Source organism: Hemitrygon akajei, chromosome 17 (assembly GCF_048418815.1).
Source record: "Hemitrygon akajei chromosome 17, sHemAka1.3, whole genome shotgun sequence".
NCBI lineage: Eukaryota > Metazoa > Chordata > Chondrichthyes > Myliobatiformes > Dasyatidae > Hemitrygon > Hemitrygon akajei.
In genome coordinates this window covers 21,872,423-21,944,511 of record NC_133140.1, presented here as the reverse complement: position 1 = coordinate 21,944,511, position 72,089 = coordinate 21,872,423, and the positions used below count along the sequence as shown (strand labels likewise).

Here is a 72,089-nt window from a genome sequence, read left to right as displayed (position 1 = left end):
GCAGTGCAAGGCTATCAGGACAGGTTTGGTCCAGGTGGATCACCTGTCCCAGAACAGACTTGACCCTGTTGGCATTAGCCTTGGACTGGATCTTATAGTCCACATTCAGGAGTGAAGGGCAGTATGGCTAGATGATGTTGAATTCAAGATAATGAACATTTTCATATCTAACTGTGACAAAAATCTTCACCCGGTTAGATTGAAGAAGGCTATTCAGAAGGACATTGGTTAAGCAAAGTCAGCAATATGCCTTTGCAAAGGAAGGGTTTTGATTTGGTTTAAAACAAGAGAAAATACTGAAAATGAAGACGCTGCACAGGAGTATCATTGTTAATACATTGATAGAGGGACAAATGAAGGTTTGGTGTGTTATATCAGGTGCACCTCTGTGTGTATCTATGGAGGATATTGGGGACAACCTGAGAGGGGGAAAGGTAGTTTTGTCTAACAGATTACAGACTTGCAGAGAAGGGGAAAATGTGATAGTTTGTTCTGATTAAGTGTTTCTCTGATGAAGCACTACTGTCAAAAATCTCTTTAGCCTGCATTAGTTATTCGGTCAGAATGTATGACCCTCCAACGTTGCGGTGTTTTAAATGACAACGAGTGGAAGATGTTGCTGCTTCTTTCAGGGGGAAATTGTGATGTGCAAAATGTGGAGGTGGACATGAACATGGGAATTGTGGAGTTGGCGCTGAGGCAAGATGCTGCAACTGTGGGGGTTTGCATCCTGCTGCTTAGTTAGGATGCCCTGTTTTACAAAAGGCTCAGGAAATTCAGAAAGTGAAGGTAATGTATAATATTTCTCATCCTGAAGCTGCACGAAGATCTGATCTTTCACTCACAGGGATTCAGATGGCATCTAGTGAGGTATTGATTCTTAACAATTAGATTTTCTTGCATTTTTGATTTTGCTGATCAAAATGGGAGGGAAACTGACCTGACAGTGGTGTGGAGAATGCTAAAGAACATGAATGGTGTCAGAGGTTATAACCAGATTCCAGTGTTTGTAGAGAATGGAAATCTGGCTACAACAGACAAAGGAAAGGCTGAATGTCTGGGTAATGCATTTGCAAAGATACATATGTAGGCTGGACAATTTAGGGACTGAGTATATTAGGGGTGACAGCATATTTTAATGGACAATGGATAGATTTGTGAGAAACAAGAGATGTTTGAGAGTGCCATAGATGATTGCTGAATTGAAATTTGCTGCAAATAGTGCAGGCACTACAGCTCCAGACGGTGTATGGTCAGCTATCAGATGCTCCAGCAAGTGCCTGAGGCAGTCTTAAAGAAGTTGCTTGACTTTTATCGTAAGATCTGGAAGCAAGGGCCAATGTGAGATTCATAAAGAGTTATGATACACTTGTACTACTGGGAAATGATATTTGGAAAACTTTTACAGTGAAAGAATCAGCAGTTGTAGTGTTTATAGACATTGAAAAAGCTATGGAGGGGCTTTTGATTAAACTCGGTAAGTTTGGGAGTCTTGGGTATTGGATTTTTTTGTTTGACCAATCGTTTAGAATGAAGGTGAGTGAAGAAATGTCATCAGAGTTTGTGGTGAGTGAGGAGACTGCCAGGGTAGCGTTATAAGTCTGATAATGTTTAATCTGATGATTTATATTTCTGATGGTGTTGGTTTTGCTTCATATGCTGATGATGGGGTTCTGTGGAAAAGGGATCACAGTGCTGCCTATGTGGTAAGGTCTGTGCAAACAGCATTATCAGTGAAACCCACTGGTTTCCTTGGCTGTGTAAGTCCAGGGAAAATACTCATCAGTCCCACCAAACTCGTGAGATTGAGATAGCTCTCCAGCTCCAAACCCTGGATGTTGTGTAATTTGCTACCCTGATAAAAATAAGTGCCATGAATTATCAGGCAGTACACTGCATATAATTAAAGGAATTATATTTATGAATCTTAACTAAAGGATTAGTAATGAAAAACAAAAAGAAAAGGGCCATTTTAATTAAACAATCAAATGTGCACAAGTTGCAGCTCACATTGAACTTCTCTGTCACTCGCACGCTGGGCCCTCGGTCAGCGTGAAAGCACACACAACCTTCCAAACGTTGCTCACAATCCATCTCAAACAAACAGGTCTCCCACTGGGTCGTATCCTATGACAGGTTCTCACCAGCGTCTTCTCTCTTCATCTCCTGCTGAACCAAAAAAAATCCCGAGACCAACCTTAGTGTCCCTCCCCAGGAAAACCTCCCCCTAATTCGACCATCCTAATTGGATGGCACATGTTCCTTATCTTCAACAATAACCCAAACAGCTTGCCAGCAGAACAGACTGCTCACACAGAACTGCTGAATGAAATACATACAGCATAACAGTAAAAATATGAACCAGGGTGTTATGAAAGAATGGTCTCTGGACTGGGGTTTTTAATTTTCTCCTTCTATGTCAAAATATATGGGTTTTACTTGGAAAGATGCATTGTATAATATTGAACTTACTCTGTATGGGTGTTTGCTGTCTAGGGTTGCTGGGTTTAAATTTTGGGGCTATGGAGGAATGCAAGACTGACTTGGAGACCACACCTGGATATGTACTGCAGATTGAACTCAGTGAGATGCCTCTTAACCTTCGGAGAGAAAAATTGAGCAATTCCATAGTAGGGTGGGGGATGTCCCATTTGATGTATTCACTTTTAATGAGTTGTTAGGAATGCTAAAAGGGTGGCTTGTTAAATAATTTGCACAGATAATTAGGGATACAGGAATATGGTGTTGGGGATTTGCAAATTAGCCCAACTATAGCCTGGCAAGGAGCTCTACCACAGAAATTTCCAGATGTGGGAGGAGATTTGATGTTACTGGGGGATAGACAGGGTCTTGTGAGAGGTGACGGGGTGCCTGGTCATTTATGGCAGCAGTATTTTACTTTTTTGCTTGTCTTTATGAATGGTCTAATGACCTGGTAAACAATGGGTGAGCTCTGAGATATTAATCCCCTGGTTTAATGCTGAGGTGGGGAAAAGGCTGACAGATGGGTTGTCTGTCTGCGCAGCAGAATTTATGGCTGTTATAATCACTTTGCAAAGTATCGAACAAGTTAAGCCAAATAGAGTCGTGATCTACTCAGAATCTGCTTTGGTATTGCAGAGTTTGGAATTGAAGTGTTCAAGGAGACCTGATCTGTTGATGCAAGTGTTCTATATTTTTATGTTCTGTAAAGTTTGGGAATAGTAGAACAGGTTTTTTTTGGAGTACCTGCACAAGTGGGTATATCAGGTAATGAAAGGGAAGATGTGATAGCAAAAACAGGCACTTATTAAGTCAGAGGTAGATATTATAGTTAATATGGGAAAGTATGAAACAGAATATTGTATCAGGTTGGCTGGGATTGGGAATTAGCAGAAATTATGGGATGGGAGTGGGGCAGGGAGGTGGTGTTACAATTTGTTTCCATCAGTTCAGGGGAGACGCCTTTTAGGAAGATGTGTGGTTGACATAATTGAGGTTGGTAAGCATGGGAATGGGTTGTGTGACTTTTGTAAGGTACCAGAGACAGTGGAGTATGTGATCATGGTGTCCCACAGGTACCTGCTGGAACATAGAAAGCAGTTCAGGCATTATTAGGTTGGTCTGGGACACCTAGTTTATAGGGTTTTCTGGCACCTGAGACAGGGATGGTTAAGTGGTACAGGGCCCTGGTGAACTTTTTAATTAAATCAGGTTTGGGAGGAAGGATCTGATCCTTGTCATGGCTCCTGTCACACTTCATTACAGTAGGTAGCGGTAATGCACCTTCCCCAGTGCACAAAGGAAAGAATGTTGTTCCACATAGATTGTAGTATCAGTGCCTGCAATTAATTTATTTCTGCAACTAAAATATTGTCACTAATAAAAAAACAATCTATTTTAAGGTAGAATTCATAAAGTGGTCAAAATATGTCTGAAAACTGTTTTTGGACTTGAACCTGAGCTTCCAACCTGAAGAGGCTACCAAAGAACAGGGCAAACCTGCGGCAATTGCCCAGTTTACAACTGGATAGAATATTCCACCCAGTCAATGCCTCCACTCCAGCCTTGCCTATCAGTCTTAATTACATTAAGGTTGTATTTTACGGTTTTATTTCCTTCTCCCGTGTGCTTCTTCAGCTCACTTTAAATATAAATTGATTTCAACCACTCTTTGTGTAAGGAAATTTCTTTTGAATTCACTGTTCCAGAGAAACCAGTCGCCATGAGACTGGTGTTACCTTGACACCATGGATAATCAGCTGTGTTTGATGTGTTCCTTTTTAGGCCCTGTCATTGGATTATTTTTATGGTCATGTTGTTCCACTCTCTCACCTTGTTTCCTTCCCACTGACTGTGAAGGGATAATTCTTCCAATCAAAATTTACAAACTTATGTTACTCAAACAGACTGTCAACACATACCAGCACATACCCAGACTGTATTGGTCATTGACACTAACAACACATTTCACTTATCAAGATTCACAATTGCTTAATGTCATTTCCAGTACACAAGTGTAAAGAAGGAAATCATTTCGTAATTATTACTCCAGATCTGATGCAGCAGAAAAAACAATAAGATAAAGAACACAATAATAAAAAGCACAGTAAATGTGAATACATAAGAAAACTAATAGACATTGATTTTATGTCTGTAAAGTGATTCTCGGCCTACGCATGTCTGTGTTTAAGGCGACTGACAGGAAATTATAAATTAGTGGTGGTGGGGTTTGTGGAGGGCTGAGATAGTGGGTGGAGATGTTGATCAAGCTTAATGCTTGGACTGTTTTTGAGTAACTTTTTGAGTCTAGTTGTTGTCTTGGTGGCATTAGTGGCAGACCAATCGATTTGCAGAGAGAGACAGAGAGAGTGAGTGCTTTGCACAGGTCGGGCAGAGGAGTTTAAAAACAGAGCATTTTGCTGGACTTGGCACATTAGCGGTGGGCCAATCGATTGGCAATTCATCAGCAGGAACTAATAAAAGTGAAGCAGGGTCAAAGTGGGGAGGCCACTGTGTAAGTGGGCCAGTGTAGGAGTGGGATCTTGAGGCTTTTGCTCATGAGCCTTCAGCAGGGAGGTGTAAGCAAGGCTGTTGTAGTGGTTGACTAAAAAGTCCCTAAATTACAGCTAATTAAATAAAAGAGATGATGCAGGATCAGGTGATATGCTATAGCTGCATGATGTGGGGGCTGGTGGACCCCATTGATGTGGCTCCTGGTGACCACATCTGCAGCAAGTGTTGGCTACTCGATAAACTTGGGCTCAAAGCTGATGTCCTGGAATCTGAGCTTCAAACACTATGGCACATCAGCAATGATACAAAATTCTAGGAGAATTACCTAGATTCTCTGTTTCAGGAGGCAGTCAAATCCATTAGATTAACTGCCTCAAATTGATCTGTGGTCAGGGCAAGAGGGTGTGACTGTAGTGGGATCAAAGAGACAGTGCTGGAGGAGCCTGAGCCCTTGAGCTTGTCCAACAGGTGTAAGATTCTTACTGCCTTCATGGATGAGAGCGGGGGTGGCAGGAAGGATGAGCAACCTAACTGTGGCATGTAGTTCAGAGAGCCATTCAAGAAGGGTGAAAGAAGAGAAATGTAGTGGGAAACAGGGATAGTATGGTCAGGGGAATAGACAGAGTTCTCTATCATGAGAATAGAGTGTCCCGAAGGCTGTGTTGTCTGCCTGGTGCCCAGGTTCAGGACATACTATCTGACCTGCAGAGGAATGTGCAGTGGGAGTTGAAAGATCCAGTTGTCATGGTCTATGTGGGTACCAACAACGTAGGTAGCATGAGGAAAGAGGTTCTGCTGAGGGAATTTGAGCAGCTAGTTACTAAATTAAAAAACTGAACCAAAAAGGTGGAAATCTATTGATTACTACCTGAGCCACATGCAAATTGGCATAGAGTGAAGAAGATTAGAGAGTTAAATGCATGGCTCAAGGATTGATGTGGGAGAAGCTGGTTGCAATTCATGGGAAATTGGCACCAGTATTGAGGAAGGAAGGAGTTGTACCAATGGGACAGACTCCACCTGAACCGTGATGGGACCTGGATCCTAGTGAATTGCATAACAAGGGCTGTGGATAGGGCTTTAAACTAAATAGCAGGGGGTGGGTTTAACAGATTAGAAAAGTATGGATAAAGTAAAAGAGAAAAGTGGGGATAAAGAAAAAATCAAAAGGTAAAAAGAGAAAAGTAAGAGTGGAGTGAAGAAAAATCAAGTGCAGAAGAGTAAAAGCTTACAAGATTTTAAAAGCACAATGAGTGCAAGGGCACTTTGTCTGAATGCTTGTAGTAATCGAAATAAGGTCGGTGAACTTGTGGCAGAAATCATTACAAAGGGGTATGATTTAGTGGCCATTATAGAAATGTGGTTACACAGTGGAGAGGACTGTGAATTAAATATCCAAGGATATCAGGTAATATGGAAAGATAGGCAGGAAGGTAAGGGAGGAGGGGTAGCTTTCTTAAGTAAGGATGAGATCAGACCGATAGTGAGAGACAATATACTATCTAAGAAGCAGAATGTTGAATCTATCTGGGTAGAGGTTAGGAATAGTAAAGGGAAAAAAATCACTGGTGTGAGTTGTCTCTAAGCAACTGAATAATAACATTACAGAGGCACAGGAAATAAACCAAGAAGCATCTGAGGCATATCAGAATTGAACAGCAATTATCGTGGGGGACTTTAACTTGCACGTAGATTGGGTGAATCAAGTTGATCGAGGTAGTCTTGAGGAGGACTTCATACAATTCATCCACAATAGCTGTCTTCAACAGCATTTTACTGAACCCACAAGGTGTTATCATAGATCTGGTCCTGTGCAATGTGACAGGTAAAATTAGTGATCTTGTAGTTGGGGATCCTCTTGGAAAGAATGATCACAGTACAATTGAGTTTCTCATACAGATGGAGGATGCAATAGTTTGATTGAAAACCAGTGTATTATGCCTAACCATGACAACAATGGGATGAGGGAGGATTTGACTAGTGTAGACTGGGTACACAGGCTATATGGTGGAACAGGTTGGGGAACAGAGGAAGGTTTTCAAAGAGACTTTTCATGGTGCACAACAGAAGTATATTCCAGTTAAAACCAAGGACAGTAATGGTGGGGAGAACCAGCCTTGGATAACTAAGGGAATAAAAGAAGGCATTAAACTAAAAGCTCATGCGTAAGAAGTCGCCAAGAGTAATGGGAAACTGAAAGACTGGGAAGACTTTAAAGAGTAAAAAAGAACCACTAAATGAGCAATAAAGAAAGGGAAGATGGATTAGGAAAATAAACTAGCACAAAATATAAAAATGAATAGTAAAAGTCTTTATAGTTTTATAAAGCGGAAAGCGTGGCTAAAGTGGTCATAGGTTCCTTGGAGGATGAGAAGGGGGAATTGATATTGGGTAATGAGGAAGTGGCAGAGGCTTTGAATGACTATTTTGTGACGGCCTTCATGGTGGAGGACACATCTAACATGCCAAAGAGAGATGTTATGGTTGCGATGGGAGGTGAGGACCTCTAAACACTAGCTACCACTAAAAAGATAGTGTTGAACAAACTTGTGAATCTGAAGATAGATAAGTCCTGATGGAATGCATCCCAGGGTACTGAAAGAAATGGCAGAAGTTAAAGTAGAGGCTTTGCTGATAATTTACCAAAATTCTTTGGACTCTGAGCAGGTCCTTGCAGATTGGAAGACTGTGAATACAACACCACTTTTCAAAAAAGGATTTAGGTAAAAGACAGGTAACTATAGGCCAATTAATTTAACCTCTGTAGTTGGGGAAATACTTGAAGCTATCATTAAAGCAGAAGTACTGAGGCATCTGGAAAGAAATGTATCCATCAGGCAGATCATCATGGATTCAGCAAAGGCAGGTCCTGTTTGACAAACTTACTGGAGTTCTTTGAGGATATAATGAGCGTAGTGGATAGAGGGGAACAGATGGACATTATTTACTTGGATTTCCAGAAGGCATCTGATAAGTTGCCACATAAAAGTCTTATCCATAAGATAAGGATGTATAGAGTTGGGGGTGATGTAGTAGTATGGACAGAGGATTGGTTAACTAACAGAAAGCAGAGAGTTGTGATATGTGGGTGTTTCTCTGGTTGGCAATCAGAGGTAAGTGGTGTATCACAAGGATCAGTGCTGGGCCTGCAACTGTTCATGAAATACATTATCGATCTGGAAGAGGGGACCGACTACAGTGTATCTAAGTTTGCTGATGATACTAAATTGAGTGGAAAAGCAAATTGTGCAGAGGATACAGAGAGCCTTCGGAGTGATATAGATAGGTTAAGTGAGTGGGCAAGAGTCTGGAAGATGGAGTACAATGTTAGTAAATGCAAAGTCATCCACTTTGGAAGGAAAAATGAAAAAGCAGATCATTACTTCAATGGTAAAAAGGGACTTGGGAGTGATTGTGCATGAATCACAAAAAGTTGGCTTGCAGGTGCAGCAGGCAAATGGAATGTTGGCCTTCATTGTAGAGGGATTGGATTGAAGAGGAGGGATGTTATGCTGCAACTGTGTAGAGTACTGGTGAGGCCGCAACTGGAGTACTGCGTGCAGTTCTGCTCTCCTTACTAGAGGAAGGATATACTGGCTTTGAAGGTGATGCAGAGAAGGTTCAGCATGTTGATTCCAGAGATGAGGGCGTTATACTATGAGGAGAGATTCAAGTCACCTTGGACTGTACTCGCTGGAATTCAGAAGAGTGAGAAGAGATCTTATAGAAACATGTAAAATAATGAAAGGGATAGATAAGATAGAGGCAGGAAAGTTGTTTCCACTGATCGATGTTACCGCTATTTTTCCTGTACTCTTTTCAGCTTCCCATTCTCACTTCCATCTCTCAGTCTATTTATTTTTATACCTAGTTTCTATAAGATGAGAGAAGAACTAGGGACATAGCCTCAAGATTCAGGGGAGTAGATTTAGGATGGAGATGAGAAGGAACAGATGGTGATGAATATGTGGAATGCTTTACCCAATGAAACAGTGGAGGCTACCTCGGTAAATATACTTAAGACAAAGTTGGATAGATTTTTGCATAGTAGGGGAATTAAGGGTTATGGGGAAAAGGCAGATAGGTGGAGATGAGTCCATGGCCAGGTCAGCCATGAACTTATTGAGTAGTGGAGTAGGTTCAACGGGCCAGAGGGCCGACTCCTGTTCCTATTTCTTATGTTCTTATGTTGTGGATGCTATGTTGCTTCCTTCCTGAAGGAATTAGGACAAACCATCAACGAGCAGGGTAAGTGACTAATCGTCATGATGTTACTGGCCCTTTTCTGGCACCTTTCTGTATATACATCCTTGATGTCAGATAGGCTGATGGCAGTGTTCGATAGTTTAACTACCTACTGTTGAGAAAAAAACTCACAAATCATGCAGGCAACAACAACAGCATCACAAAGCAAATTAAGTCCTTGGATCCAAATCCCCAGAGCAGCCCAGAGTAGGCTCAAAGCTTTGGTATTCAGTTCATCATCTTAGTGGGGCAAATGCCTCCAAATTCTCAGACATGAAGCACAGGCATTCTCAAAGCCTTAGCACTGCAGAGAGAGGAGTCCAGTCTATATGGGCCAGAGTTTAAATTGTCAGAACAGTGAACTGTACTTTGCATTAAGAGCTGCGGTCTGCCACAGCGAATCACTTCGGGCCTTGAGTTCGATACTGATGAAGAGCCATTTTTGAGCTCCAAATCATCTCAGTGCTCAGAAAGATCCAACCTCGCCCAACTCTCGACACCCTGCCTTTCCATCTATCTGGGATGCCGTTTAAATTCTCCAAACAGTGGATCATGCCTTGCATTGGGACTCGAGTCTCGCTGTGGCAAATTATTCCGGGCCTAGAATGAGCCACCCAGTGATTCACTAAGAACCTATATTTCACTGTTGAAGAGGCCATTCTCGACCTCTCCAAATTGACTCAATGCTGAGAGCAATCCTGTCTCATACGCAGGTTAATTGGATGGGAATCAGAACTCCTCTGCCTCGCCTTCTCCTCTTCGAATCATTCTCTCAAACCTGCATGGCTCCATCTCCAAGTGCATCCATTTTGCAGCACACCAGCAGGGCACATTTATTGAGTTAACTTTGCTTTCTCTCACCTCTCCATTATTTGAAGTGATCGTTTAACACAGTTTAGTTTAAAAAAGTATTATTAGTAACATTTTAAATCTAATTTCCTTGCTTTCGAACTACTGAGTAAGCTGTTGCACACCTTCAGTAGAGACATCTTAAACCAGGAGAGATTGTGCAAGATATGCACTCCCTGGAGTTTGAAACTGCTTCGGTTTCCATTGCTGTGCTGCTGACGTAAAGACGGATGTTTCAATGTTTCCAAATAAAGCTAATCTTATCAAAAAAAAAGCTGCTTCAGTGACGAAATCCTGTTCGGATTGAATGTGTGCACAGATAACAGATGGAAACACAAGAATAACAACATTCCAGTAATTCTAAATGATCACAGAGCAATATTTATTGGAAAATTAGTTTGGAAACAATTGGAATGCAACACTCAATCCATTGTAAATGCCACTTTGCAGCAACATTTTGAGCCATTTAACTATGATGTAGCCAGTCTTCTGGTGACAAAGACATTTGGACAGGACTTGCTAACTCTCAGGCCGACTTCCACTGACACGTCCCAGTCTCCACTAAGCAAATAGGTTTTATTTGCTGCTTGTTCCAGATTCATCACCTGCAAAATATTTAACCCCAGTTTTAATCCATAGTCCTTTTTCACTCATCAAACCAGCTGGCCTCAACCAGTTGCCCCTAGGTTTTGCTCTCCTGGCCTAAAGTTTACCTTGTTGCTTGGTGTGTTTAGTTTTAGTTTTTGTTCCCTCTTGTTTTGTGGCCCTTGGGGTTTGTTATTTTGTGGTCTACTTTTTAAATTATCATTCGTTGCTGAATTTTCTCTGCTGCTCTGCTTTTGGGTCAAGCCTCCACTACATTTCCTGACAGGATGAATCAACTGTTAATTGACCCAGCAGAACATGCTTACCCCAAGTAGTCATCTTCTGACACAAGCACATGATCTAGAAGCAACAGGAAATTATTGGCCATCTGTCTACCTCTTTCATCCAACTCTCCACCATTTGCAACAAATATGGGTAATTCACTGCTAAGATGTGCTAAGTTTTTGACCATCCAGGAAGTTGAAGGGAGGCAGTGGATCTGATACTTTTCCTGCACCAAGGCTCATGCTCTGTGTGGGATTACACTGTGGGATTACCCTCGCGATGGAGTGAAGCTGAACCATGGTAAAGCTGCTGGCCCATTATCATCACAGATTTTGAGTGCTTGAAAGATGAGCTGTCTACCCAGGAGATGTCCAAAGACCTCGAAAGCTTCATCACTCTGGCTGTCCACATTGAAAAACATCTTATGGAACAATCCTCTAGATCAGTTCCCATCCTAGGGTCCAAGGCCACCTTGCTTAATGGTATTGGTCCATCGTATTTAAAATTTGGGAACCCCTGCCCCACATCATCACCAATACCTCCAGAATACAGGCAGTTAGGAGGAGCTTCCTTAACTCCCCACCCCCCAAGAGCACGAGCACCAGGGTAGAAACAACATTTGCGCCTACAGTGGAACAGCTGAACACCAATGCATCACCTGTCCACATTATTCGGAAAAACAGCACTTCCAGATAGAAACAAGAAACGTCCTATCTGGCATTATCTACTCAAACCCTCATTCTGGTACCATAGCACTCTCTCTGTCCTCCTCCACGCTCTGTCGGCCCTATAAGCACAGGCGGCACTAGTGGATTCTGGTGTCACAGGCAACTTCCTGGAACAGATTCTGAGTGTGCAGCATGGACACCCTACCAACCTATCTCTCATTCAATTAACATCAAAGCCATTGATGGATGTCCCTTGGGATCTTGGATAGTCTGATGGCATACAGCGTCTGTACACAGGGACATCAGAGAACACTATGATTCCATCCGATTTTTCCTGATTGACTAACCCAACATTCCCCTTATCCTGAGTTAGTCTTGGCTGTCCACTCATGATCCTCACTTTGCCTGGTCTTCAGGTGCTCTGCTGAGTTGGGGACCCACCTGCTGGATCATCTGCCTGAAACCTTAGTTAAATACCCCATAAATCCATGGAAATGGAGGAGGCCCTGAATCTCATCAAACTCCCTCAGGAGTATTAGCCATTATGTTCGGTAAAAGGGAAGCCAGCACTCTGCCACCTCAAACACCACATAACTGAGCAATCAAACTCCTCTCGGCACCATCCCTCCCTGAGGCTATCTTTTCGCACTCTCTCCTCCTGAGAACAAAGCCATAGAATGAGTACATCGCCAAAGTGCTGCAGCATGACTTCATGCACCCATTCCAATCCCCAGCCAGTGCAGGATTAGCTTTGACTTCGATGGACTCAGTAAGGTCACCATTAAAAACTGCTACCCGCACCAAAATGAATATTAACCATAGCAAATGTTAATTTCAATAGCAACCGGTCTTCAGATCTGAATGTGGATTGTAGATTGAAGTTGAAATACAGCTCAGAACAATGGTCTTCCTGCACTAAGTTGCTGGCAGGATTAAATTATTTGACCCGTCTGTGGACTCAGACAGCAGTGATTAACATTCATTTTGGGTGATGGGATGCTGGTGTGATGATCTTGGTGTTTGAAATTTATATGTAATTCAAAGGAAGCATTATGAATGCATTGTAACTATAGAAATTGACCTGCTGTTACCTTTGATCTTAGCACATAAAATTGTGCTGTAATGTTGGGTCAGGGAGCCTCCCTGTGTTCAGGAGCTTTACAATAGTATGGGGTGTGTGTAGTATGCATTGTTCTATCATCTCAACAAGTTTGCTTACACTCTCTGCCCATGCTGCACTGCCTAAACCTGATATGCAACGGGGAAATCCTGCTACAACAAACGTCCATTTCATTAAATAAATTTAATGGTCTTCTTGTGTCCCCAAAGTCCTGCACCACCACTGCATTGTAATACTCTCCCTCATTGCTGCAGTATAGGTGAAAAGGGTGAGTCACATCTGGTAATCCTAACACAGATGCAGAGACCAGGGCTTATTTCTCACAGGTCGGCGGTGTTTTTTTAAAAAGAGAGCTTCACGGGCATTTGTCCATTGTAGGAGTCCTATCAGTGGTGTCAACAGTGCTCTACGAAGAGGTTTTTCTTGCAGGCTGGCAGCAGATACTTTAAAAGAGAGCTTCATGGGCATTTGTCCATTGCACAGAGCCAATCAGCAGTGTCAACAGAGCTCTACCAACTAAATAAAATTACAGAAGGGATAAGCGGAGTGTCCATTGGTGGGAGTAGGTCAGTGGCGAGAGTAGAAGTGACAGGCTTTGGCTTAAAAGAGACTTTGGCTCGGAAGAGGTCTCAGCTCTGGCTAAAGCGTTTGTTAAGGTTTCCCTTTTGTTTTTTTCCCTCTCTTAACTGTACCATTTTAAATGGCTGTTGCGTGCTCTTCATGCCGGATGTTGGAGTCTCCCAAGAAACTACATCTACGTGAAGTGCATCTGGCTGGAACTCCATGTTAGGGATCTGCAGCAGCAACTGGATGCCCTTCAGCTTGTATGGGAGAGTGAGAACATAATCGATCAACATTACCGGGAAGTAGTCACCCCATAGTTGCAGGAGGCAAGTAGCTGGGTGACTGTCAGGAGAAATGGAAATAGACAGTTGGAGCAGAGCACTCCTGTGACCATTCCCTCAAAAACAAATATACCACTTTGGATACTTTTGAGGGGGATGACCTCCTGGGAGAATGCCACTGCAACTGGGTTACAAGCACTAAGTATGAGTTTGTGGTGCAGAAGGGAGCAATAGTGACAGGGGACTCAATAGTGAGGGGAACAGACAGGAGATTCTATGGATGTGACCGGGACGTCCGGCTGCTATGTTGCCATCCAGGTGCCAGGGTCAGCACGTCTCAGATCGTATCCACAACATTTTGGAGAGGGAGAAGGAACAGCCAGATTTCTTGCTACATATTGGTACCAATAACATAGGAAGGAAAAGCAATGAGGTCCTGAAAAGGGAATTTAGAGAGCTAGGTAGAACACTGAGAAGCAGGACCTCCAGGGTAGTAATTTCTGGATTGCTGCCTGTGCCATGCACAGACGAAAACAGGATGATTTGGCAGATTAAATGCATGACTGAGAAGCTAGTGCAGGGGGCAGGGCTTCAGGTTCTTGGTTCATTGAGATCTCTTCTGGGGGAGGTATGACCTGATCAAAAGATTGCACCTGAACCCAAGGAGGAACAATATACTCCTGGGCAGGTTTGTTAGAGCTGTTGGGGAGGGTTTAAACTAATTTGGCAGTGGGGTGGGACCTGGAGTGAAGGGACTCAGGACAGAACATATGGTAAAAAATTAAAGACAGTGCGCAGTCAGACTGTCTGATGGGCAGGTAGATGATGGGACTTATTTGCAGCTAAAAGAATGAGTATCAAATCATTAGGGATGCAGAATCAGAAAGGATAGGAAATACGGTACTCAAGGTGTTGTGTCTAAATGCACGTAGTAGAAGAAATAAGGTGGAAGATCTTGTTGCAATATAATAGATTGTCAGGTATGATGTTGTGGCCATCTCTAATCATAGCTGAAGGATGGCTGTAGTTAGGAGCTGATGTCCAAGGTTACACGTTGTATCAGAGGGATAGGAAGCTCGGCAGAGGGTATGGTGTGGTTCTACTGATAAAGAATGGCATCAAATCTGTAGAAAGATGTGACAGGAACAGAAGATGTTGAATCCTTGTAGGTTGAGTTAAAAAACTGCAAGGGTAAAAGGACGTTGATGGTGGTTACATACAGGCCTCCCAATAGTGTCTGGGAGATGGACCAAAGGTTACAACAGGAAACAGAAAAGGCGAGTCAAAAGGGCAATTTATAGTAGTTATGGAGGATTTTAACATGCAGGACGATTGGGAAAATCAGGTTGGTAATGGATCTCAAGAGAGTGAGTTTGTAGAATGCCAAAGAGATAGCTTTTTAGAGCAGTTTGTCATTGAGCCTACTAGGGAATCGGCTATACTGGATGGCATGTTATGCAGTGAACCAGAAGCGATTAGGGAACTTAAGGTAAAAGAACACCCAGGAACCAGTGATCACTATATGATTGAGTTCAGCTTGAAATCTGATAGGGGAAAGTAAAGTCTGATGTAGCTGTGTTTCAGTGGAGTAAAATAAATTACAGTGGTATGAAAGAGGAGTTGGCCAAAGTAAATTGGAAGGAGCTGCTGGCAGGGATGTCAGCAGAGCAGCAATACATGTATTTCTGGGAAAAATGAGGAAGGTGCAGGACACATGTATTCCAAACATGAACAAATACTCAAATGGTAAAATAGTACAACCATGACTGAAGTCAAAGCCATTGTAAAAGCAAAAGAAAGGGCATACAACAAATCAAAAATCAGTGGGAAGATAGAGGATTGGGAACTTTTTAAAAACCCACAACTAAAAAAATCATTAGAAGGGAAAAGATGAAATATGAAAGCAAGCTAGCAAATAATATCAAAGTGGATACTAAAAGTTTTTCAGCTATGTTAAAAATAAAAGAGAAAAGAGAGTGGATATAGGACAGCTAGAAATTGAGGCAGTGACTTAGCTCCCCAAAGCAGCAGGGGCCACAGTCTTTTTCCCCTGATGCTACATAGGCTAGGCTATCCAGTGGTTTCCTGATTCTGTAAGACCTCTGTTCCCCATTATCTACCTCGTCATGTTCCAACACTACTGGGGATACTTCTGGTCAACCTGGCAAGGTTTCCCCTGGCCTGTCACTCATGCCCACCTGCAACTCAGACCCCTTAGCTGAGCCCCACTTCATCCCTTGCAGGGTCCCACTGCAACCCAGGCTGTCCACAGACAGACCTCCCCCCCTACCCCGCCAATTTCACTTGACTCAGCATGAGAAGGGTTGGGAGTCTCTTACTCAATCAGAGGGGAGTTACCATGCCTCCATGTCCTCATCCTCTGAGTCCATATCCCACTCAGGGGCAGGGGCTGGTCTAATCTCCCCCACGGTTGGTCCTGCAATCGCTCCACGTCACTGCAGAGTCCTTTTACTAGGTGTAGGCTCTAAGTCAGACTCTGGCTCAACCTGCATCTCTTGTCTCAGAGACAGAAGGTGGTTCCGATGGAGAACCTTGACAGGCCCATTCCATCCTTTGATTTCACCCAGAAAACTGGTACATTTGGCATCTGACTCTTCCACACATAGGGCGTAGCTGCCCAGTGGTTGGCCAACTTATGCTTTCCAGGTAGCCCCAAATTCCTCATGAGGACTCTGTCTCCCAGCATGAGTTGGGAGAACCTAACCTTTTGATCATACCTCCTCTTATTTCCTTGATTATGCTTGGCAGCCGTGACCTCAACAAATTCAGAAGCCTTTTTCAGCTCCCTTCTCATATCAGACACATACTTCAGATGAGTCTCCAGTGGTAAGTCATCCTTGTCAGTCCCAAAACAAAGGTCAATGGGCAACCTCGCCTTGCACCTAAACATCAGATAATATGGCGAGTAGCCGGTAGCTTGCTTTCGGGTACAGTTGTAACAGTGGACCAGACGTCCAATATGTTGACTCCACCTGCTGTTCTTGCTGATCTCCTAAGTTCCAAGCATGCCTAGCAAGGTCCGATTAAACTTCTTGGGCTGGGGTCACCCTGCAGGTGATAAGGAGTAGTTCTCGACTTCTCGACTCTGAGCATGCTCAGTTACTCATAGATGAGCCTACTCTCGAAATACCGTCCCTGATCACTATGTATCCGCCTGGGAAGGCCATAATAAATCAAAACTTTTCCCATAACACTTTGGCCACTGTGGACATCCTCTGTTCCTTGGTAGGGAAAGTCTGCGCATATCTGGTGTAGTGATCCGTGATGACTAAGACATTTGCCACATTGCTGGCAATGGGTTCTATTGACAGGAAATCCATACACACCAGGTCCAGGGACCCTGCACTCTGCAAGTGGAACAAGGGAGCTGCCCACGTAGGCAGCGTCTTCCTCTGTATGCATCGAACGCACAACTTGCAGTATTCTTTGACCTCCAGCTTCATTCAGGGCCAGTAGAACCAGTCTCTGAGCAATCCATAGGTCTTTTCAACCCCCAAATGTCCAGGATCATTGTGAAGTGACTTCAACACCATCCTCTGATACTTCTCAGGCAGAACCAGCTGGGACCACTGAGGTCAGTCCTGAGGTGATGTAACTCAGTATAGGTTCCTCAACTCCAATCTGGGCCATTCTCTCATTAATAAAGGCATCACAGCATGTTTCATCTTCTCCACTTGGACCATATCTCCCTTTTTGACCGCTGACCAAATGGTATCAATGTCCAGGTCATCTTGCTGAGCAGCTGCCAGTTCCGCAGAACTAATTGCGGTAACTGGTTTGTCTTCGGAGCAGTCAATAAACTTGTGGAATGGCATCATCCTAAGCTCCCAATTGATCTACCTCTCAATCCTGCCTCTGCTTTCCATCTGCCTTCACTGTGATTGCAAACTGACACATGGTTTTCACCCCTGGAGCAGGAGCACTTCCACTCCCCTGTCCAGCCCTTCATGTGCACGCTGGGACAAGGCATCAGCATCAATGTTCCTACTTCCTGGCCAGTAGTTCCGGCTGAAATCAGGTTGGCATCTCCTTCAGCGACTGAAAGATCTCTTCACATTTTGCATCCCACCTCGATCCAAACAGCTCCAAAAGGCTGAAGTGCTCTTTACCCTCCTCTCCTTTCATCCACCTCCCTTTCTTCCCCAAGGGAGGGTAACCCCACAGAAGCTGATTCAATAGGTAACTCACATAGCCCTTCACGAACCTCCAACAGTAACTGCAAAACCCGAGGAACTCACAGTCTGGGGCCTTGGCCAGGTGATCACCACCTCTATCTTAGACAGATCTGTAGCTACTCCATCCCAGGAAACTAAGTGCCCAACATAGCTAACAAATGTCTTGCAGAACTAGCACTTGTCCAAGAAAAGTTTTAACCCCTCAGCTTTCAGGCGGCCCAACACCTTCAGTAGCCTCGCTTCATGTACTTCCAAGGTGGACTCAAACACTATGAGGTCATCCAGGTACACCAATACTGCAAGCAAATTCATATCCCCCACTGTATTCTCCATGACTCACTGGAAGGTTGCAGGGGCTCCTGATATGATCTGGGATATCCTTTCGAACTGGAAGAATCTCAGTGGATATATAAATGCTTTGTCAGCCTCACTCATGGGGATCTGGACTCCTCAAGTCCAGTACACTGAACCATTTCGCACCAGTCAGACAGGCCAGCATGTCTTCGACCCTTGGAACCATATGCTGGTCGGGGACGGTACGCCTGTTTAGTCCTGTAGTCCACACACACCCATACCTTCCCATTCGTCTTTCGGGCTACTACTACTGGGGACGCATATGGGCTTCTGGACTCAGTGATGATCCCAGCTTCCTTCAACTGACACAAATGTTGCCGAACGTCTTCCACCTTTGCAGGGGCCAATCGCCATGATCTCTTTCTGAACTGTGTGTCCTCAGTCATCCGGATAGTTGACGTGTGCTCTTGGAACAACCCACATCAAACTTGTCAGTGGAAAAGACACCTTCCAGCTTCAACATCTTCTCTACCAGCCTCCTTTTCCAACCTGCAGGCACCGGGGAGTCCCCAAAGTTGAATGACTCAGTGGTCAACTTTCTCCCTTTTCCATGAGTTCCTCCCCAGCCTGACTCACAGGGACACTAAACATTACCGTCACCGGGAAAAGATTTGCCAGGGGCATCCCCAGCTTGAAGGTGACCTCCATCTTCGTAGTGTCCCTGACAATCACTGCCATCCTGTTCACCTGTACAATGAGGGTTCTGCAGTCCGGGCCTCATTAGTACCTCAGCAGGCACTCCCAACTCCTCTTCATGGTCTTCCGGAGCATACACCAAGAAGGCCTTGCCCTCTGGAATTCCGGGAAATTTGGGGTTTCCCATTACTCTTGCTACTTCCCTGGGCTATCACATGATTGCCTTTGTCTGGGTGAACCACACAGCCCCTTGTCTAAACTCATTATCCAGCCCAATGCAGCCATGCACTTCCTCAAAAGCAGCTCGAAACATCGGGTGAACGGACAATGTTCTCAGGAAGCTCTCTCCAGCTTTCTCCTTGCAGGCTCCTCACAATAAGTGTGTTGGTCCCCACAAGAATTTAAATGCCACCCTTCTCAACGGGGTCTTGGACAAACCAGCACTAATGTATCAAGGACCTCAGCCACTCCCACATCGGCCTCCAAAAATTCCAGCTTCATTGACAAATAACCTTCATACGGATAGTCATTTGCACTAAGACCCCAGATCTCCAGTGCACTCAATAGCATCAATGGTAAATACATCAAATACTGGTTGTAAGATGAACGGTACAGCAAAGTGACCTGTGACCCTCTGTCAAGTATGGCTCTAGCATAAGTACCCTCTATCTGTAGTGATACCCTAGAACTTGGCCCCACTAAGCTTTCAGGAATGTCTCCCTCCTGATATGCCAGACCACCCCCTCACAGTGCCCCTTTTTCCCAGTGACTCTCTCTGCTTAGGTACCCAGGGGCTCACTCTCTGGAGGGTTTCCTGTCATTCATGCTCCCATCTGAAGTGTCCCTCTTCACCACAGTTATAACAGACAATACCGGCCACTTCCCTTCTTATGTGCCACCAGCTGTTAGCTGCCCTCCGCATAGTCTGACCCCATAGAGGATTTGCCTCCCTATCAGTTCCATCATATGGGCATCACACCTGCTGATAACCAGCGGGACATCTCTGTCCTCAACTCTGCCCCAATCTCCTCTACCACCCCCTGGGGTAGGCTATCCGTGGTCACTTCACAGCAATGGACCACTACCGAGGATTATACCCTGCTGACCGAGGCCTGCCGTGCCTCTGGCACATTCTCCTCCTCTCGTACATCTCTGATCAGCTCAACAAATGAGGGGGCAGGGGGCACATCTTACAAGACAGTTGGAGACCCCAAGTGATTAGGTCCTGGGACTGGGTGCCCTTTGCAACCTGGTCCATTCTTAACTGATCTACCTCAGTTGCCCTTTGCAACCTGAATGATCCCTCTGTGCCACAGTCAATTTCTCTAGGTGAAAGATATAGGCAGAAAGCTTCTCCCCCTTCTTCTGATGCATGTTCTGGAAGCCCACCATGAGCTCTATTTGTCGTGCCAAATGCATATTCTAGTGCTCCCATGTAATCGGCAGCAGTGGCTAGGGGGTACCAGAACTTTATGTCAGCAGCCAGCCTCCTCAAACTCTCAACCAATCTCTGTCGCTTTACGTCATCAGAGCAGAGCCACTGATCTATCAACTGAGAGGTCTGCTCCGCCCAGTTCTCATACTCCTCTTCCCCCTCGGGGGTGGCCGTTATTCCAGAGAATAGGAGGAACCGACCATAGCTGGGACTTTGGACCTCGGCATTTTTCCATTTATTCGCCAAAGAGGTAAGGGTGGATATAACTCGGAATTCTCACTCTTCTCTGGGGGATGGGGACTAATTAGACATTCCAAATCCAACCACTCCTTCTCCTCACTCCTCAGAAATGATAGTAGCCTGTCTTTGAATTCCTCGCCCCCAGCTACAGGAAAATCGACGTGTTTCGGCTAGCTCCGCTGCCGTTATGTCAGCGCTAGTCTGCAGTAAAATGAGTTCTGTACCCACCATGTTATCAAGCCTTGGCCTCGCAATCATAATATTGTCGACAACTTTACCAGTACTTAACAGGTGAATTAACAGTTCATCCGGAGTACGAGTATCTGCCCCACTCACCACGCACACGTTAATTACCGGTAACCCCTGTGGATGAACGCCACTGTTCCACCCCAGCAGCATCCATACCAGCACAGACTTAAACACACAGCCCACTGGGTCAATGCTCAGCGCTATCACACAGCATCCAATGAAATCAATCCCGGAACAATATCCCCACAATTGTAACCCTCAGGTTCCATCAGCAGCACTAATCTCTCTCCAGTCCGTTAAACTTGTGAAATCTCGTTTGTGTGGATGTTGCCTGATGTTTTCCCCTGTTACAAATCAGTGCATGAAATAACCAGGAGTACACCATGTGTAATTAAATGATTGAGCTTTTTAATTCTTAACTTGACTATAGGGTTAGTAAAGAAAACAAAAAGGGCCCACTTTAAGGAAACAGTCTAATGCGCACATTGGAGCTCACAATTTTCCTGTCTGTTCATTGTCCATCAATTTTGCCCGGACGTCTTCGACTCCTGTAGTCTATGACCTCTCCGTTCTGGAATCTTCTCTCTCCATTTTCTGCTGAGCAAAGGCCTGTGAATCCCTCGCTCTCGGGCACACAAGAAAGAAAAACGTCCCCTAATTGGACGCTGCACATTCCAAAGCCCCCATTATCTCAAGTTATAACCCAAACACTTTTGCTACAGAGAAACCATTACATTAACAGTGAAACCTTTCCCAGGGTGTTGCACATGACAGGCTCAGCAGCTCTCTAAAGCACTGACATTATCGTTCCCCAGTCACCTCACAGCTCCCCCTCACCACCCCCTTAAAGAAGCAATATCTACCTTCATTGCTGGCTTTCCTGGTAATTGCCCATGTACTATCCTGCAATCCCTGGGCCATATTCTCCCACATATTTCTCATATTGCTTTTAGCAACACATGAATATCTTTGGGGTGCATCTGGTGAAATTCAATAGTTTCCTTGAGCTTGCATTAGAATTCTGCATTCCTGCAGGTGACTAAAGCGAGGACATCTCTGTAAACATGCTTTGCTTTTCCCTAGGGCTGATGGGCTTATGGATAGTCATAATCAGGGTCAAGGGCTGGCTTGGGTTGTTAGGGCTCTTGACTTGATGTTACCTGACTTCAATCGGTGCCTTCCTGACAGATATATCTGGGTAAAACCCCCGCTTCAAATATCTCCACATTAACTCCCACACTACGCAAAATATAAATAACAGATAAAAATTAAACAGTATACACTTCAAACAACAGAATATATACTCTGCACCTGAACTCACAGTGCCTGTTGTATTCCTTTTCATTTAAAAGCTACATTAAGACTTACGCTTAAACACACAAACCCACTCACAAACGAGTCTGCTACTTTACAATTCCCCCAAATGATCAGTAACCACCATTTTCAACTGGTGGCCCTGTTTCACCAAGTTACCCCAAAATGTATCTGGTCTCTTACACAACACATACACACACACACCACACTACTTTTCTATTTGCTAGTTCAGTTCTCCGCCATGTTCGCAATATGCCATGATGTAATGGTTATTGACCTGAACAGATCTAAGCACGGGTGGTAACCTCAAAGACCTTAGACTACTGAGATTGATGGGTCATAAAAGTATCCCGGATGAGCCTCCAAATGTTGTGACGGTCAATGAAAGTGACCAGAGAGACACGCTGTTGGTAGTATAAAAGTTTATTGGCACACGCAAACTGACAATATTTGGAGTTGCTCTGGAGAGAGGCACCATGACCCCAGATTACATCACAATTTTATATGCTAAAGGTCAAAGGTAACAGCTGGACAGTTTCTATAGTTACAATGCATTCATAATGCTTCCTTTAAATTAAATATAATCTTCAGACCCCTAGACCTTTGCACCAACATTCCAGACACTCAAAATGAATGTTAATCACTACTATCTCTGAACAAACGGACAGGTCAAGCGATTTAGCCCATACATAAACTTAGCCCAGGAAGACCATTATTTTAGATGCATTTTAAATTCAATCTGCAATCCACATTCAGATCTAAAGACTGGTAAGTGTTGAAATGAATATTTGCTATATTCCCTAACTCCAAAATACGAAGTTGGTCCAGCGCACACAGATCATCTTTTCTTGCATTCACATTACCACAAACTGGGACTGCAGCACTTGGTTGACACAGAAGGGGACAGCCCTGAGGAGAGGTCTTGGGTGGTGGTCAGTTCCATCTTGGATCTATTGCTCATCTATGCGCTCCACCAAATCCGCGTGGATCATCCTGGGCCATCAACGGCCTGCCATAGGCGGAAAGGTCCTGTCAGGCTTGCCCTTGCTGACAACTCCAAGACTGCACAAGGGAGCAACTCTCATTTCCACCCAGCTAACAGGATTCACCTGCCACTCATTTCAGACTCCTCACCTGCAACCAATTTAACCCCAGTTCTCATCCATGGTCCTTGTTCACTCATCAAACCAGCTGGCCTCAACAAGTCACTACTAGGTTTCACTCTCCCAGTCTAAAGTTTACCTTGTTGTCTGTTCTGTTTAGTTGCTATTCCCTTTTGTTTTGTATCACTTGTGGCTTAATACTTTGTGGTCTATTATTAAATTTGTCATTTGCTGCTGAATTATCTCCACTGGTCTGCTTTTTGTGTCAAGCTTCCTCCATGTTTACTGACACTAACAGGTAGCAATGGATACCTAAGGTTAAATGCCAAATCATGTGACTTAGTTTATTGAGCAGTAAAAGGAACTTCAGTGGCAAAGAGTAGGAGAAGCATTGTTTCCACTTTAACAAATTCAATGACACTACAGAATCTCCAACAGTGATGAGGAGATGCACAGGAGAGAGAGGTATTGACTGAGTCATGTCACAGTGTCTCTATAAGTTGCATCACATGCACAATGCTCCCCACCATCCAGGACATCCTAAGAGGTGGTGCCTCAGAAAAGGTGGTATCCATTATTAAAACCCCTCACTATCCAGACATGCCCTCTTTGTATTTCCACCATTGCAGAGAAAGGACAGGAACCTGAAGACCCCCACTCAATGCTTTAGGAACAGCTTCTTCCCCTCCGCCATCAGATTTCTGAACAGTTTATTAACCCAGGAGCACAGCTCATTATTCGTATTGTGCATCATTTAATTTATAACTTATAGTCATTTTTGTTTTGCTCTGTACTGCTACCACAAAACAAATTTCATAACATATGACAGTGACAGTGATAATAAACCTGATTCTAATTTGGATTCTCAGCCATGGTCTCTCCACTCCCTGTCTCTGTATCTGCTTCCAGCCCTCCAAGTTACTGGAGTTTCTCAAGTGCTGGTCTTTTAAAAGTAGTCACTACACCTTAGCCAGCCACATCTTCTGCATACCAGTAGTCTCGGGAAATCATTCCCTAAACTCCCTGCCTGTCAACCTTTCTCTCTCCCTTTTGGAGTCCTCCTTAAAATCTGTTGACCTCATGTTTGCTGGCCAGCCCCAGTAAGTGATCACTTGGTACCAATTTCTGTTTGCTATCTGATTGATGAATTATGTGTTAAACCTGCAGCCCTGAATCTGGTTTTCACCTGGGGCCTGGTGACCCTCTTAGTTATGGCTCAGAATAGGACAGCACACAAAGGAAACATTTTGTACAGCATTGATGAATTTCTCAGACAATCTGGTTTCCTCAGGCCTGTTGCAGTGTGCGTTGGGGAGCGCTTAGTGTGACAGCTCAACCATACCCCAGTGAACCAAAGAGGCTTGTTTTGCTGGTGTTGTTGCTTTCTCTATGTTGGCTGTGAACATTGTGGGCATGCTATGTTGTTGCCAGAATGTGTGATGACTCTTGTGGGCATAGATTTATATATATATATATATCATACATTTTTAGAGAGATATATATATCAAAAAATATATATTCTGATCTAAAAATAATTCCAATCTAGAAGTAACTTATTCCTGATTTTTATTTTCACAGTGTCATGGCAGGAGTCTTGTGTGTCTTCAGGGAGGCCGGAAATTCTTTCGCTGTGGACCCGAAGACCCAAGGTCTTTGAGAAATTCGGACACAGAGCTTCGGACTTTTAACATTGTAAACCAGTGGGTTGTTGTTCTGTCTCCTGCTCACTGTGAAAATGGGGTTCACCTCCCTCTCCCTTGCCATGGAGAGAGAGAACCTATGATTTGTCAAATGTCAGATGAAATGTGAAGCCTTTGGAGTAACTTTGGCCTGCTTTCTTGCTATTGCTTTGCACACTCTTGAGCTTGGTGATGGTACTGATCTGCCTTTTTTTTGCTGATGGGTGGGAGGGGGGATCATTGCGTGCTGCTGCTTACATGCCAGAGGGGGAGAGCTGGTGGGGGGGACCTTGGGGTTCTCATGTTTAACTGTCATTCATTCTTTGGGGCAATTCTCTGTCTTCATGGATGTTTGTGAAGAAAAGGCATTTCAGGATGAATATTATATGCATTTCTCTGACATTAAATTCGACCTTTGAACATTTGAAAGTATTCTTAGAAATATTTCCCAGTTTGAAGAGCACATGAAGTTTTATCCGCCCCCATGTGATTTCAACAATACTTAGTCTTTTACATGGAAACTTCACTCCTGAATTAGACTTTGCATGTTCTTCTTATGAGTACATGTGTTTCACTTGGGTTCCTCTGTTTCCTCCCTCCCCTAAAGGACCCAAAGCCACGCGGGTTGGTGGCTGAATTGGCCTGTTCAAATGGCACCCACCCCAGAGGTGAGTGGTAGCATATGGGGAAGATTGGTAGGATTGTAAGGAAACCAGTTTACAAGGATAAGTTTGTAGGGGAGTGGGATTGATCACTGAGCCAGTATGAACTCAAGGGACAGAATAATTTTCCACCAATGCCGTGAGGGAATTTGACACTTCAACATTTTGAGATCAAATTCATTTGTGGTTAATTTTTTTCAGGGGATTTTCAATGTTTTGTTGATAGACAAATGAATTTCCTCCAATACATCATCAGTAGGTTAATAATCTTCCACAGTAGTGGGGTTTTATCTTGTAAGCCTTGCTTTTGAATCAGCAGGTCACCTCCGGAAATGAATATTATCAGTTAATCCAGAAAAGCAGAACTGTAGGTTTCTACATTTTTTTCTGAAGTAAAGAGAACTGGTGTCAGAGATACCCCTGCATAGCTGAAAGCATTGTCTCTCCAGGGTAAGTGCCAGTACATCATTATTTTTCATTATTTGTTAAGAATTTTAATGTTTGATATCAGACTAATCCCATTAGAAATTTACATAGTAACTAGAAATCTAATGCTGAACATTGAGCATTTTCACAGGAGGACGAAAATAATCATTTACTCCTCTGACCTTAGTGTTTTCTGTAAAAAAAAAATGTCCCTTCATGCTTTCAACAAGACATTAATGTTTCTTTTGAAGTTATAAAGTATATTTCCTGCAATGGAATATTTAACCATGATGTCAAGGTAAACGTTGAAATCCTTGGACATTGTTGAAAGGGATCAGATGCTTGAGAGATGGTTGGTGGTGGAGGTTTCTTTTGAGTTCCATTGTGACCCTATGGAAGTGAATGTTTTTTAAGTCTGTGAGTCCTGATGAACCTAGAACTCGACCAAGGGGCAAACCAGTCCCATGTGAGCCATTTTCCTGAAGCATTCCAAGGGGAAAAGTGAAGATGAAAAATTAACTGAAAATTAGATGACATCAGGTGCTGCAAGTCTGAGATAAAAACAGAAATCCATTCTGAAAGTCTTTGCTTTCCACATGTGCTGTGTGCCCTGCTGAGAGTTTACAGCTTTCTCTGTTTTTATTCAGTTTGGAAACAGTAAGTGCCTAACAGGTTATAGAGTTGCCAGAGTTGGGAGGGTGATAGTAACCGGGGAATTCAACAGTTGTATAAGAAGCTGGATCTCAGAAACACCATTGTAAATGACTTAAGATCAAGTTTATTTTAAGAAGACATGTAGAATAAAGAGTCATGACAAAGACCCAAAAACCATCCGCTACACAAAGGTACAGGAACTTCAACACAAAAGAAACTATATGGGATTTAATTTAGAGTTTTAAGTTTTTTGTCAGAAAGCTAAACAGAATTAAGCAGGGTTTCCTCTGAAATGCTTGACCATTACTATGGCTTGTGTAACTTCTACATTTGAGTTCACTTGCAATGTGCGATTTATCTTAGTTCCTTCCTGGTGTTCTACACTTGCGAGTAGACTCTCAGCCACCTTGCCTGCATCTGTTTATGAACATAAGTTCACTTATCTTCAAAACAATTGTGAAATATTCAATGGTCAGGTCCCTAATGTGTTGCTTTACAAATGGATTAGTGTGGGTGTTACTCAATATTTGTAATAATTGTCTCAAAACCATTAATTAGTATTTTCAATTTTTACTTGCATGCTTTGTGAAAGATCAAATGAATGAGTTTGTGGAGGGGATGGATAGATTAACCAGGGATGAGGATCTACAATTCTGTGGAAGAACAAACTTAGCTTTGTTTTTCATACAGTTAACTCTAGCAGCTACCTGCTTCATTCCATTGTCACCAACCCCAATGCTCTCCCTGGCAGCAGTCTGAATCTTAAACAGATAGTTTGTATCCTTCGGTTCTGTAAAAACTTTAAGCTCAGCACTAATTCCCAGTGTTTCTTCTCCTGTAATGTTCCCTGATATGAAAGCACATTGATGAAACAGAATGTAAACATGAATAATAAGTCCTTTTCATGAGCATCTGTTACAAGGTGTGAAAGAGAGTGGGTTCCATGACTTCTCAAAGGATAATGGTGGTGTGTAAAAGGATTTGGTAATTGGTTAACTATTGTCACAAGTATGGAGATATGGTGAAAAGCTTTGTTTATAGACAATCCAGACAGACCATTCCATACATATATACTGTAAGTACAACAAGGTAGTACAAAACAATGGGAAAAAAAGAGTATATAGAATCTGGTGTGATGGTTGTTGAGTTCACAAAGACAATTACGGTGCAAGTATTGCAATGAGGTAGTTTGAGAAAACATAAAAGATCTGTTTCAGAGTTTTACAACAGATAGAACATGTCTTTGAGCCTAGGGGTACATGTTTTCAAGCTTTTGTACCTTCTCTCCCATGTGAGTGAAGAGAAAGGAGAACAACGGGGTGTAGAAGGGGTCAATGGTGAAAATGTATTCAACCTCAGTAACATGCATAAGAATGGAATGTCTTCCATGATGAGAATGTCTCCAAGTTCACTGACAGAGTCACGTGCTTCATCCAGAAGTACATTGATGATGTTGCCCCCAGAAGTCGGTCAGGGTCTTCCCGAAACCCTGGATCAATAGTTCCATGCAAGCAGCACTTACAACGTGACATCGAGCTTATATCACTGAAGATCAACTAGAGCTCAAGAAAGGCAGCTATGATATGCACAACAGCAAATAGGGAGAAGATTGAGTCAAGATTCACAATGAATAGCACATGTGGCTTGTGGCGAGGGCTGCGTTCCATCGCAAACTTCAAAACCAGATGTTGTGGTGCCACCAACATTATGGCCTTTCTCCCAGATGACCTCAATCGCGTTTATGCTCGGTTTGATGTCGCTAACTCTGAGCCTCCGAGGAAAGCCACCGCTATAACCTGCAACCTGGTCATCTCTGAGGCTGAGGTACACAGATGTTTCCAATGAGTGGATAGTTGCAAGACTGCAGGACCGGACAGCATCCGAGGGTGAGTACTTAGAAAGTGTGCAACACAACTGGCAGTCTGTTTACTGACATTTTTAATCCCTCCCTCTCCCAGAGTAGAGTGCCCTCCTGCTTCAAATTATCCACCATTGTCCCTGTACCAAAAAAGACCAAGGTAACATGCCTGAATGACTGGTGTCCTGCTGCATTCACCTCAATAATAAGCAAATGTTTTGAGAGGCTGCTCAAGGATTACATCTGCAGCATGCTACCGCCCAAACTTGTCCCCCTACAATTCACCTACCAACACAACCGATCAACAGATGACACAATGGCCACTGCTCTACATACCATCCTTACACATCTGGATGCTTATGTGAGAATGCTGTTCTGGGACTACAGTTCAGCATTCAACACCATAGTTCCATCCACGCTCGACAAGAAACTCAAGGACCTCGGACTTGACCCTGCCTTGTGCAGCTGGATCCTGGACTTCCTGTCATATCGCCAGCAGGTTGTAAGAATAGGCTCCCTCACCTCCAGCCCTCTGCAACTCAATACAGTACCCACCCTCACGGCTGGGAACTGAGTCCCCTCCTTTACTCCCTGTATACCCATGACTATATTGCCACCCACAGCTCCAATTTGCTAATTAAATTTGCTGATGACACTACATTCATTGGCCTTATCTCAAACAATAACAATGTGGCCTTCAAGGAAGAAGTCATCTCTCTGACACAGTGGTGTCAAGAAAACAACCTCTTCCTCAATGTCACAAATACAAAGGAGCTGGTTGTGGATTACATGAAGAATGGAGAGGGGCTAACCCCTATTGACATCAGTGGATCTGGGTTTGAGAGGGTAAACAGCTTCAAGTTCTTTGACATACATATCACCGACGATCACACGTGGTCTGTATACACCAGCTGTGTGGTGAAAAAGGCACAACAGCACCCCTTTCACCTCAGGCGGTTGAGGAAGTTTTGTATGTGGCCCCAAATCCTAAGAACTTTCTACAGAGGCATAATTGAGAGCATCTTGTCTGGCTGCATCACTGGTATAGGATGGGAACTGTATCTCCCTTAATCGCTGGACTCTGCAGAGAGTGGTGTGGACAGCCCAGCACATCTGTAGTTGTGAACTTCCCATGATTCAGGACATTTACAAGGACAGGTGTGTAAAAAAGTGTGTACAATCACTGGGGACCCAAGCCATCCAAACCACAATCTATTCCAGCTGCTACCATTCGAGAAGTGGTACTGCAGCATAAAAGCCAGGACCAACAGGCTCCAGGACTGCTTCTTCCACCAGGCCATCAGACTGATGAACCCACACTGACTTGGGTGTACTCTATATTACATTGACTATTTTATTTATTTTAAATTACTATGATTGCATGTTGCACACTTAGATGGAGATGTAACGTTAAGATTTTTACTCATCATGTATGTGAGGGATATAAGAAATAAAGTCATTTCAATTCAATACTTATGACCCAGAGTGCTTTCTGGCCTATTCACCCTGACTTACAGATTCAGGCTAATATTCAGTATACTGTAACAGAGCTTGGTGTACATGTGTGATGTTTCTTTAACATAACGTTATCAGAAATGACTCCACAGTGCAGGATAGGATTAGCACCAGAGCAACAGGCAGAGGATGGTGTTGGGAACTTCATACATTTTCAGAGGCAATGCATTTATTAGCTTCTTCCTCCATTGAAAACTGTCCCAATCCTGTGACTTCATGAATACAACATATTCTGGTTTCAAATTTAAGCCAAGGAATGTTCATTAGCAGCAGAACGTTAATTTTGCACCCTGCATCTGATTTTGTACAAAGCTGCATCTAGCTTAAGAACAATTCAATATGACATTCAGGTTTGCCGATTGAGTACATAAGGCATTGACTCATGGCAGTTTGGTGTTTTGAGCAGTGGCCGATCAGCAATCGAGATTGATTGGCAAGAACAAATTAAAATAAGGCGGGGCAAGTAGAGTAGCCATTGCTGGAGCGGCCTTTGTGTGAGTGAGAAGTGTTAGAGTGGGGATTTTTGCAGCTTTAGCTCTTCAAGGCTTTGGAAAGGAGAGGCTTAAGTGAGTGAAGGTCAAAAGAAACCTGGAGGTAGATTTTCCCCCAGTTTATTTGTTGTGCTTATTTCTTTAGATCTGCACATTTAAAACAGTAGAGAAGCCAGGCAGGATAGTTGAATGCGAATGTGCGGAGGCAGGGAGACCTCCAGTGTCCTTCACAGTACACCTGCGCAAAGTGCATCCAGCTGCAGATTCTAATTGTCCATGTTAAGGAGTTGGAGCTGGAACTGGATGAACTCCGGATCATTCGGGAGACTGAGGGGGTGATAGATAGGACATACATGGAAGTAGTTACGCCCAATGTGTAGGACACAGGAAACTGGGTGACAGGAAGGGGAAAGGGGTTAACAGTAAGTGCAGAGTACACCTGTGGCCATCCTCCTCAACAACAGGCTTACACTCTGGATACTGTTCTGGGGATGAGCTAGCAGAAGAAAGTCACAGCATTCAGCTCTTCGGCACTGAGTCTGGCTCTATGGCTCAGAAGGAAAGTGAAGAGAAGAGATGTACTGTGGTGACAGGGGATTTGTTAGTTTGGGGACAAGAAATGATGTTTTGTGGGTAAGAATGAGATTCCAAGATAGTATGTTGTCTCCCAGCTGCCATGGTCCAAGATATCTTGGACTGAGTCCTCAGCATTCTTAAGTTGGAGGGAGAGCATCCAGAGGTCATAGTTCATGTAGGTACCAACAACATAGGTAAGAAGAGTGATGAGGCGTTAAGTTAAATAGCAGAACCCCCCAAGGTTGTGATCTCAGAATTGCTACACATGCCACGTGCTAGTCAGGCCAGAAATAGGAAGAATAGATGGTATGAGACGTGGCTAAGGAGTTAGTGCATGAGGAAGGGTGTCAAATAATTGGATCATTGGGCTCCCTTCCAGGAAATGTAGTACCTGCCAATCAGCTTTCTACCTCTTATCTTCATCCCTCCCCCTCCTGTCTTCTCCTATCATTTCAGATCTCCGTCTTCCCCTTCCACTTCTAGATCTCTGACTATCTCTTCTTTAAGTTAGTCCTGATGAAGGGTCCCGGCCCGGAACATCGACTGTACTTCTTCCTATAGATGCTGCCTGGCCTGCTGTGTTCCACCTACATTTTGTGTGTGTTGATTGAATTTTCAGCATCTGCAGATTTCCTTATGTTTGCACCTGTACAGAAGAGATGGTTTGCACCTGAACTGGAAGGAGACTAATATCGTAGCGGGAAGGTTTGCTGGTGCTGCACAAGGAGGTGTAAACTAGAGTTCCAGTGGGATGGGAAACAGAGCGTTAGAACAGATAATGGAGAGATTGCGGAGACGGATATTGGTAAGACAGCAACCAAAGTCAGGTATCAAAAGGTTGAGCATAGTGTGACTAATCTCCTGACCTGCATATATTTCAATGCAAGAAGTAATATAGGAAAGGCAGATGAGCTCAAGGCATAGATCAACACATGGAATTATGATGTTGTAGCCATTAATGGGGCTTGGTTGCAGGAGGGGCAGGACTGGCAGCTCAATCTTCTGGAGCTCTGCTGTTTTAGACGTGACTGAGAGGGAGGGATTAAAGGAGGAGGGGTGGCATTACTAAGCAGGGAAAATATTACCACAGACTGGAGAACTCGTCTCAGAAGGCATTATAGGTGGAGCTGAGGAATAAAAAATGTACGATCACATTAACAGGGCTATATTATTAACTACCCAGCAGTCCACGGGATTTAGAGGAACAAATTTATAGAGAGGTCGCAGACAGTTGCAAGAAAGATTGTTAGAGTAGGTGATTTTAATTTTCCAATTATTGACTGGAACTCCCATACTGTAAAAGAACTAGATGGGATAGAATTTGTCAAATGTGTTGAAGAAAGTTTCTTTATTCAGTACATAGAAGTCCCAGAGAGAAAGGGAGAGTGTGAGATACTTAGGGATTGAAACAGGGCAGGTGACAGAAGTTTTTGTAGGGGAACATTTTACAACCAGTGATTGCAATGCCAGTAGTTCAAAATGAACATAAAGGAAGCAAGTCTGCTCCAGGGATTGAGATTCCAAATTGGAGAAAGGCCAACTTTGGTGTTATCAGAAAGGGTCTGCCAAATGTGGATTGGGACCGGCTGTTTTCTGACAAAGGTGTACTTGGTAAATTGGAGGTCTTCAAAAGTGAAATTTTCAGAGTAAAAAGCTTATGTGTGCCTATCCAAATACAAGGTAAAGATACAGGTTTAGGGAACCTTGGGTTTCAAGAGATATTGAGGGCCTGGCTAAGATTTTTTTTAAAAGAGGTGCTTGGTAGGTGTAGGCAGGTAGGAATAAATGAGATACTTTTGAAGAATAAGAAATGCAAGAGAACACTTAAGAAAGAAATCAGGAGACTTAAAATAAGGCATAAGGTTGCCTAGTTGATAAGGTAAAGGAGAATCCTAAGGGATTCTATGGACAAGGTAAGAGCAAAAGGATTGTGTTGGTCAAAATTAGTCCTATGGAAGTTCAGAATGATAATCCAAATGAGATGGGGGAAATCTTAAAGGACGTTTTGCATCTGTATTTACTCAGGAGGCAAACTTCAGGGACCCTGTCCAGATTACAGAGGAGAAGGTATCAGTTGTCTTAGGGTAGCTAAATCCCCAGGGCCTTGAATATATGTGTAGGGTCCCTATGCGGATTTGTGGAAGGCAAATGTGGAACTTGCAGGGGCCGTAGCAGAGATATTAAAATCATCCTTAGTGAGTGGTGGGGTACCTGAAGATTGGAGGATAGCTATTGTCATTTCACCATTTAAGAAAGGATCTACTGGTGAGCCTGACATCAGTAGTAGAAAAGTTACTGGAAGGTATTGCAAGAGACCGGATTTATGAGTATTTGGATAGATGTGGGATAGTCAGCAAAGCTTTGTGCATGGTAGGTTGTATCTAGCAAACTTATAGAGTGTTTTGTGAAAGTACCTAGAAATTTGGTAAAGGCAAGGCAGTGGATGTTGTCTACATGAACTTTAGCAAAGCACTTGACAAGGTCCCACAAGGGAGGTGGGTCAAGAAATTTCAAGAAATTTGCTTGGCATTCAAAATGAGGTAGGACATTGGTTTTGTGTGAGATGCCAGTGAGTGGTAGAAGATGGTTGCCTCTCTGACTGGAGTCCTGTGACTAGTGAAGTGCCACAGGGATCGGCACTGACTTCGTTGTTAGTCATCTAAATCAATATCTGGTTGATAGTGTGGTTAACTGGACCAACAAATTTGTGATGACACCAAAATTGGGGGTGTAGTGGACAGCAAACAAGACCATCAGAGTTGGCAGTGCGATCTGGACCAGCTGGAAAAATGGGCTGAAAGCTGGCAGATGGAATTTAATGCAGATAATGCGAGGTATTGCACTTTGGTAGGAACAGCCAGGGTAGGTGGTACACAGTGAATGGTAAGGCGCTGAGGAGTGTGGTAGAACAAAGGAATCATTGGCCTTAATAAATCAATGTATTGAGTACAGGGGATGGGATGTTATGTGGAAGTTGTATAAGCTATTGGTGAGGCCAATAGCTTATACAGTTTAGTATAAGCTATTCAGTTTAGGTCACCTAACTGAAGGAAAGATGGAAATAAGGTTGAACGGGTTCAGAGAAAATTTTCAAGGATGTTGCCAGTACTGGAGGATCTGAGTTATAAGAAAATATTGATAGGTTAGGACTTTATTACTTGGAATTAAGAAGACTGGGGGGAGATTTGACAGAGGTATACAAAATTTAGGGGTATAGGTAGGGGAAATACAGGCAGGCTTTTTCCACTGAGGTTGGTTGGGACTACAACTGGATGTCATGGGTTAAGGGTGAAAGGTGAACAGTTTAAGGGACCATGAGGGGAAACTTCTTCACTCGGAAGGTCGTAAGAATATGGAATGAGCTGCCAGTGGAATGGTCTGTTTTTGTGCTGTAGCTTTCTATAACTATGAGACTATGACTGTTTGAAACACCTCTGTGCAATACAATTTGCTGTAATTCATTGGTTTTATTTCTTTAGCCATTTAATACTTTTGGAATGGAAAACCCAAGGGGACGTACCTGCAGATGGAGAACAGGAAGCATTATTTTGTTTATCTTCATTATTGGAATGCCATCTGGTAAGGTACATTATTCCTTCATTTGTGTTACATGTTTGATTGCTTTCATGTTTTTACAATTGGTAGAAATAAGTGAATGACTTGTGCATCTTATATTCAACCTTCCTCAGTCTTAGCTTGAAAAATGTACTTTCAAAGCATTCTCAAGTCAACACGAGAAATATCCCTCAATAAATAGCTTTCACGGAAACTCACTAAAAATAAATGAACTGTGTTTAAGCTACTTCACCAGCTGGATCTATCCCCTCCTTGGTAGGGAGGGGAACCCACTGCTCGTATAGTGGGTATTGGCAGCTAAACTCACCATGGACAATAAAGAGGGAAGAGGTCTTTGAAGAGTAGGTGGCTACACTATAGACTCCCTCTAGTGAGGGCACATATCAGAGAGGGCTTAAGATCTTTGTTTCAGTTCAAAACTTCATGGAGCATACCAAATACCATCACAGTGATATACAAATCACTGTCAAGATGGTGGAGGTGGATGCCTTGTGTAGAAAAAGGAAACTGGATGAAATTAAATTTGTTATTTTTTTTATTATTAACTGATTGTTAATCCACAACTGCCATGTGGCATTTGTGTGGAGATGGGCAGATCAATGGCAGATCCAACTTAATCCAGGCAAGTGTGTGGTAATTCGCTTCTGGAAGTCACATGCTGGAAGGAAATACAAAGTCAATGGCAGCATCTTTTTTTTTAAATTTTTTTATTAGTTTTTCAAAACATTTTACAAAATTAAAAACCCCAAATCCCAATGAGGAGCATTAATACAGAGCAAGGTTAAGCATACAATAACAATATGCTACAAAGGAAGAGAATTTAACAAAAAAAAGCACCTAAATTAAAGACGTGAGCTTAGTGTCCTCCCCAAACCCCACAACACAAGAAAAAAACAACAACAATTCCAGACCAACCACCACACAATATAGAGAGTATAAGTCCGGACAGTCAAACTCCCAGACTGTGAATACACTTAGCAACAGAGGATAATAATGCCTACTACCAGAAAAAAAGGGAGCTGAAAGCAAGGGACCGAAAAGAAAAAAAAACCCTAGTCAAGAGGAAGGTTATGAAAGTACTCAATAAAAGGCCCCCAGACCTTATGGAACTTTAGATCCGAATTAAGAACTGAATAATGAATTTTTTTGAGGTCCAAGCAGGCCATAATGTCGTTAAGCCATTGCGCATGAGTGGGCGGGGCAACATCTCTCCATCTAAGGAGGATCAAGCGTCTCGCCAGGAGAGAGGCAAAGGATAGTATTCGGCATTTGGTCGGACCCAGACATAAATCTGTCTCGCCCCAAAAACCGAACAGAGCAATTAAGGGGTTAGGTTCTAGGTGCTGATTCAGAATACCCGATAATGTAGTGAAGACATCTTTCCAGAATTTCTCCAAGCTAGGACAGAACCAGTACATATGGATGAGAGAGGCCACGCCCCTCTTGCATTTATCACAGAGCGGACTAATGCCAGGGTAGAATCAAGATCGTTTAGATTTAGACATCTGGGCTCTATGAACAATCTTAAACTGCAAGAGACAATGGCAAGCACAAAGAGAGGTTGAGTTAACCGATTTGAGAACTGAGTCCCAGCTCTCCTCGGATAAGGAGATATTTAAATCCTGCTCCCAGGCCATTTTAATTTTATCCACAGGGGCCCGTCGTAAGGCTGCTAGTTTATCTCGGATAATTGAAATTAAACCTTTACGTAGTGGATTAATGGAAAGAAATAGGTCCATATCATTTTTCGCAGGCATTTCAGGAAAGTTAGGAATTAAAGGAGCAGTAAGGTGTCGGATTTGGAGATATCTGAAAAAGTGAGCTTTAGGCAGGTTGAACTTAACAGAGAGCTGGTGAAAAGAAGTGAAGCGATTATCAATGAAGAGATCTTCAAAATGTCTAATGCCCTTCCTGTACCAAACATGGAATGCTGAATCGAACGTGGTAGGTAAAAAAAGGTGATTATGTGCGACAGGGCTAGAAACGGAAAACCCCTGGAAACCATAGCATTTCCTGAACTGAGCCCATATACGCAAAGTGTGTCTAACCAGAGGATTAGCTATTGATCTGGGCAGACTGCTAGGGAGTGCAGAACCAAGAAGTGCAGATATAGATAATTCTTTAGTGGAGCTCAACTCCATTGCCACCCAGTTAGGGCACTCAGGTTGACCGTGGAAGAAAGACCAGAAGGCAGCACAACGTATATTAGCTGCCCAGTAATATAAGTGAAAGTTAGGTAAAGCCATGCCACCCTCTTTTTTAGATTTTTGGAGGTGGATTTTATTAATTCTAGAGCGCTTATTCTGCCACAGATATGACAAAATAATAGAGTCTAAGGAATAAAAAAAAAGATTTAGGAATAAAAATTGGGATAGATTGAAATAAGTATAAAAATTTGGGGAGAACATACATTTTGACAACATTGATACGACCTACCAAGGACATAGATAGAGGAGACCATTGTACCAGACTCTGTTTTGTAGCATATGAAAGATTGACAAAGTTTTCACGAAAAGATCTTTAAACTTCCTTGTGACTGTAATTCCAAGATAAGTAAATTGATTATGGACTACTTTAAAAGGGAGATCACGAAATATTAGTTCTTGTGCTTCTTTATTAATTGGGAAAAGTTCACTCTTATGTAAGTTGAGTTTATAGCCAGAGATCTGGCTAAACTGGTCAAGAAGTGAAAACATTAGAGGTAAGGATGTAGACGGATATGAGAGAAAGAGTAATAAGTCATCAGCATAGAGAGAGACTTTATGCTCAACACTCCCTCTCCAAATCCCGGTCAGTTCAGGACATTTTCGAAATGCTATCGCCAGAGGTTCTATAGCCAAATCAAAGAGAAAGGGACTTAAGGGGCATCCCTGACAGGTGCCATGTTTGAGATTAAATACTTGGGATTTCTGAAAATTAGTTAGAACAGAAGCAGTAGGACACAGGTACAGCAATTGGATCCAAGAGATGAAACTTTGGCCGAGGTCAAATTTTTCTAAGACTGCAAAAAGGTAGTTCCACTCTATACGATCAAATGCTTTCTCCACATCAAGGGAGATAACACATTCAGGAGTCCCAGTTGGAACTGAGTATAAAATATTAAATAGACGCTGAATGTTAAAAAAAGGGGAGACGGTTTTTAATAAAGCCTGTTTGGTCATCAGAGATAATGGAGGGAATAACGGTTTCTAATCTAGGAGCCAACACTTTAGCTAAGATCTTTACATCAACATTGAGCAGAGAGATCGGCCTGTACGAGGAACACTCTGTTGGGTCTTTGCCCTTTTTTAAAATGGCAGCATCTTTAGAAATATTGATGGAGTATTGTGTAAATTTCTGGTCAGCACACCACTGGACAGATGCACGAGCAATGGAGAGAGTGCAGAGATGTTCACAAGGATGTTACCTGGAATGGAGGATTGCAGCTATAAGGAGAAATTGCATAGGTTCAGCTATTTCTCTTTACTATGTATTGTCTCAAGAGTGACCTTATAGAGTTTTCCAGAACGATGAGGGTCTTGGATAAGATAGATGCTCATAGACTCTTTATGAGGACAAGAGAGTCTACAACTGGAAGATACAGGATGTGAGAGGTGAAATTTAAAAGAGATCTGAGCTTCTGCAGCAATTCCCCAATAGTGGTTCTTTCTTTCTGTCTCTACAGAGATACTTTGCAAGTGTGGATCTAAAATAGGCAACCAAAAAGATCAGTAACTTAAATGTTAACATGATTAGAAACTTCCAGCTCTATAAATCCTTTCATTTTTAACCAAACTAATGACAAATCTCAATAAACTAAAAGTTGTCAGGGGAAAGGAAATCCCTGATAAATGGTGAGATGAAAATACTGGTTGATATGGAAAAAAATGTTAGGGCTTTATAATCAATTAAACTGAATAATTTCGGATTTTCAAAACTGACCACTCTGTTTGCTTATCTCTACGGTCCCCATGAAGGGTCAGATAGTCATTGATTACATTTTTATTGATATTTGGGTCCCCTAGCTCCTTGAATACTCAGGTAACCACAGGTGAAATAAAAAGATGAAAAATGGTCATTTTTGTTCAGCTGAATAGTTGCAAAGGCTGTGAACTTGCAATTTAAAGTCCTGCTTCATGATATCCCAATATGAGATACCCTGAGAGGATGAACCTTGGTACACTACAGCTGAAGATGGGAACTGGATTTCCAGAGTAAGTATCCACAATCTACAACTGGGTGATTTATTTAAAGATCCCCGCTATAGAGTTAGATGTGGGATAAAGTAAAATAAGTAATTGTGGCGATGGGAGACAGGACTGTCCTCCATGTAATAAAGTGTATATTGGGTGCATTATTTCAAATTCATCGACTATGATATTGGATGTGGATAAAGGACAAAACAATGCCACACTCATCCTTGAGTGGAAACACAGGATTACTTCAGTGTCGGTGGATACTTGATGTACAACATAGAAAGGAAAAGATTAAAAATTAGGTACAGGAAAAACTTGCTCCTCACTTTAAGAGCCTCCTGACAATCAGTGGGGCCATAACTGATTCTTGATCTCCATAGCATGACTGAATTATAGATAGAGTTACAGTGCTTTGATAATAAACTATTAACTGTAAATAGTGTGAATGGTAAAATATTGTAGAATTGCAATAATGTGATGCTGTAATCAATGAAGAAACCTGCTTTGGAAAAAGGAAAATAAAAGAGGATTCACACTGCTGCTGCAGCTCTGAACAGTGGCTGTTTCTTTTTGTCTCTGCAGGGAAACAGACCAAAGACAAATGTGAAAGGAGAAGAGTCAAAGGTCAGGTACTTAAATTTAAAATCAAGTGGAAATTCCAGCTATATGAAAATTTTCCGTGTTAACTAAATTCATGGGAATTAGTTCACAAATTTTCTGGTCCTCTACACTGAATGTTTACCTGAAGTAAATCAGAGTGAAGTAGTTTGTAACTGATTACAATGTGGGTAAAAATGACAACTATATTTGTGCAGTAAGTTCCGAATTCAGACATTATGGTGCATGGTCCAGACATGGCGTGAGGCCAGTGGTGCTCTGGTTGTCAGGTGGGATCCTACAATCTGCTCGCCAACTGTGACCATGTGTGTGTGAGGTGACTGAATCTTACCCATGATGCACCATGTCCTCAGTGCTTTCCTCCACCACTGATCTCATGAGCAATCTCTTCCCACAGTGACTTCACGGTGATGAAGGATGGCTGCCACAGTCCCAGCAAACTCTACACCTCTCTCATTCTCAACTTTACAATCCAAATGTCCAGAATCACACAAGTAATCACACTGCTGCAGATGCTGCAAATCTGAAATAAAAACAGTAAATGCTGGCAATGAATAGCAGGAGTGGGAATGTTTGTGAAGGGACAGAAATAGAGTTAATATTTCTGCTCAGTCATGTTCTTTCATGGTGAAAACAATAGCACTGAGTTACACCTTACTAAGTGTTGTTATCATCTTTAGATTCCCAGTGATTGACTGCATGTTAATCCACAGCTGCCATGTGAGATTTGCATTCAAGTTTGGGTGTTTGGTCTGGCAGTTCAGATCGTTACCATTGATACTAAATGTCCGACACTTGGTTTTACTTTTCAAAATAGATCACCTCGCAGTTAGCTGTGATGGAATCCATTTGCCACTCATCAGCCCGCTTCCCTGGCAGTTGGAAGAACAAAGGGAATGTCAGTGATAGAGGGGAGAAAGGGATTAGTAAACCTACACCATCCTCACTCAGCTGTCCCTCTTGATCACCCTTTTATTGACGTTGCCATTGTTTTTCCACCCTGTTTCCTTCACTGAAACCTAAAACATATTTGACGTTCATCCAGAACTTCCCAGAACTGTGTCCAGTTATATACAGTGATAGTGTGTACTTACATTATCAAATGGAACCAGACCTATAGTCAACAATACTGCACATCTGTGTTGTACAGATTCTGAATCAGAAAGATTTAAACTTCTTCAGGGTCCTGATGAAGGGTCTCAGCCCGAAACATCGACTGTTCACTCGTTTCCATAGTTGCAGCCTGGTCTGCTGAGCTCCTCCAGCATTTTGTGGGTGTTGTTTTGTTTTCCAGCATCTGCAGATTTTCTCTTGTTTGTGTATAGATTCTGACCTGTACTCACCAGTATGGGATACATCTGTTATACAGCAACAACCCATGTCCGTCCATAGTGCACTCCAGTTTAAAGATTGACTTGTAACTAGCAGCTCAGCGCCCAAGTGACGTACAGCAGATTGCCCATTGGTACTGTGCCCAGTGTAACACAGTGACAGACCTGCCTGTGCCTGTTGGGTACATTATTTGAAACAGATCCTCTGTGATGTTGGATGTGGATAAAGGATAAACAATGCCACACTCATCCTTGAGTGGAAACACAGGATTACTTCAGTGAAGGTGGGTACTTGATATAGAAGATAGAAAAGAAAAGAATAAGAATTCACAGCAGGAGAAGCTCACTTTGAGACTCTTCTGACTTTCAGTGAGGTAAAAGCTGATTTCACTATCAACCTGCAGAAAAGTAGGAAGTCATGGAGGGATTGTCTACTGAGTGTCTATGGGTGGAAGTTAGAAACAGGATGGGGTCGATAACTCTAGTGGGTGTTTTTTATAGACCACCCAGTAGTAACAGGGACATCGAGGAGCAGATAGGGAGACATATTCTGGAACGGAATAAAAATAACAGGGCTGTCATGATGGGAGATTTTACTTTCCCCAATATTGATTGGCATCTCCCTAGAGCAAGGGATTTAGATGGAGTGAAGCTTGTTAGGTGTGTTCAGCAAGGTTTCCTGACACAATACCTAGGTAAGCTGACAAGAGGAGAGACTGCACTTAATCTGGTATTGGGAAATGAACCTGCTCAGGTGTCAGGTCTCTTAGTGGGAGAGCATTTTGGAGATAGTGATCACAGTTCTATCTCCTTTACCACAGCATTGGAGAGGGATAGGAGCAGACAAGTTAGGAAAGTGTTTAATTGGAGTAAAAGGAAATATGAGGCTATCAGGTAGGAACTTGGAAGTATAAATTGGGAGCAGATGTTCTCAGGGAAATGTACAGGAGAAATGTGGCAAATGTCCAGGGGATACTTGCATAGCTTTTGGTATAGGTACATTCCAATGAGACAGGGAAAGAATGGTAGGGGACAGGAACCATGGTGTACAAAGGCTGTTGAAAATCTAGTCAAGAAGAAAAGAAAATCTTATGAAAGGTTCAAAAACTAGGTAATGATGGTGATCCAGAAGATTATAAGGCTACCAGGAAGGAGCTTAAGAATGAAATTAGGAGAGTCAGAAGGGGCCATGAGAAGGCCTTGGCAAGCAGGATTAAGGAAACCCCAAGACATTCTACAAGTATGTGAAGAACAAGAGGATGAGACGTGAAAGAATAGGACCAATCAAGTGTGACAGTGGGAATGTGTGTATGGAACCGGAGGAGGTAGCAGAGGTACTTAATGAATACTTTGCTTCAGTATTTAACGCGGAAAAGGATCTTCACAATTGTAGGGATGACATACAGCAGACAGATAAATTTGAGCATATAAACATTAAGAGGATGTGCTGGAGCCTTTGGAAAGCATCAAGTTGGATAATTCACTGGGACCGGATAAAATATAACCCAGGCTACTGTGGGAGGTGAGGGAGGGCATTGCTGAGCCTCTGGCTATGATCTTTGCTTGATCAATGGGGATGGGAGAGGTTCCGGAGGATTGGAGGGTTGCAGATGTTGTTCCCTTATTCGAGAAAGGGAGTAGAGATAGCCCAGGAAATTATAGACCGGTGAGTCTTACTTCAGTGGTTAAGTTGATGGAGAAGATCCTGAGAAGCAGGATTTATGAACATTTGGAAAGGCATAAAATGATTAGCAATAGTCAGCATGGCTTTGTCAAAGGCAGGTCATGCTTGACGAGCCTGATTGAATTTTTTGAAGATATGACTAAACCATATAACAACCATATAACCATATAACAATTACAGCATGGAAACAGGCCATCTCGGCCCTTCTAGTCCGTGCCGAACGCTTACTCCCACCTAGTCCCACTGACCTGCACTCAGCCCATAACCCTCCATTCCTTTCCTGTCCATATACCTAAACACATTGATTAAGGTAGAGCAGTAGATGTAGCGTACAGGTATATGGATTTCAGAAAGGCATTTGATAAGCTACCCCATACAAGGCTTACTGAGAAAGTTGGGGGACATTGCTTTGTGGATCCAGAATTGGCTTGCACACAGAAGGCAAAGAATGGTTGTAGACGGGTCATATTCTTCATCGAGCACATTGACCAGTGGTGTGCCACTGGGATCTGTTCTGGGACCCTTCCTCTTCATCATTTTTATAAATCACCTTAATGAAGAAATGGAGGGATGAGTTCGTAAATTTGCTGATGACACAAAGGTTGGTAGTGTTGTGAATAGTGTGGAGGGAGCCAGACCTGTTTCTATCTCCTTCTCACATATTCCCTAGCTCTACTGTAATATAATCTCTTAGACAACATAGAAAACCTACAGCACAATACAGGCCCTTTGGCCCACAAAGCTGTGCAGAACATGTCCCTGCCTTAGAAATTACCAGGGTTACCAATAGCCCTCTGTTTTTCTAAGCTCCATATACCTATCCAAAAGTCTCTTAAAAGACCCCATTGCATCCGCCTCCACCACCATTGCCGGCAGCCCATTCCACGCACTCACCGCCCTCTGCGTAAAATACTTAACCCTGACATCTCTGTACCTACTCCCAAGCACCTTAAACCTGTGCCCCCTTGTGGAAGCCATTTCAGCCCTGGGAAAAAGCCTCTGACTATCCACAAGATCAATGTCTCTCATCAACTTATACACCTCTATCAGGTCACCACACATCCTCAGTGGCTCCAAGGAGAAAAGGCTGAGTTCACTCAACCTGTTTTCATAAGGCATGCTCCCCAATCCAGGCAACCTCCTTGTAAATCTCCTCTGCACCCTTTCTATGGCTTCCACATCCTTCCTGTAGTGAGGTGACCAGAACTGAGCACAGTACTTCAAATGGGGTCTGACCAGGGTCCTATATAGCTGCAACATTACCTCTCGGCTCCTAAATTCAATTCCACAATTGATGAAGGCCAATACACCATATGCCTTCTTAATGCACATGCAGAGCCAACCTGAGCAACTGCTTTGATCATCCTATGGACTGGGACCCCAAGATCCCTCTGATCCTCCACACTGCCAAGAGTCTTACCATTAATACTATATTCTGCCATCATATTTGACCTACCAAAATGAACCACTTTACACTTATCTGGGTTGAACTCCATCTTCCACTTCTCAGCCCTGTTTTCCATCTTATCAATGTCCCGCTGTAACCTCTGACAGCCCTCCACACTATCCACAACACCCCCAACCTTTGTGTCATTAGCAAACTTACTAACCATCCCTCCATTTCCTCATCCAGTTACTATCCCAATTTAGTCTGGCACAGCATTATGAGCTATAGTATCTGTCCTGTGCTGTACTGTATAATGTTCTATTTTCTGTGTTCTGAAGGGATTAACAAGTCGTCAACAACCTCTCTCAACAAAATGCCAAAGGAACTCAGCGGATCAGGCAGTATCAGAACCTGATGAAGAATCTCGGCCTGAAACGTTGCCTATTCATTTCCCTTCATAGATGCTGCCTGACCTACTACGTTCCCCCAGCATTTTGTGTGTGTGATTACCTATTTCCAACATCTGCAGTCTCTTCTGTGTGAGCAACCTCCCTCAGCTGTCTCTCTTCATCACCCCTTTCCTGATACTCTCTTTGTTCTCTCCACCCTGCCTCCTTTACTGGAGCTTAAAACAGGTTCTGATGTCCATCCAGGACTAATACACTTAGTGGATACTTTATTAGGTACACCCACTCAATAGTACATATATCTCTAATCAGTCGAGCATGTGGCAGAAACTCAATGCATAAAAGCATGCAGACGTGGTCAAGAGGTTCAGCTGTTGTTCAGATCAAATATCAGATTGGGAAAAAATATGATCTAAGTGACTTTGATCATGGAATGATTATTAGTGCCTGATGGGTGATTTGAGTATTTCAGAAACTGCTGAAATCCTGAAATTTTCATGCACAGCAGTTTCTAGAGTTTATAGAGAACAACAATAATATCCAGTGAGCAGCAGTTCTGTGAGGAAAAATGCTTTGTAATGAGAAAGGTGAGGAGGAATGGCCAGACTGGGATGTGCTGCAGCAGCAGAAGACCGTGAACCTACAATTTGTGGCCACTTTATTAGTTATAGGAAGTACCTAATAAAGTGGCCACTGAGTATATGTTATCATATGGAGAACTATTTCCATCAATACTTTTCATTGTTTTACAAACTCTGATCTGTGGCAACAACTCAAGTCTATCAGTACTGCATCCCAGTTTAAAGAGTAACTTTTTCCACCAGTCCGGTGAAAAAGTGACGTACAACTGATTGTCCACTGGTACTGTGCCCAGTGTAATACAGTGACAGACCTGCCTGTGCCTGTTGGGTGCATTATTTCAAACCCATTGTCTATGATGTTGGATGTGGTTAAAGGATAAAACAATGCCACAATCATCCTTGAGTGGAAACACAGGATTACTTTAGTGTCGGTGGGTACTTGATGTACAACATGGAAAAGAAAAAGAGTTGGGAGAAGGAGAGCCTAAAGCTCTCTTTGGTCTTCTCGTAACAATCGGTGAGACCTAGCTGATGTTTGATCTCAATACTGGGTTTAACTTCTACCCATATATCCTCCAGTTCTGCTGAGATCTAAACTCGTATTTATATTGCACACTGAATATTTGGAGCAAATGAGCTCTCGCAATCTCTTGCTATGTCGAATGATTCAAAAAAGTTGCTGGTTTTATAAAAATGTGCATTGTGCTCTGCAATTGCAAGAATTGAATTTAAACAGAACCAAATACAAGTTCAGTCCCAGGACACCTCACCTGACAGCACACGTGGGTACTTGCTGTACAACATAGAATGTATGGAAAACGGAGTGGGAGCAACAGGGGAAGTCTACTCCTCCCCGAACCATGTTCTGCCTGTTATTGAGATCATCATTGACCATCCAGCTCAATGCCAGTTTTCCTCAGTCATCCCCGTATCTCCTGGTACTGCTCAGATCTAAAATCCTACAGGTTTGTGAACTGAATCTACGTAGGAACTGGACATGCATGACTCTTCCTGGGAATCACAGTGCTGCTGTCACAATTACAGACACTGCCATAGGGTCTGTGCGTTCTTGCTGGTGGGCTGCAGATTGAGTTTGGCAATCATGCTCATGAGTATACACATTCAACCAATTAGTGTTCCCTGCAAGTGTCTTCCCCTAATCATATAATGCTCCCTGCTGGTGCTTGGCCTTCCTTAGCTATCTCAACACTGCAACAGATAGACAGAAAGGCACTCCAAGAGTGGGGATCAGCATGTCTATATGTCTAGATCCAGCCCAGGCCCCTGCCAATGTTTCCCCTTCTGTGCCAACTGCTAGTGTAGACCTGTCTGTTGTTCTGGCTGAATATGTTGACCTTCTTAAAGTCTTCAATAAGAAGGCCACCTTTCTGTCAACACACCAGCCATACAACTGTGGCATTGCCAATCCAGGTGAGGAATCTTCCAAATGACTGCTCGTCTCTGCCATTCTGTGCCCCAGAGTGTTGGAATGGGGTCACTTCTCCCAACTAGCTGGTTTTCCAGGAATTCAATGGACCCTAGAATTTATCAAGTGATGATTTTGGTGACCATCTATATCCCAGGATGTCCATGACTTTGTCTCAACTTGTCCTACTTCTGCCCAGAACAAGACGTCACGCCAGCACACTGCAGATCTGCTATGTCTGCTGGCTGAGTCTCAGTGCCACTAGTCCCACCTGTCTGTGGATTTAATCACTGGTCTCCCCCCCCCCCCATCTGATGGAAACATTACCATTCTGGTGATTGTGAAACAGTTCTCCAAGGCTGTCCACTTCATTGTTCTGCCCGAGCCTCTGTTGGCACGTGAGACTGCCACCCACATGGTTCAGCATGTGTTCAGACTACACAGCTTCCCTCAGGATATAGTGTCTAATCAGGACTGAGAGAGAGAATCAGAAACTGGAGACAACCCTGCACTGTCTTGTCTCTTCTATCCCCATATCCTGGGAGCTCCCAATTGGTTGGGGAATTATTGCCCAAAATAACCTCCAGTTATTCTCCACTGGCATGTCCCCTTGGAATGCCAGGAGGAATTCGAGTCACCACTGTTACCTGATCAAGAGACTGACATGGGAGTTCATGCTGCTGAACATTTGGTCCAACACTATAAGTGCACGTGGAGATGGGTGATGGATTCTCTGCAGCGTGCTCAGAAACAACATGCCCAGCATGCTGATCAGTTCCACCGACAAGTGAGGCCTGTCAAGTCAGGAGAGAAAGTCTGGCTGATATCTGGAGATCTTCCCTTGGAAGCTGAGAGCTGCAGGTTGGCCCCATTCTAAATGGGACAAGTCATAATGGAGAATACTATCAACAAGGTCTCATATACCTGGCGCCTATCTTCATTAATGAAGATTCACCCATTGTTCCATGTTTCCCAGCTCAAGCCAGTGACTAACTCCCTCCCCATTCCCAGCACCAATTATCCCACCTTCCTCTTCTCCCCGTTCCTTGGTCTATTCTATATTGCGACTCCTGGCATCTTGCTGGATGCCTGACTTGTAAGGGGTATGGCCCTGAGGAATGTTGTTTGGTTCTGATCCACATCATCCTGGACAAGTCTCTCATCATTTCAACAGGCACGTGTTTCTAGCACTTTGGGAGCTGCACCTAGGGAGGGGGACCCTGTTACAACCACAGACTCTCCTGCAGGGTCTATGTGTCCACACAGACAGACTGTGGAATGGGTTCAGCAATCACACTCATGAGTATGCACGTTCCAGCCAATTAGTGTTTCATTGTGGTGGTATTTAACTCCCTGCCTCTCATTCCAGTCTTGCTGAGACTTTACCAAAAGCACAGTAAACTCTATGCTCCCTGCTTACCTCTGTCCTTGTTCTGGGAAAGAAGTCTACTGCTTGACTGACACTGTAAAGGAGTAGTATTCATTTAGTATTAAGTTATTGATTCTTCGTTGCAATGTCAGCATTAACTTTCTGTTTGAGAGTTTTGGTTAATGGACCTATTGGCCGAGCATTTATGGGTTTTCCTTTAATTCTGCACAGTCTTATTATGTCAGTGAACTGTTCATCAGCTTCAGTGTCTCTCCCTCTGCACTTGGGCCATAACCACTGCAGTAACTCCGTAAAAGTGTCTCTTTAACTCTATCTCTGCAGGTATGTGTTGCATATATCAGTGTATAAAGACGGAGTGCCAAGGTCAGTAACTTAAATTTTTAACGTAATGAGAAACTTTCAGCACTTTGAATCCTTTCAGTTCCATTTCCCTTTTATTCAAATTAATGGTGAATAACAAATCACAGATTCACAAAAGTTCAGATATCTAGCCATTATGAATATCTTTTCTCACCCACAGATTTTTATCAAAGTAAATCAGAAAGAAATACTTTTGAAAGTGATTGCATCTGGGGCAGAGAGAGGGAAAAAAGAGAGAGAAAAAAAGGGGGATAAATAAATAAATAAGAGATGGGGTAAGAAGGGGAGGATAGGCATTAACGAAAGTTAGAGAAATCAATGTTCATGCCATCAGGTTGGAGACTACCCAGCCGGTATATAAGGTGTTGTTTCTCCAAACAGAGTATGGCTTCATCTTGACAGTAGAGGAAGCCATGGATAGACATATCAGAATGGGAATGGGACGTGAAATTAAAATGTGTGGCCACTGGGAGATCCTGCTTTCTCTGGCAGACAGAGCATAAGTGTTCAGAGAAACGGTCTCCTATTCTGCGTCAGGTCTCACCAATATACAGAGGTCCGCACCGGGAGCACCGGCGCAGAGTGGGAGACCGTTTCTCTGAACACTTCTCTGAAGCATCGCCTCACCTGGGAGGACTGTCTGGGGCCCTGAATGGTGGTGAGGGAGGAAGTGTAAGGGCAGGTGTAGCACTTGTTCCGCTTACAAGGAGGGAGATCAGTGGGAAGGGATGGGGGGACAAATGGACAGGGGAGTTGCATGGGGAGCGATCCCTGCGAAAAGCAGAAAGGGGGGGGGAGGGAAAGATGTGCTTGGTAGTGGGATCCCGGTGGAGGTGGCAGAAGTTACAGAGAATTATATGTTGGACCCAGAGGCTGGTGGGGTAGTAGGTGAGGACAAGTGAACTCTATCCCGAGTCGGGTGGCGGGAGGATGGGGTGAGAGCAGATGTGCGTGAAATGGAAGAGATGTGTTTGAGAGCAGAGTTGATGGTGGAGGAAGGGAAGCCCCTTTCTTTAAAAAAGGAAGACATATCCTTCGTCCAGGAATGAAAGACTCATCCTGAGAGCAGATGCAATGGAGACAGAGGAATTGCGAGAAGGAGATAGCATTTTTGCAAGAGACAGGGTGGGAAGAGGAATAGTCCAGGTAGCTGTGAGAGTCTGTAGGCTTAAAGTAGATATCAGTAGATAGGCCGTCTCCAGAGATGGAGACAGAAAGATCAAGAAAGGGGAGGGAGATGTCAGAAATAGACCGGGTAAATTTGAAGACAGGGTGAAAGTTGGGGGCAAAGTTAATGAAGTCAACAAGTTCAGCATACATGCAGGAGGCAGCACCAATGCAGTCATCGATGTACTGAAGGAAAAGAGGGGAACGAATACCTGTATAGGCTTGGAACATGGACTGTTCCACATAGGCAACAAAAAGGCAGGCATAACTGGGACCCATACGGGTGCCCATGGCTACACCTTTGATTTGGAGGAAGCAGGAAGAGCCAAAGGAGAAATTATTGAGAGTAAGGACTAATTCCACTAGACGGAGGAGAGTGGTGGTAGAGGAGAACTGATTAGGTCTGGAATCCAAAAAGAAGCGGAGTGCTTTCAGACATTCCTGGTGGGGGATGGAGGTATACAGGGACTGGACATCCATGGTGAAAATAAGGCAGTGGGGCCCAGGGAACTTAAAATCATTGAAAAAATTCAAAGTGTGAGAAGTGTCACGAACATAGGTGGGAAGGGATTGAACAAGGGGGGATAAGACAGTGTCAAGGTATGCAGAAATGAGTTCGGTGGGGCAGGAGCAAGCTGAGACAATAGGTCTACCTGGACAGGCAGGTTTGTGGATCTTGGGTAGGAGGTAGAAACGGGAAGTGTGGGGTGTGGGAACTATCAGGTTGGTGGCAGTGGATGGGAGATCCCCAGAGCTGATAAGGTTGGTGATGGTGTGGGAGACAGTGGCCTGGTGCTCCTTAGTGGGGTCATGATCCAGGGGTAAATAAGAGGAGGTATCAGCAAGTTGTCGCTGCGCCTCGGCAAGGTAGCGGTCAGTACACCAGACTACAACAGCGCCTCCCTTATCAGCGGGTTTTATAGTGAGGTTGGGATTGGTGCGGAGGGAGCGGAGAGCAGAGCATTCGAAAGGATTTAGTTTGGAATTGGAACAAAGCGTGGTGAAGTCGAGATGGTTGATGTTCTGTTGGCAGTTAGCAATAAAGAGATGCAGAGCAGACAGAAGACCAGAGCGGGGTGTCCATGAAGAGGAGGATGGTTGAAGATGGGAGAAGGGGTCATCGGTGAGAGTGCAAGAGTCCTTGCCAAAGAAGTAGGCTCAAAGACAGAGCCAGCGGAAGAAGAGTTCAGCGTCATGGCATATGCGGAACTTGCTGAGGTGTGGGCGAAGGGGGACAAAGCTGAGGCCCTTCCTGAGGACAGAGCACTCTGCCTCAGAGAGTTGAAGGTTGGAGGGGATGGTAAAGACCCGGCACAGCTGAGAGATGGGATCAGAGGGGGGAGGGAGGCTGGTAGTATCAGTGGAGAGGAACGGTTGGGGTGAGAGGAAGATGGAGCCTCTGAGGGCCCAGGAGCTGATGATGGGATCTGAGGGAGTCAGGGTTGCAGAGTGGTGGCGGGGGTAGGGGAGACCGGAGTCACAATCGCAGCACGTGAAGACCTGGGCTGGAGTCGCAGTTGGAGGCTGTGCAATCAATTTGAAGGTGTCCATGGTCATTGGAACTCACACTGATGGTGCTGGAGTCCATGGAATTCCTTCCTGGATTGCTCCAGATGCAACTTCCAACAGTTACTCCTGCTGCCAATAAAAATTTTTAAAAAACTGCTGATGCTTCTCTGAAATCTAAAATAAAAACAAAAAATGCTGGAAATTTACTTTTATTCTACACATACCTAAACTAACCACCTCTCTCCTTTCACCTTCTTTCTATCCTCTTCTCTGCACACTCCATCTGCTCATCATATGCACCCTCCTCCCACTGGTTCCCCATCCCCTCTATCCCCATCTCCCTCCCCACCTTCCTTATTGGGTTTGATGCTTCACCTGCCTCTCCTGTCAGATTCTATCAACTGCTCCCTTCAAGCTCTGTTCCATGTACACTTGCCTCCTCCATGTGCTTGTCACTCCATCTCAATTAAACCCACCTATCTCTTGCCAGCTTTTGCTCCACCCCTTCCTCTCACCCCTCTATATCAACTATCTCCCCCTGTACCTTTTCAGTTCAAAAGAATCTCAATTCAACATTTCAACTATCCATTTCCCTCCACCGATACTGGCTGATCTGCTGAGTTCTTCTTACACAGGGTTCACAAACTGGGGTCAATGGACTCCTCGGTTAATGATGGGAGTCCATGCCATATAAACATTGGGAATCCCTGCTGTAGCAGTTCATTCTTTTGCTCTACAATAGCATGTCATTCAAGAATTTCACACATCCCAAAGAGATTATCTCTCGTTTTGAATATATGGAGCATGTAGATCTTGTGCACTGTGTCTCTGCATAAGGGAACCTCCCTTCCCAAGATTCATTTTTACTTCTCAGATAATGTTAATGGTTGCATCAGTCCTTTATCCCAACAGAAGCTACTCCACTCAATGAATTTCTTTCTGGAGATTGTTTGCTGCTGCTGATTCCATCATTTGCATTCTCTGCAATCTGTCACAGCAGACTTTTGGGCCATACACTGGAGTGACCTGATTTAATAATCTATAATTGATTATCACTCTCCATTCTCCATCCTGTTACTTTGCCAGCCAACCCAGTGAAATATGTCATTGAGGCAATTCTGCCCTGTTTGGTGGTTTGACCATAAGAAATGTTCTGGGTTTATTGGGATTGTAAAAGGCTGATGAATAGTTTCACTCCAGCTAAGGTCTGAGCATTGAGGGATGAATGCAAACTCAGTAGAACCACGTGGCTGGTTCTCTGTGGATCTGTACACTTTGTGGGTAGGTCATATTGCAGGGGCTCAGAGAACGATACAGATAACTTCAGCAACAACTGTATATAGAATTACCATTTTTCACTGTAACCATCTGACCCCTTACATATATTTGGGGTTTTTTTCAGTTAAATTGACTCTCACTGCATTTCTGGCTACAGTTGCAGTTTTGCCCATTGTGGTGCTCCCCATGTGGTCTGACTGTCCATGGTGCCATGAGCTGAACTGTCCTCTGCCACAGTGCCATCATCTCCATCAGTCTCTAATACTGAGTACTGATTTGAGAATGGCTGCTGCTGTTTTACCCGTCTCTTTCTACCCTTCAAATAACCACTCATTTATCATTTAGTCAATCTCCCTCATGCTCCATAAATGCTTCTGAAATCTTAAACCTGAGTGTGGTCAATGAGAGACACTGCCTGTGCAGCATGGCATCCGGAGACACAAGGAGCAGAAATTCCCATACCTTCAGGAATAGTTATTCTAAGAAATATTTTACTCTCCTTTCTCTTTCATAAAGATGCTGATCTTTCAATAGACAATAGACAATAGGTGCAGAAGTAGACCATTCGGCCCTTCGAGCCTGCACCGCCATTTTGAGATCATGGCTAATCAATTACTATCAATACCCAGTTCCTGCCTTGTCCCCATATCCCTTGATTCCCCTATCCATAAGATACCTATCTAGCTCCTTCTTGAAAGCATTCAGAGAATTGGCCTCCACTGTCTTCCGAGGCAGTGCATTCCAGACCCCCACAACTCTCTGGGAGAAGAAGTTTTTCCTTAACTCTGTCCTAAATGACCTACCCCTTATTCTCAAACCATGCCCTCTGGTACTGGACTCTCCCAGCATCTGGAACATATTTCCTGCCTCTATCTTGTTCAATCCCTTAATAATTGTATATGTTTCAATCAGATCCCCTCTCAATCTCCTTAATTCCAGCGTGTACAAGCCCAGTCTCTCTAACCTCTCTGCGTAAGACAGTCCAGACATCCCAGGAATTAACCTCGTGAATCTACGCTGCACTTCCTCTACAGCCAGGATGTCCTTCCTTAACCCTGGAGACCAAAACTGTACACAATACTTCAGGTGTGGTCTCACCAGGGCTCTGTACAAATGCAAGAGGATTTCCTTGCTCTTGTACTCAATTCCCTTTGTAATAAAGGCCAACATTCCACTAGCCTTCTTCACTGCCTGCTGCACTTGCTCATTCACCTTCAGTGACTGATGAACAAGGACTCCGAGATCTCTTTGTATTTCTCCCTTACCCAACTCTACACCTTTCATTTGTATCCTTAACTAAACCACTCTTTCCTTGTTATTGTTGTGTTAGCTTCTTGGTTAGTGATTAATGCTTGATAATTTCTTCTTAATTTAGCACTGTATTTTTGGTGAAACACTTACTTGACTTTGAGTAACTTAATTCTCTTGCTCTCTTGTCCAACAAATTCCAATTCCTTGCAGTTGGCACAGATTACACTTTGTGTAAACCTGTCCTCAGTGCCAAGTACAACACATTGATTTCCTCTATAGAACTGATGACCTGTTTAATCACTGACTAACAAAGGAGTGAAGTGTGGGTAGAAAAAGCCACAGGAACTCAAATTATTTCTGAAATACAACAATTTTTTCTACCATTTCATTTCAGGTTTTCCAAATATGAGCAATCAACAACCAAGTTCAAAACAGTATGTTATAATTGAACTATCTTTTTCACTGATGTTAGATATGAAGTATAAAGATTTACAGCTGAGGAGTTGTGGTCAGGAAAAATAGGACAATTTCAGAACTGTGTTCTCATAATTTATGATGTATTTTGTACCTTGTTTACAATAGTCTGAAGTGCAAATTATTCAAATCACCAATACGCTGGGAATGAGTCTCTCGATGATACACTATAAGAAGGATCCTTGATCCAGACTCAGTTGGTCAGAATGTTCCCATTACTCTGGGTGGAGGTGCAGACAGTGCATTCATCAGCTTCCTCATATCACCTCACTGAACGTTAACAGAAAATGCATGAACAGGGGAATTCAGTACAATCAGGGTCAATGAAGTTTCCTCACCATCAAATGGTGGCTTGACACTGACACTTACAAGGGATGGCAGAAAGCATAGGTAGAAGCTTGCTAGAGTTCTTAGAGATGTAGGCATTCTATGTTAAGCAGTGAAGTAAATACTTGCTGGATCCTGCCCCACTCATATCCAGATTGATGGCAGAAGATATTTGACCAAATGTTTGACCAACGTTGAAATACAATGTTGGAAAGTGTATGTTCGTGCACTTTGGTGGAAGAAATAAACAGGCAGACTATTATTTAGATGGGGAGAGAATTCAAAATGCAGAGATGCAAAGGGACTTGGAAGTCCTTATGCAGTATACCCTAAAGGTTAACCTCCAGGTTGAGTCTGTGGTGAAGAAGACAAATGCAATGTTGGCATTCATTTCTAGAGGTATCGAATATAAGAGCAGCGATGTGATGTTGAGGCTCTGTAAGGTGCTCGTGAGACCACACTTGGATTATTGTGTGCAGTTTTGAGCTCCTTACTTTAGAAAGGGTATAGTGACATTGGAGAGGGTTCAGAGAAGATTCACGAGAATGATTCCAGGAATGAAAGGGTTACCGTATGAGGAACGTCAGGCAGCTCTTGGACTGTATTCCCTGGAGTTCAGGAGAATGAAGGGGGGAATCTCATAGAAGCGTTCTGAATGTTAAAATGCCTGAACAGATTAGATACGGCAAAGTTATTTCCCGTGGTAGGGGAGCCTAGGACAAGAGGGCACGATTTCAGGATTTTAGGATGTCAATTTAGAATTGAGATATGGAGAAATTACTTTAGTCAGATGGTGGTAAATCTGTGGAATTTGTTGTCACCAGCAGCTGCGGAGGCCAAGTCACTGGGTGTATTTAAGGCAGAGATAGATAATGTTTTCATTAGCCAGGGCACCAAAGGGTATGGGAAGAAGGCAGGGGAGTTTGATCAGCCTATGATTAAATGGCAGAGCAGACTGGATGGGCTGAATGGCCTGCTTCGGCTCCTATATCTTATGGTCATCTGGTCAAAGCACAAGTACTAGTTTCATGCCGCCAGTGGTTGGTATGGATTTCCTCACGGAACAACAGTAAGGTGGGTTGCAGAGACGTAATTGTTCCATCAGAGAATGTACAAATTCTCTTATTTTATCATAAAGAACATAATCAGCCATTCAGCCTCTCAAGCCTGCCCCACCATTCAATATGAACATGACTAATCTGCCTCTTCTTCTAAGCTAATTCCCCATAGCGTTAAATTTCCTATTCCCTCAAAAATGTATCTACATCCTCTTTAAGTATCCCCAGGGATCCAATCTCTACCAACCTCCAGGAAAGAGTATTCCAGAGATTTACATCTTCTGCAAGAAAACATTTCTATGTAATTCAGTTTCAAGATTAACTAATTATGTAACTATATCCCCTTGTTGTAGTTTCTCCCATTGGTGGAAAAGTGGAAACATATCAACATCTTTTGTATCTGTTGGATCTTTAATCATTTCAGTTAGATCAATGTACATTATCCAAAGTGTATAGGTCTAATTTCTTCAAGCACACATGACAGAACAACCAACTCATCTGAGGAATAGTGATGGTGATGTTAGAAATAACTCGCGTGATGTGACAAGGCGTTTGCAGAACTATATTTCTGTGTGAAGGTTCTATCAAAATATCAGTGTGGGAGTGTAAATGCTGTCATCTTTAAAGGGGGGAGGATTTTTGTTCATTCCACAGATCTACTGGTCCTCGTCTGGAAAAGGGCATCAGGTAATCTTGCCGTATAGTCATGTTATGTTAAGATCTATGACAATTATTGATCTATCCCAATGGTGGGTATGTTGTGTGCGCGTGTGTGTACATGTGCTTACAAATGTGTATACATTTGTGTATGTGCATGTAGGAGGGGTGATTGATAAGTTTGTGGCCTAAGGTAGAAGGAGTCAATTTTAGAAAGCCTCGTACATTTATTTTTCAACATAGTCCCCTCCTAAATTTATACACTTAGTCCAATGGTTGTGGAGCATACAGATCTTGGACCTCCAGGAAGTGTCCACAGCAGAGGTGAATGATAAGTTCGTAGCCAAAGGTAGAAGGAGATGAGTTATTAACTTCAAACTTTCTGCATAATCACTCAGAGTTGAACTGCATGTGCATGTAACGAGAACTGTATAACTCATCTTCTATTTAGGCCACAAACTTATCAATCACCCATGCTGTGGACACTTTCTGCGGGTTCAAGATTTGTACGCTCCACGACCACTCGACTAAGTGTGTAAATGTAGGAGGGGATTACGTTGAAAGCCGAATGTGCTAGGAAAATTGACTCCTTCTACCTTAGGCTATGAACTTATCAATCACCCCCCCACCCACCGTATGTACTTGATATGTTCATGTAGTGTGTGTATCTTCATGTGGTGTATGCTTGCTTGTGTTATGTCTGCTCTATGTGTGTGTGTGAATGTAGCAACATCAGTGGTGAGGATGTGCTGTTAAACTTTACTCTGTTCATTATGCACTGATCACTGGAACCCACCTGCCCTTTCAATCACATGGCTGTACTAATGTTGATGTGGTTGTAGATCCTTTCATCAATATGACTGATGAAGGTTTGGGTGAGGCAGAGAGAATAGTGAAAGGGATTAAAGTGGAAATGACTGAATAGAGATAACATAAATTACTCTCCCATCCATTGAGACAGTAAATTCACATGTTACATTACTGTTTATACATTTTCATATCTTATGGTTTCACAGATACGACAAATGCATGAAGTTATATGACTGCCCAGAGTTAAAGAATGCCACTATGCAAACACACGGATATTGTATGGTTATGAACAAACAGGAAATCCCCAGAAAACAACCAATAAGACTGATGGCTAATTCATCATGGGTAAGTACAAGGAACTCACAAACTGTCCACCTATGCTGTAGCTACATATACAAGCAATCTTTAGATGACTCATTAAACGTATCTCGATTAACAAAACAGAAAGGAAATTTGCCTAAAAGAAGCCACCGATGTGTCATTTTAAATGTTTCCATCAAGATAAATCAATGTATTTTTCTTTGTGATGGACAGCCTAAACTACAGAGAGAGATTGGATAGGCTAGGACTTTATTCCTTTGGAATGAAGGAGATTGATGAGTAACTTTATCGAGATAGATAAAATCATGATGGGTTTTCATAGGTCTTTGTCCCAGGAGTTGGGAGCTAAAAATCAGAGGGCATGGGATTAAGTTGAGAGTTGAAGTATTTAAGAGAGACCTGAGGAGCAATTTTTTTCATGCAGAAGGTGATACATTTATGGACTAAGACACCAAAGAAGGTGGTTGAAGCACGTACAATAACATCTAAAAGACATTTGAATAAGTACATGGATAAAGGAGTTTAGAGGGATATCGGCCCAATGTGAGAAATTGAGACTAACTTAATGGGCACCACGTTTGGAACAAAGTTCCTGTTTGCATGTGGTATTACTCCACGATTATAAGACTTTCCTACTTTACAATCAGATAAAGTGTTGTTAAATCTGTACCTATTATCAACAGAACACAGAGTGAATGGTGAAATTGTTTCCCTTTGACTTGTATAGGTGGGTGAACAAACCACTGATAATCAGGATGCTGATGTTGAGGTGATCCTTCCAGCTGAGCTATCTGAGAGAGCTGAAGAGCAACAGAATGACCTTTCAAGGCTCATTTTCACCGTATTTAATGGCAGCGAATTATTTGAGGTAAATTGTTCAAAAGTGTCATTGTAGCCTGTACACTTGAAATGAAATGAGATTTTTGTCAGCCTACATTGCTACCATTCAGTCAAAAAGGGCCAGGTGCCTGTGGTGGACAGTCCTCAGTTTGAATAATTTTCCACCCTGACCTCGCCACCTCCCATGTTAAGGCCTTTCCTTGTGGTTCCTGGTTGGGCTGGGAAGAAGTAAATTCTGAAACAGTGCCGGAGCCAGGTGAATGTAGATCCCAGTCTAATTTGTGATGGTCCACCAGAGGCAGAGGAGCAAACTTGGCCAGATATTTTGGGCAAAATATAATTACTCCAAAGTTAAAAATCTCTAAAAAATAGTGGAAATTGTGAAAAGTATCTGATCTGATGCTGTGTTCTTCAACACTGCACCTTGCTGAAAGGACTCTTGGTTTATTTCTCTAGGATGAAAATAACAGCACACTATTAAATGACCAAGTGTTTGGAATTACTGTGGGAAACACAAACATTCAGAACTTAACGGAAGGTGTGACTATTAAGGTTAATCATGGCAAAAATATGCAAGTAAGTATTTTGACAATAATTGAGAAAAAAAATCTTTCAAGAATGATGAAAGGTCCATAGGTCAATTAAAGTTTATCTCTTTATTACCCAGACAGAGACTATAACAACCCATATGATTTTGTACAGTATTTCTACTCAGAATTCTCAGCTAAGTCAAAACATTAACCACCCTAGCTAATTATTTAATTTATACATTTAATTCATACTATCAAAATGACCTGTAAACAGCTCCTTTGTATCAATAAACCACCCTAGAAAAGGCTTGTAATATGATAGTGTAACATCTGTGCCTCCAATTTACTCACGTTCGTCTGGGGCGAACCACTGTCGCCCCACCAATAGTGCAATACTTTGGTGAAAATATGGTGTAATGCCCCCCCAGTACATGCTCACAACACAAATACCAGACAATATGCCAAAGGCAAATAAATAATTGCAACTTTATAGTTATTTCTTAGTGATGGGTTAGTAGAAACAGATAACCTAAAGGTGCCAAAGCAGTAAGTTTATCAGTTTGTGCACATAATATTTTAATACATTGGAGCTCACGCCTCCAGTTCCGTCCACAATGACCTTCCGAGCCTTCGGCCATCGTCCGAACCGCTGACGTCCAGTTTCCGCTGCCCTTTAACCGCTGTCCGCTCCTCACATGTCCGTCCTCCTTACTTGCCTCTCGAAAAAGACAGCGAACTCCTGCTCAGCTTACACCTACAATATAGCATAACAATTCTCCATTGGTTGGTTCCTGCCTTATCTGCAATCATAACCCAAACATTCCAGATATAGAAACCCATTACAGCATTAAACAACATTACAGAGAAGCCATTTCATTATAACAATACAGAGAAGCCATTTTGTTAGCCTGAACAGTTAACACCACAGTTACTGGTACTCAGAGCTCCACAATAGTATTCACCTTGCAGTTTGAGAGGGAGAAGATAAACTCAGATGCATCAGTATTACTGTAGAGTAAAGGGAATTACAGAGGCATGAGAAACAAGCTGGCCAAAGTTGATTGAAAGGGGTCACTAGCAGGGATGACAGCAGAACAGCAGTGACTGGAGTTTCTGGGGGTAATTCAGAAGGCACAGGAAAGATACATCTCAAAGACAAAGAAGTACTGTAAAGCAGTGGTCCCCAACCACTGGGCCGTGGACCGGTACCGGACCACAAAGCATGTGCTACCAGGTCGCGAGGAAACAAAATGATTTGGCAGTATGAACCGATATGAGTCAGCTGCACTGTTGTAAAGGGAGAATGACACAACCCTGGTTGACAAGGGAAGTCAAAGACAGCATAAAGAAACAGAGAGTAATATAGCAAAAAAATTGTAGAGGGTTAGAGGATTGAGAAGCTTATAAAAACCAAGAAAAGGCATATAGAGAGAAAAGATGAAATATGAAGGAAAAGTAACCAAGAAGATAAAACAGAATTCCAAACAAATTCTTCAGACATATAAAGTGTAAAAGAGAGGCAAGAGTGGATATCAGACCACTGGAAGCTAACACTGGAGCGGTAGTAATGAAGAACAAAGAAATGGCAAATGAACTAACAGGTACTTTGTATCAGTCTTCACTGTGGAAGATGTTAGCAGAATGCCTGAAATTCAAAAGTGTCTGCAGCAGAAGTGAGTGCAGTTGTTATTACTAAGAAGAAAGTGCTTGCAAAGCTGAAAGGACTGAAGGTAGAAAAGTCACCTGGACCAGATGGACAACAACCCAGAGTTCAGAAAGAGGTAGCTGAAGGGATTGTGGAGGCATTAGTTATGATCTTTTAAGAATCATTAAATTCTGGAATGTTTCTGGAGGACTGGAAAATTGCAAATTTCACTCTATTCTTCAAGAATTGGTGGGGGCAGAGAGGCGTAAGATCGAAAATTATAGGGCAATTAGCCTGACTTCAGTGGTTGAGAAGATGTTAGAGTCTATTGTTAAGAATAAGGTTTCAGGGTACTTGGAGGCACATGATAAAATACCCCTAAGTTAGCATGGTTTACTTAAGGAGAAATCTTGCCTGACAAATCCGTTAGAATTCTTTGAGGAAATAACAAGCAGGATAGACAGAGGAAAGTCAGTGGATGTTGTCTTCCTGGACTTTCAAATGGAATTGACAAGGTGCCGCACATGAAGCTGGTTAGCAAGGTAGTAGGTATTACCAGCATGGATTGAAGATTGACTGGCAGGAAGCAAAGAGTGGTTGGCTCCCGATGACTAGTGGTTTTCTGCAGAGGTCAGTGTAGGGACCACTTCCTTTCACATTACATGTCAATGATTTGGACGATGGAATTGATGGCTTTGTGGCCAAGTTTGCAGATGATACGAAAGGTGGTGGGGCAGGTAGTGTTGAGAAAACAGGGATTCTGCAGAAAGTCTTAGACAGATTGGAAAAGTGGCAAATGAAATATAGTCCAGAAAAGTGTATAGTCATGCACTTTCATGGAAGGACTAAAAGGCTATTTTCTAAATGGGGAGAACATTCAAAAAGGGACTTGGGAGCCCTTGTACAGGATTCCCTAAAGCTTAAGTTGTGATTGAGTCTGTTGTAAGGAAGGCAAATGCAATGTTAGTATTCATTTTGAGAGGACCAGAATATAAGAACAAGGATGTAATGCTGAAGATTTATGAGGCATTGGTGAGACAGCACTTAGAATTTTGTGAGCAGTTTTGGGCCTTATCTAAGAAAAGCTCTGTTGGCATTGGAAAGAGTCCAAAGAAGGTTCACGACAATGATTCTCTGAATAAAAGTGTTTACATATGAGCAGTGTTTGCTGGATCTGGGCCTGCATTCACTGGAGGTTAGAAGAATGAAGGAGGATCATATTGAAACCTATCGAATATTGAAAGGTCTAAACAGGATGTGGAGAGGATGTTTCCTACAGTGAGTGAATCTGGGACCAGAGGCCACAGCCCAGGAATAGAAGGATGTCCATTAAGAACAGAGATTATGAGGGACTTCTTTAACCAGACACTAGTAATTTGTGGAATTCGGTGTCACAGACAGCTGTGGAGGCCAAGTAATTGAGTATATTTAAAGCGGATGTTGTTAGGTTCCTAATTAGCCAAGGTGTCAAAGGTTACAGGGAGAAGGCAGAAGAATGGGATGAGAGGGATAATAAATCAACCATGATGGAATGGTGGAGCAGACTTGATGGGCCAAATGACCTCATTCTGCTTCAATGTTTTAATGTCTGATGGATTTATTTAATTCCCATACATTTGAGCTGTTAAATTAATTTCTATCCATGCACATTATTGTTGATGTATTATTAATACTAACATACTCAAATTAATATGAATCAGTTTGGGTGCAGTCTGAGGCTCCAATTCTGATACTTCAGTGCAGTAAAGAAGGAACAATATGACAGCACTGAACAAGACATCTAATTCCACTTTATAATTGCGTTGGGTGGAATTAAGTTAGAGAGATACATCACAGAGAAAGGCCCTTTGTCCCACCAAGTCTGCACCAACTATCAACCATTCCATATTTCTCCTATATTTTGTCCTTCCCACATTCTCAGTAGCTCACCCCATCTAGCTTGCACAGACAGGCACCTCCAGTCTCCAACCAGCTAACAGGACTCACCTGGCACTTGTTTCCAACTCATCACATGCAGCCTATTTAAACCCAGCACTCATCCCCAGTCCTTGTTCACCCATCAAACTAGCCAGCCTAATCCTGTTGCTCCCAGATTCTGTTTTCTTGGCGTATTAACTATCCGTTCTCTCTTGTTTTGTGGCCCCTCCTGGCCTGTTATTTTGTAGTTTATTAGTAAAATATCATTCACTACTAAATCATCTCCACCGCTCTGCTTTTGGGTCAAGCCTCCTCTACATTTCCTGACCACCTCCAGATTCTACAACACGTCTAAAGACTTGGTAAATTTAGAAAGGCCAATTAATTTGCCAACCAGCATGTGATTGGAATGTAGGAGGACACCTGAGCACCTGGTGGAAATATATATGGTCATAGAAGAAACCTGCAAACTCCACACAGAGAGTACCTGAGGCTAGATTCAAACCCAGGTATCTGGAGCTGTGGGGCAGCAGCTCTACCGTGCCACCTCTGATAAAAATCCAACTCTGAGATTTACCATCAATATTTTGAGAGCATCTCTCAATTTCTTGAGACTTTTCTGAATTTGTTTTCTGTCTTTAAACAACATCAGAAAGTGACATTATTGCTGATGTTTACATCAGTCTAAAAAGGGTTAAGCAGACAAATGGGACAGCTCAGATGTACAGTCTTATTAATCAGCAGTTTAGTTCTGTTGTACCAGTAGGACTCTTTTATACAGACCCTGGTGCCCACAATGGTACATGTATACATTGCTGAACAGTCATTACAACAGGTTTCTGGTAACACACAAACTAACTAAACAAATCCATATATTTCAGAAAGGATCATATCGATGTGTATTCTGGTTTGAAAGTGACAATGGTAAGCTGAAAACCAGTTTAAATATTTCAGTCAGTGTTGGAAACCTCATTTACAGTGTAATCTTTAAACCCTGAATTGATGTTACAGAAAACATCTCAGACTCCTGGAATTCCACAGGCTGTAAGACAACAGTTGAGGATCATCAAACCATTTGTGTGTGTGACCATCTGACCTTCTTTGCTGTGCTGCTGGTAAGTTTTATATTTGTTGTCCCACCATTCCCTCCAAGATAAGGATGACAGTGTGTCTGTCACCTGTAGAAGGCATAGCTGTCTGTCGCTTTATCTTTCATTGAGTTATATCGTTCATTTCTCCAGCACACAACAGACTATTCAGTCGAATTCTGATTTGACCACCAAGATATCATTTACACCAACCTATAATAATCTAATTATATTCTCCCCATAACCCCCCAAATTGTCCCAGATTCTCCCCATGGGCCCTAAAACTCCCCCCAGGTCCTACGTACTCACCCAAATGTTGGGGCAACTTGCAGTGGCCAAAAACAAACCTACCAACCTATAGGGCCTTGGGATATGGGAGGAAACCAGAGGGACAAGTGGAAACCCATGTGGCCTCAGGAAGAACATGTAAAATTCACACAGACAGTACCCAAGGTCAGGATTGCACCTGGGTCACTAGAGCTACCAGACAGAGGATCTGCTAGCTCTGCCACTGATCTGCCCTCTTCTTTCTTTCCAACACTTCATCTTCAGCCAGTCCTATTTGTCCTTCAAGGTCAGCTGCTTCACCCAGTCACCCTGTGTAAGTCTCCTCACCACATTGTATACATAATCAATCTCCCTTCCCTGATCAGGGTTCAGACATTCTGGTACTGAGAATTGGCACCTACATGGTTAATGGTACAGCAAATGTACGCACTTGGCCGATAGTATGAGCAGCTCTGTACCCCTATTCAGTAATGGGGACAGCAGTGATCATCATGGGGTCATACAGCAAGGAAACTGTCAATCGGTGCACTGACCATGCTCACCATCAAGCACCCATTTACCCTGATCCCATTTTAGATCAGCTCCCAATGAGGGTTAACATGGTAAGCTCCCTACTGTAGCTTTCATATGCTTCATAATACTGACACATAACTGTATGCTAAATATGTTTGTAGGAAAACAGAATCATTTAAAAAATTAACTCAACTTCCTGTTTGCCTCCTAACCCATTGATATACAATCCCCCTTCAAATCAATGCAGTCTAACAACCTGTGCTAACCTTGTCCTGGTCTAGAATTCAAGTGATAATTTCCATCTGCAGCAACAGGGAACATAGAAAAAACATAGAAACATAGAAAACATAGACCCTTAAAAAAGATTGGGGTGTATCTGTAGACACTGCACAAGATAGCAGTGTCAGATTCCATGTCTCCCCTTGTGTGACCAAACTACTCACTGGGAGGTGTGGCCTCATTTCAGCATGAACAGCAGATGTGTTCAGATCTTCTGTCTGGGACGCCTGTTTCCTGGGAACAGTTCAAGTTTACATCAGACGCATTTCAGGCATTGTTAATTTTCAACAAAATTTATTTTCAAAAATTTAAATCACCTCCAGGAATAGTCAAATCAGACTGAGAAAAGGTTTAATCATTGCTTAACAATCACCATTATTTCTCAAAGGACTTACGCCAGGACAGCAACTCGTTGAATAAAAAAGATGTGATGTCATTAACGTACATCACAGTGATTGGCTGTGCGATCTCTGCCGTCTTCTCAGCCTTTACAGTATTCCTTTACTGTGTGATCAGGTGAGTGACCCCATCCAGTGAGTTCTATGGGAGCATCACTGATCAGACTGCACCTTGTCGTTAGCTCAGTCCACCCAGGAGCTTGTGTGTTTCACAGATCAGTCTCTTCTGTGAACCTTCTAATTATCCCTCCATGGAGCAGTAAAGAAATGGACACTGATTATTCATCACTCACACTGTCACTAACTATCTCTGTATAAATTACCCAACAATGACCCTGACACTAACTACAGATTACCCAGCTCCGACACTACTTTACAAACCAGTTGACGGCTAAGCTGATTCCTTTACAACACAAGGGTGTTGACAGTGGTGTCCTCAGTGTTAAAAGCTGAATGTTCATTACTTACTGGATGCACAACGTTAATTGAGGTAATCCTCATCGGAATGAGGAGCTGGGTGGAAAGGGAATCAATTAGTGCCTTGGGAATGTTTGTACATCATTTGACCATCAGGGAACAGAAAAACTGGAGACGCTGGTTCATCTCAGGGCCAGTCAACAGCATCCTAGCTCAGCAGTATCAACATATCCGTTGTCTGGTGAAGGTTAACTCTTCAGGTGTCATCTATTCCTATGAAGCCTAAAAACAGTTAAGTCTGAGACATGACCTTGACAAAGGTCACCACTTGGCACCATCAAGTGCTTGCCAAACACATTTCACCATGCCAGGACAATCAGTGACACCCTCACACAGTGGAGTTGTTGTACACTGACTCTGGCTTAGTGCTGAGGTACAGAGCTATTAATTGTCTTGAACACATCGCAGGTACCTGCTGAAAGTTTACTCCTTCTGTGCCACCGCCTGTAACCCAGCTGTGCCCCCCTTTCCTGAGTCACTGTTAAACCAAAGGGGTGATCGATTCCTTTACCACCTGGCTCCTGATTCCAGTGTGGATCCCACACAAGCACAACAAAAGCCTCGGTGATGGCTCCAGGCTCGCTGATGAAGTGTTTCAGTGTGTGAAACTCTCTGGAGGAGCTCGGCACCACAGTGGCTCGTGGTCACTGCACTCTACAGAATGCAGCTCAGCCTCTCAATTCAGAGTCTCAAAGGGCTGGGGAACAGGGGCAGAGGGAGCAAGGGAGGGAGAGGAGGAAGGGGGAGAAGCAGGGGAGGAGAAGGAGAAGGGAAGAATGGCAGAAAGGGGACATTCCGAGTCAATGCTGAGAGATGTTTTCTACCTGGAATTCAGACTGTCCCTTCTGTAAACACCGTTCTGAATCCTGGTTCTCCATTCCACCACCGTTCCCACAGTAGCTTCCCTCTTGTTCTGACAGTCACCAAGCCTTTGAAAATGACTAAAGCAGCTGTGTAAAGCTGAATTGTCTGTTTCCATGAGATATTATCTCTGTAGAATCAGAAAGGTTCTTGAAGTATGACTAGTTCACAATGTTGGTATCTAGTTGTCTTTTTGTTTTAGGAAGAATAAAGGTGATCACACCACCCAGATCCACATTAACCTCTGCATTGCTTGCTTTCTACTGAATATGAATTTCCTGACCAATGAGTGGATTAGTAAGTTGATGATTGATGGTCTCTGTAAGACGATGGCTGTGCTCCTTCACTATTCATTACTGTGCACTTTCACATGGATGGCAATTGAAGGACTTCATCTCTACTTGTTGCTGATCAAAGTGTTCAACATCTATGTCAAATACTACATACAGAAACTGGTTTTGATGGGTTGGGGTGAGTATTGGGTCATTTATTTTACTTTCTTTTGAACACTCGGTGCTTTACACATTTGACATCAGTTAGTCCAGTAGAATGGACTTAGAATGGACAGTAGAATGTGAGGTTATCCACTTTGGGAGTAAGAACAGGAAGGCAGATTATTATCTGAACGGTGTAGAGTTAGGTAAGGGAGAAATACAAAGAGATCTCGGAGTCCTTGTTCATCAGTCACTGAAGGTGAATGAGCAAGTGCAGCAGGCAGTGAAGAAGTTTAATGGAATGTTGGCCTTTATTACAAAGGGAATTGAGTCCAAGAGCAAGGAAATCCTCTTGTATTTGTACAGGGCCCTGGTGAGACCACACCTGGAGTATTGTGTACAGTTTTGGTCTCCAGGGTTAAGGAACGACATCCTGGCTGTAGAGGAAGTGCAGCGTAGATTCACTAGGTTAATTCCTGGGATGTCTGGTCTGTCTTACGCAGAGAGGTTAGAGAGACTGGGCTTGTACACGCTGGAATTAAGGAGATTGAGAGGGGATCTGATTGAAACATATAAGATTATTAAGGGATTGGACAAGATAGAGGCAGGAAATATGTTCCAGATGCTGGGAGAGTTCAGTACCAGAGGGCAAGGTTTGAGAATAAGGGATAGGTTATTTAGGACAGAGTTAAGGAAAAACTTCTTCTCCCAGAGAGTTGTGGGGGTCTGGAATGCACTGCCTCGGAAGGCAGTGGAGGCCAATTCTCTGGATGCTTTCAAGAAGGAGCTAGATAGGTATCTTATGGATAGGGGAATCAAGGGATATGGGGACAAGGCAGGAACCGGGTATTGATAGTAGATGATCAGCCATATTCTCAAAATGGTGGTGCAGGCTCGAAGGGCCGAATTGTCTACTTCTGCACCTATTGTCTATTGTATAATATTTTTTTCTAAATATTACAGGATGGACAGGTGCCTGATGTCAATTGGGCATTGGTACTGCTAAACACAGCACCGTCATTAGACCTATGTATGTCCCATTTCTGGAGCTGGTGTCAGTTATTAAATTATAAGCCCTAACTAACTTCATTTCATGGAAGGTGCTACTTGCTTCTGAGTTGCCCCAAACATTAGTCATTCATTAACTTTTTCTACATTTTGCTTCCTATCATTGTATCATTACTGGTAATAGTGCAATATTACCAGCGACCATATGCTTGCCTTCTGTTCTGTGTTTCAGCTGCTTCCCACTCATGTCAATATTTTTTCTCTCCCTCCTGAGAATCTGACACTGCTTTGCTTGAGATTTATTTATTTATTATTCTCCTCCGCCTCTCCCTCCCAACAGTTTTTCCCTAACATCTCCTCTGCAGGTTCTAACATTTTCCTATTTACCCTACTGCAAAGACAGAGAAGGGAGAGATGTCTATTTGGTGCACATTCCCATTATAACAGAGGCAAAACTGAATAAGATTTTCAGTTCCTCAGCCTTCTTCCCAGATGTAACTCTTCCACCATAGGAATTCCATGGCCTTGACTCAGTAATTGTGTGATCAGACACATCATCACCCATTTCTATATTAATGACCCTGTCTCCAGGAATTTGAAATTGATGCAAGATTGGACAAGAACTTTTGTTGAGATTGTGGTCTGCATCACATTCATCATTCAACAGTAATCGGGGCTGAATTATGACTGTCACTGGGGAATCTGCAAGAATAGTCCAATTGCAAAGTTTGGTGCCGAATCAACAATATATTTAAAGTATGGTTTTTAAACATTATTATTCTTCATCTTTCATCTGCTATTCCTGGACATGGAGTGAATACAATAATTGGAAAATAATTCATCACTATACCAAACCTCCAATCGATAAAGCAATTACAGCTTAACTTTCTCAACAACATGCATAGTGAATTATATGTGATGACCACTGGATGAATACATGTCATTTTCTTCTATTGACAGGCATCCCTGCTGTGGTGGTGTCTTTGTGCATTGCAGTGGACAAGGACAATTATGGACAATTTCAAATCAAAATGCAGGACAATAACAGCTCTGTTTCCATGTAGGTCTGGTTAACCATGCCAACAGCAATAATGTTGATATTTATCTCCATTGCTCAGTCTGTGACGAGAATTTCAGCTGAACTAGATGTGTATAGATAGTCATACAGGCAAGAGCACTCCGAGGTTCTGAGTCAGCTATCAGTGGGCATTGGATGGTGACCACGTTACCACCCTGTGAAATCTGTCAGGAAACAGGTTCAGATTAGCTATGTTGTACCCAACAATCAAACATTCCACTGGCACTTTTTATCATGGGGAGTCATTGGAGGGTGACCAGTAGGCCAGTAAAGCATCAACATCCTTTGGATAGAGTTAGAGTTTATTCTTCAGTAACTCAGTATTAGCTGGAGAAACATCATACTATGTTTGTCATTTCCTTTCCATGGACAAAGGAGATAAATGGTTGCATTTGTGGATGTGGAACAGTATGTGGCATGTTATCAGAGGAGGTTCCTTATCAACTTTCCATGAGTTCACTTCAATGAACTAATTTTCTTCTTTCCCCACCCTTGTCACAAATGATGGACCTGAAATATAAAGAAAGGATTAAGATAAAGCTTTATCTGTTCAAGATGCATTTTTGGATTAGATATCACTTTTCAGTGATTGGCCAGGGTACTGAACATAAAAATTGAGAAGTCATTTTGCAGTGGTATAAGACTTTGGTTAGGCCACATTTGGAGAATGGTGCACGGTTCTAATTGCCCATTACAGGAAAGATGTCGAGTCTTTGCAGGGGGTGCAAAGATGTACTCCAGGATGTATCATGGGTTATAGAGTATTAACTCTCAGAAGGGGTTGGACAAACTTGGATTATTTTCTCTGGAGCCTCAGACTTTGAGGGGCAACCTGATAGAAGTAAGTAAAATTATGGAGGTACGGATAGGGTAGAAAATTAGAACCTTTTTCCAGTATGGAAATGTCTAACACTAGAGGACAGAGATTTAAGATGTGGGGTTGAAAGCCTAATTGATATTTACAGCATAAGACATAGGAGCAGAATTAGGCCATCTGGCGCATTGAGCCTGCTCCACCATTCAATCATGGCCGATCCTTTTATTGTATCTGCTCCTCAACCCCAGTTCCTGGCCTTCTCCCCGTAACCTTTGATGCCATGTCCAATCACGAACCTATCAATCTCTGCCTTAAATACACCCAATGACCTAGCTTCCACAGCTGCATGTGGCAACGAATTCCACAAATTCACCACCCTTTGGCTTACTTTTACCAGGTAAGACTTTAGACACAGAGTAGAAGGCACCTGCAACATGATGCCATGGGATGTGATGGAAGTAGATAAGATGTTAAGATTTTGGAGGCATTTAGACAGGCACGTGATCAAGCAAGGAGTAGAGGGATATATTCCACATGCAGTGAGATGGGATTAATTTAATTTGACATTGGGGCTAGCATAGGCATTGTGGAACAAAGGGTCTGTTTCTGTGCTGATCTGTATTCTGTGTTCAGAGACCTCATGGCGTTGAAACATTAGTCCAGAGTTTTGGAGCTGATTAGACGCTGGATTCAATGGGAAATTAATTCCAAACCAAATCTGCATATTGAATATTTCATGGTTTATATATTTTTACACAGGTGCTGGATAACTAATGATAAAGTTCATTATGTTACAAACTGTGGTTTTTTCGGCATGATATGGTTATGGAACCTGACAATGCTAATCATCATCTGTGTCAAACTAGCTGAGATGAGAAAAGGAATTAATTCTAGGTCAAGATCTGTGTGGAAGGATCTGTGGACGGTCCTCGGCCTCAGTTATTTGCTGGGCATCACGTGGGCTTTGCCATTGATTTCACATGGACCAATGTACGTGGTTCAAACGTACCTGTTCTGCATCTTAAACTCCCTGCAAGGTTAGTGAGAGATTTGCCACGTATATTGTGACAAATATAAGTTAGTGGCTATACAATTGTAACAAATCTTCTAGTGCTTGTGCAATTTTATTAACTTATTGTTTAAATTATTTATTTTAATAATGAGCAGAATTAACTGAAAGGGTTTTTAAGTTAATGGTCACCCAGAGGGTATACTTGATATGTCTTGTTTTTATTCATATCTAAAATAACTAGTTGATTCAATTATAGCTGTAGACAAATTCTAAATAATGTTTAACATCTTGATACCAATGTCTTCTTGAATCTTTGCAGGGTTTTCTATATTCCTGTGGTACTTTGCCACAAAACTATCATCCAAAGAGCAAACTATAAATGATACATCAGATAAGTAAAGAAGGAATGGAAGTGAAACTGGATTTGCTGGAAAAGACCCTGCTGATTATAAACTTTAATTAAGAGCAGCATTTGTTATTTCAATTTGCCCTAAAAATCTAACCCAATATCTTTGTTTTGTCTTTGTCTGGATGCTCATTTGGTCAGAATATCTGATGAAGTAACCATGGTCCTCCCTCTATCCCACCACTGTTACTCTGGGGCTCCCTCACTCCTAACCCCATTATCCTGGGATGATCACTCCTGCACCCGGCACCCTGGTGCTCCTTCACTCCCAGCTCCATCAACCAGAGACTCTCACAACCCACCAATGTCACACTGGGACCATCACTCCTGCCCTTGTCAACTTGAGACTTCCTCACTCTTACTCACGTCCTCACGGAAACCACTCAATTCTGCCCTTAATACCCAGGGACTCCCCCACTCCTGCCCTATCAAAGTGGGTTCCCTCACTCTCGACCCCTCACTGTGGGACTTCATCACTCCTGCCCCGATGTTACTGTATTACACTTTGTTGTTTTTGAAGTCTTTGTGCTATATTGTCTGCATTATTATAGTGACTGCCCTTCTAAACAGACTTCATTGGCCGTGACCCACTTTTATGAACTTGGAGGAAGATTCTTTTGATGTTAAGACTCATATAAAACTCACATTTAAATCATAAAAGCCAGATTGCTACTCAGTGCAGAACTGAGTCTGTTCAGGTGGTTTGTAAAGCGAATGAGTTTGAATCTTGTGACTGCGATGCCAATGGAGAGAATGTGTGAACATCGCTATTTACTTCATGTTGTGTATGGCAGCTTCTTTCTGCAATTGCAATAAAATGCTTATACCTGTTTTAAAGAGTCTGCAGAGTTTTGGGTTAAAAAGAAGGAACCTAAAATACATCTTACATTTTCTCTCAACACGGAAGGAGGCTATTTGGCCTATTAAGTATTTGCCAGCTCTTTGAACAATGCCATCAATCCTATTTCCCCAGTTATTTCAGTGTACCATGCTCTCACACGTTTGCCAACTCCACCCAGATTCCTTTCCTACCTAGCTCCTGCAGGGCATGTTCAGTGATGAGTTAACCTACCGACGTACTCTTCTTTGGGATGTGGGAGCAAATGGGAGTATCCTGAGGAACTCCAGCAGTCACTGGAAGATCATACGGATTCCACACAGACAGCACTGCAGGACAGGGCTGAGCCTGGGTAGGTGGAACTGTGAAGTAGTACACTACCTGCTGAGCCACAGGTGGCAACAGCAATCTTATAGTGAAGGGCAGGAATGAGGAAGGGCCAGAATTCTGAAGTGAGTTACACGGTGAGTTTCTGTAGATCTCATCAGAGATGGAATTGCAGTGAAGATGTTGACCTCATGTTGCCCCTCAAACAGATGCTCCTGTTCCATTTAAGAGTGGTGTTTAGGGTGTTTGTGGGTGTGTGGGGTGGTCAGGGATAGCACCTCTGGAGCAGTGCACTCACCTTTACACTCAGCTCTCACCAAGTAGTTGTCTGCATGCGACAGTGGCCACACGCCAGTACACCGTTTCTACGGGTGGGCTAAACCAGGAGATGGTAACTGGTGGGCCTCGTACCCCGGAGAGATAGGGACATGCCTATCCAAGCATGTGAAGTCACCTCTGGTGGACTGGGTGGATGAGATCAACAGTGAGATCCAATGGCTAGGAAGGAAGTTCTGCAATGCTTCATGGAGAGTGAAGCGTGTAATGGGGCACAGGAGAAGTTATGG

The 72,089-nt window shown here is 43.0% G+C and overlaps 1 protein-coding gene across 4 annotated transcripts; it reads left to right on the top strand.

Moving 5' to 3' along the window:
- Positions 1-25,859: 25,859 nt before the first annotated feature.
- On the top strand, positions 25,860-71,182 carry LOC140740538 (adhesion G-protein coupled receptor G1-like). 4 transcript variants are annotated; one of them, XM_073069786.1, is made up of 15 exons: positions 25,860-25,910; positions 34,460-34,559; positions 39,314-39,355; positions 47,877-47,918; positions 53,515-53,554; positions 56,653-56,791; positions 57,495-57,635; positions 58,064-58,183; positions 62,581-62,623; positions 62,711-62,814; positions 64,256-64,383; positions 65,806-66,074; positions 68,006-68,105; positions 69,700-69,977; positions 70,272-71,182. In XM_073069786.1, exons 2-15 carry the CDS (start codon positions 34,478-34,480, stop codon positions 70,349-70,351), a joined length of 1,608 nt encoding a protein of 535 aa, XP_072925887.1. In that variant the 5' UTR covers positions 25,860-25,910; positions 34,460-34,477; the 3' UTR covers positions 70,352-71,182. The 4 variants fall into 4 exon arrangements, with proteins under 4 accessions (XP_072925887.1, XP_072925889.1, XP_072925890.1 ...); XM_073069788.1 differs by having other exon boundaries at positions 39,314-39,360; XM_073069787.1 differs by lacking the exon at positions 25,860-25,910 and adding an exon at positions 28,339-28,426.
- The last annotated feature ends 907 nt before the right edge of the window (positions 71,183-72,089 follow it).

Bases quoted from the DNA above. Each gene is read 5' to 3' on its own strand.
- LOC140740538 (XM_073069786.1), top strand. From the start codon at position 34,478: ATGGAAAACCCAAGGGGACGTACCTGCAGATGGAGAACAGGAAGCATT. The intron at 53,555-56,652 runs GTATGTTATAAT...ATGGTTTCACAG, and splicing joins CAACAACCAAGTTCAAAACA to ATACGACAAATGCATGAAGT. The intron at 56,792-57,494 runs GTAAGTACAAGG...TGACTTGTATAG, and splicing joins TGATGGCTAATTCATCATGG to GTGGGTGAACAAACCACTGA.